General features: G+C 39.2%; 3 protein-coding genes and 1 long non-coding RNA gene across 5 annotated transcripts; 2 read left to right on the forward strand and 2 right to left on the reverse strand.

Annotated features, from left to right (window-relative positions):
* Nucleotides 1–804: 804 nt before the first annotated feature.
* Nucleotides 805–8,647, reverse strand: LOC127178029 (uncharacterized). Its single transcript, XR_007829284.1, has 3 exons — nt 8,244–8,647; nt 2,883–2,932; nt 805–1,159 (listed from the first exon to the last, which is right to left on the reverse strand). It is a non-coding gene; the product is annotated as an uncharacterized LOC127178029 (long non-coding RNA).
* Nucleotides 8,648–11,254: 2,607 nt separating this feature from the next.
* zgc:91890 (solute carrier family 52, riboflavin transporter, member 3-B) lies at nt 11,255–17,665 on the forward strand. The gene is made up of 4 exons (XM_051130643.1): nt 11,255–11,499; nt 15,099–16,180; nt 16,276–16,399; nt 16,947–17,665. Exons 2-4 carry the CDS (start codon nt 15,153–15,155, stop codon nt 17,157–17,159), a joined length of 1,365 nt encoding a protein of 454 aa, XP_050986600.1. The 5' UTR covers nt 11,255–11,499; nt 15,099–15,152; the 3' UTR covers nt 17,160–17,665.
* Nucleotides 17,666–18,955: 1,290 nt separating this feature from the next.
* Nucleotides 18,956–33,604, forward strand: cyth2 (cytohesin 2). Its single transcript, XM_051130644.1, has 12 exons — nt 18,956–19,147; nt 21,106–21,256; nt 21,548–21,614; nt 22,231–22,349; nt 22,800–22,880; nt 23,073–23,185; nt 23,929–24,077; nt 24,760–24,871; nt 26,031–26,107; nt 26,968–27,039; nt 27,196–27,350; nt 30,249–33,604. Exons 1-12 carry the CDS (start codon nt 19,081–19,083, stop codon nt 30,334–30,336), a joined length of 1,251 nt encoding a protein of 416 aa, XP_050986601.1. The 5' UTR covers nt 18,956–19,080; the 3' UTR covers nt 30,337–33,604.
* A 1,817-nt stretch (nt 33,605–35,421) lies between these two features.
* Nucleotides 35,422–53,070, reverse strand: si:dkey-283b15.2 (neuronal pentraxin-1). Of its 2 annotated transcripts, none has more exons than XM_051130638.1 (6): nt 53,006–53,070; nt 47,392–48,365; nt 45,021–45,504; nt 38,243–38,493; nt 37,140–37,319; nt 35,422–36,772 (listed from the first exon to the last, which is right to left on the reverse strand). In XM_051130638.1, exons 2-6 carry the CDS (start codon nt 48,058–48,060, stop codon nt 36,563–36,565), a joined length of 1,794 nt encoding a protein of 597 aa, XP_050986595.1. In that variant the 5' UTR covers nt 48,061–48,365; nt 53,006–53,070; the 3' UTR covers nt 35,422–36,562. The 2 variants fall into 2 exon arrangements, with proteins under 2 accessions (XP_050986595.1, XP_050986594.1); XM_051130637.1 differs by having other exon boundaries at nt 52,955–53,055.
* Nucleotides 53,071–54,157: the final 1,087 nt, after the last annotated feature.

Raw genomic sequence — 54,157 nt, forward strand, 5'->3', positions numbered from 1 at the left:
CTGCTGAAGATGCAGTGGATTACGTTTGTTTGTCAAGGGAATGCGCTTCCCGATCTACATATAACCGTCTATATTCGTGCGAATCATTCATGATCCAGCTTCACTTACAGCAGAAGTGTGTATAAGGGTTTTTTTTATGAATCTTTGCGATCGCCTTTCCTTATAACGTGGTAGTTAGAAGTTTAGCGGCTAAACGCGGCTAAATTAAACAGGCTGGTCACTCCACGGAGAGAAGAGAGGGGCGGAGCGAGCAGAGCTTATTTGCATTTAAAGGAACAACCCCTCAGAATGGGATGATTTTTGCAGAGCTCATTTTGACAAGGTAAAAAGGGTGTTTTACACAACCATTGAGAATTTTTAACCAAAGTATATTATAGACTTTTTATTAAGACCCGAAAGAATCATATTATCTTGTGGAAAATGGGCATCCGATGACCCCTTTAAATATATTTCAAACATACTAAATTGCACCTTTATCATTACAAATATATTTCTGTACATGACATAGAAGTGTCAATAAAACAACATTAAAGTATATTTTTATATACTATAAATGCTTGTCAGTACATTCAGCAGTAACACTTTAACCATATTTTAATGACAATGGAAGTAATTATGAAATTACACATAAAGATGTACAGAAATGAATTGCATTTAATATAAAATTCAACTATAATACTTTATATATAATTTTTATTTAATTGTAAATAACATGCAATGCCTGAAAACATTACATTCAGTTCACACTTAAAAGTATATTATTTCCATATTAAGTGCTCAACAAGCATGTAAGGGATGTTTTTGTTCCTCTTTGAGCTTTATGGTTACTATGAACTGTTATATCAAAAAGGTTTTCCTCAAGAGTTGGCAGAAACTCATATGTGTTTGGGACGACATGAGGGGGAGAAAATTATGAGTTTCATATACTGAACTATTCCTTTAAGCTAAACTATTCTTTGGTCATTGTGAACTCAGTAGTTGAACAAAAAGCACTTAACCCTGCCTCTTGAAATCACGTGTCTCTCTGCAGTCTCCTCATGGAGAAGATCGACGCTTCCTCCTGTATGACCTGCTGTACTCCTCCTCCTCCTCCTCTCTCTCTCTCTTAAGGTCTGTCTGACAGCAGCAGTTCAGCAAATCCAGAGCACTGACTTATACACTGAAGAACAGAGCAATTAAAATACCAGGTGAGTAAACACACACATTGAAAACAATGATGGGCGTGTTTCAGCTTCCTTACGCAAGTCTGACAAGTTTTGAATTAGTGTTGTTAGAAAATTCTGAGATTTCCGTAGCACATTTGTACAGAGAAGCAGTTTGTCAAGTTAAGTCATTAATATTATTCAGTTTCTTGGAAATTCTAGCGAATTCTTAGAAATGAAAAACTTAGATGTTAAGGTCAGAAAGCATGTGAAAATGCACTGGATAAAAGCAATTTTTTTCTGGAATATTACATCAGAATGTGTGAATCCACAGTCTCCAGATATGAAAGCACTGCTTTGATGTGTTAACGATGTTCTCAGTGATTTTTAAATCTGTTAGCATTACTATTCATTTCAATGGCAGCTGCTCAGTTGGCGCATTCAATATTAGTTGCTTTGGATAGAATCATGTGCCAAGTGCATAAAAGTAAATGTAGTTACAGCATCTAACAACAGGAGACAATTACTAATGACAAACTGCCAGACTTCGACCCCATTAACACATTAACTATTTTTTTCATTTATACTTTGCAGGTTAAAGTAACAGTCATATTAGACTTTATACTGACACCTATTGGTGTGGATGCAGCATCATACAAAGTCACTCAGTTTAGAGGCGTATTTACCACCTTTGTTTAATTTATTTCACAACATAAAGTGTCTGAAAATGTAGGTGTTAATGACATGAACTAGAATAAAGGGGAAAAAAAAGGAATAAAGCAAAAACTGAAAAAATGTCAATAGAGGCAACTAATCTAAGTGAGAAAATACTAAAAAATAATACAGGAATGAAATGTTATCCTCAATTAAATGATGTTGTCCAAATGAATGACTGCATTTATTAGTAATCCTACTAATGGAGGCCAAATCAGTGATCTGAGAAGTTCCAGTGTAACAATGGTTCTCAAACTAAAAGTCAGAATGGACAGATGAACCTTTTCTTTTCCTCTGTATTTTTTCCCCAAATGCCAGTTGTTTCTCAGGGTTTCTAAATAATAAATTATTGTGCTTCATATGTGTGTAGGTTCCCACTGTGTGACAGTAAAGGCTTTCAGGATCTTATTAAGCCTGCACATTTTATAATCTAGTGATTTTTGTCTTTTGTCATAATAGAGTGACAGTCAGCTTCATACAATAAGAGGGCTGTGTTCAGAGGACACAAAATCCATTTAGAAAGAAAGACCTTTAAAAAGCCTGACACATGACTTGAGTAACAGGTGGTGAATGACAGAGCCAGGTTACACCCACTGTAATCAACATACTATTTATTGTGACTACAATAAATAATTAAATATTTGTTTAAACGTAATTTAAAGAGCACTTGTGTAAACAGTTAGTTGTTTATTTTTGTAATGAAGACAACAAAAGATTTTGGATGAGATCTATGACAGTATGAACTAAATATGCAGGTTTAGTGAGAAGATTTCAAGATTTAAGACTGATTCTGAAAATGTAATGCATTTAATTTTCTTTCATTTAGCACCTACAGACCCAATAATTGATAATGATTAAGCCTGGTAAACGATTAATCGTGATTAATCGCATACAAAATAAAAGTTTGAGTTTGCCTAATATATGTGTGTGCACTGTGTGTGGAGAATTTGCTAAGGACTGTATTTGAGCTGGAACAGGTGGATTTGTATCCGCACTGGTGTGCTGGTAAGAACACATAGAACTCACCAAAATTAGGAGTTTACTGTTGATTAGGTTGACTGGTAACAATGAGTGGTCTGAAAATACCAAAGAATAATAACAATTATTAGACATACAGTTGATTAAATAACATTCGCACAAGCAGTAATACAGGTTACATTATTAGAGTGGTTGCAGTACACAGACGTCCACAAGGTGGCATTGTGGTCTCAGTTATGGCATTAAATATGAAAGACGCCATTACCATGTGTTAGGAAACTGTGCATAATATAATATACACACAAATATAAACACAAAACAATATAAATCGCCATCCAAAGGGGTTTCTCATATTATGAAGGCACTCAGGCTTAGTTATGCATATTGTAACAGGCAAACTTTGGCGATTAGGCGCTAACGCGGGTTACCGCGATGACCGGTTGACTAACTCGTAACTCAAAGACCACAAAGCGGCGTTCAAACACAAGTGAGATGATAACAACATAACATGAACAAACAACTTACTTTCTAGGCATTTACTCGCTCATGTAAGTCCACTAATGAATTGAAATTAAAGATTAGTTCTGGAGCATTCACAGTTCGTCTCCTCACAGTTCGACTACGAGGCTCTGACTGACGTCATTCAATAAACTGCGCTCTAATTGGGTTGATCCTTTGTGACATTGCCGCCCCCAAATATGCTTTGCATATTTGCACTTTATAAACTAGCCAGTGTGAGGAGACTAATTCTCATCTTGATCTGTGAATGCAGGAAGCCGGATCAGTCTTGTCCTTAACCTGAATCCCTGTGGCTCTGATATGGCCATCAGAACCTGGGAACGTCTTTGCAACTTTGCCTATTAACCATAGCGCTCGTAGTAGTTGTGGATCGATGAGCATTACAATGGTTCCAGTAGAAAGGTCACTGGTATCTTTGTGCCACTTGTTGCGGGTTTGTAGTGTAGGCAGGTAGTGACAGATGAAACTTAGCCAGAACTGATCGGCTAGAACTTGACTCTGCCTTCATCTCCGTCTGCCCATAAGCTCTGTAGCAGGATAAACTACAAAGGGTAGTGAGCTATCTGGCTGCCCCATGAGCAGATAATTTGGGGTAACAGGGTCGAGGTCAGCTACGTTACTGGAAATGTAACCAAGGGGCTTGCTGTTAAGCATTCCCTCCACTTCGATGAGCACTGTTTGGAGTACTTCCTCCGTTACGACTTGGGAGCTGACTGCGACGCGAAGGGCAGTCTTGACTGACTTGATTTCTCTTTCCCACACACCTCCAAAGTGTGGGGCTCCAGGTGGGTTGAAGTGGAATGAAATTTTCTGTTTAGCTAAATGTAGCTGAATCTGGGGAGTAAGTGACGAGAAGGTTTCTTGCAACTCTCTCTGACCTCCATAGAAGTTAGTGCCATGGTCTGAATACAGCTCAGCAGGTGTGCCGCGACGAGCTACAAATCTCCTCAAGGCCATCAGAAAGGAGTCTGTATCAATTGATGTAAGGAGGTCTAGGTGAACGCTTCGTGTTGTGAGGCATTTAAAAATGATTCCCCACCTCTTTTCACATCGTCTGCCTATCTTAATTTGGAATGGTCCAAAACAGTCCATGCCTGTGCTGTAAAATGGAGGTTTAAGTAGTCTGAGTCGAGCTGGTGGAAGGTCTGCCATTTTTGGGATAACTGGTTGGTTTTTCCATTTTTGACAGTCCTTGCACAGATGTTGCTGTTTGCGGACAGCTTCCCGTCCTCTCAGTATCCAAAAGTTTCTCCTTATCTCTCCGAAGACTCTTTCAGGTCCAGGATGGCTGAGTTTATTATCATAGTCTCGGATCAGTAACTTGGTAACCCAGTGATGTGGGTCGAGGACTATAGGGTGTATAACGGACGACTCTAGTCCTTCAGCTCTACGCAAACGGCCTCCTACTCTGATGAGCTGGCATGTGTCATCAAATTCTGGGGCAAGAGGAAGGAGTCGTGGAAGGTACAGGATTACCAGCTCTTAGCAGTTTGTACTCGTCAGAGAAACTATCAACTTGAGATTTCTGCAGAATATGCCATTCTGCAGTTTGGTAGTACTCTGCGGATCGTGCTCCTGCACCTTTAAGTCCCTGAACTGTGGCCTATACTAGCTCATTCCAAGTGCTGTGTGTGGTGGAGTCAGGAATATCAGGCACAACCATTTCTGCCATAAGGCCACAGAAGACTCCCTTGCGTTCTTCTGTCTTGAGTTCCGCCTGGGGGTTGTATGATGGGAGTGACAGGCCATCCTGATTCAGACTGAAGTAGGAATGATGGACCTTGGCTCCATCTGTTAGGCATTGATAGTTCAGAAAGAGTTTTACCTCGGGTGAGGTCATCTGCTGGGTTACGATTTGAATCTACATATCACCAGGTGCATTTAGCTGTCAATTCTTGAATTTTGGCTATTCTGGTGCCAACAAACACCTTGAAGCAGCATGATTCAGATTTGAGCCAGGCTAGAATGGTGGTGGAGTCTGTCCATAGTGTCACAGTATTGATCTGGAGAGTGAGCTCAGTATGCAAGAGTTTGGCTAGTTGGGCACCATTCAGGGCAGCACACAGCTCTAATCGGGGAATAGTCAGATGTCGTTTGGGGGCAACCTTGGACCTTGCTAGTAGAAAGACTAACTGAATATGACCGTTGTCATCCTCTGTACGCAAATAGGCAACAGATCCATATGCCTGCTCAGATGCGTCGCAAAAGATGTGAATCTGTTTGGTGTTGTGAGAATGATCAACACCTGAAGATGTGACATAGCGAGGTAGTGAGATACTTGCCAATATTGGCAACTCCGCCTCCCATTCGCTCCCAATTCTTAAAAGCTCAGCAGGCAAATCTGGGTCATCCCAGTCTCGTTGCTTGTCCCATAATCTCTGAACTAAAATCTTGCCTCATGTAGTGAATGGGAGTATGAAACCCAGGGGGTCGTACTGGGTTGCAAGTACTCTGTAAATGTGTCGAAGTGTACATGGTCCAGGCTTGATAGGACGGGTACTATACCCAAGGAGGTCTGATTCGCAGTGCCACTTTAAACCTAGTGCAGATTCTGGCAAATCGGTACGCTCTTGAGAAAGCCACAGTTCCGTACTAGTGGATCTCGCTTCTGTCGGTAGGTGATCTACCACATTTGGGTCGTTACTTGCCCAATGGCGAAGTTCAAACCCACCACTGGCAAAGAGCGTGCAGAGTTCGTCTACAAGCTGCCTTGCCTCTTCAGGAGATGCAAGGCTTTTCAAGCAGTTGTCCACGTAAAAATTCCTTTCTACAGTGGTTCTGATGTTGTCAGCAGGTGTGCTGTGGTCCATAACGTGTCTTTGGACAGCATAAATGGCACAACAAGGACTACATGTAGTGCCGAAAGGTAGCACTTGCCATTCATATTTGTCAGGTTGTCAAGATCTGTCCAAGTCTCGCCATATAAAGTGGAGGAGATGGCGATCATCTGGCAGGAGACGAACCTGATGAAACATCCCTTTAATGTCGCCGCTTATTGCAACTGGGTGTTCACGAAAGCGTAGGAGTACACCTAGCAGGGATGGTCCCAAAGCTGGTCCTGGCAGCAAATAGTCGTTCAGGTTATGGCCTTCAAATTCAAACGAACAGTTAAAAACCACTCGGTTCTTGCCATTATGCTGCACGATGTGGTGAGGGATGAACCACGACTCACTCTGTGAATTAACTGCTTCAGGTAGGAGTTTGACAACATAGCCCGAGGTCTCTAGTTTCTTCATTTCCTGTTGGTAGGCAGCTGCTTTTATGGAATCTTTCTCCAGGCATTTCTCTGTGTTCCTAAGGTTTGAAAGCACTGCCTCCATGGGAGCTTGAAGAAGCGGCATATCTTTCTTACGCAAGAGAGGAGTGGCATATCAGTTTACACCATTGATCGTTACTCTGACAGTCTTTACTTGGAGTAGGTCAAGGGCTTCTCGGTCTTGCTTAGACCAAGTGACAGATTTCTCTGATCTGTTTGGAATCACATCTGCTTGCCAGAGTCTCTCAACATTCCGGAACAACTCCGTCATTGAGGGATTGACTACAATGTGCAGGCATTGGTGGGAGTTGACATGATCTCCGAAGACTGTTGCTGGGCCTTGTAAAGACCAACCCAGTCTTGTCCTAACTGCAGTCGTTGGCTGCCTTGTGTCCTGAGTAACTCAACGAGTGTCAACAATACTTGAGGAAATCTGACCAGCCACATTATCTGAAGCAAAGGCATTTGCATAAGGATGCACTGAAAGCGGCCCATGTTGTGCATAGCTCACTGTAGCTGCATAGGGATCGAGATCTCTAGGTGTAGAAAGGCGATGTGGTGCTGGCACTGGAAAGGCCCTAGGGGCTGGTGTAGGCACAGGAGACTCTGACTGTCTACTTGTGACTCTGGGCAACGGAATTGGAGGGGTAATACTTGTGGCTGTGGCTCAGGTATTGGAACTGACTTTTGACTTTGCGACTGGTTAATCAGCATCTCCTGCATGCTTTTCTGGATCTCCATAAGTGGGGTGATCTCTTCCCTCATGGATAACTGAGCAGCACGGAGGCGTCTATTCTCTTGTTCCAGATCATGCACTGCACTTTGGACGTCAGGAGGTGAAGAGCGTGCAGCCCTGCGAAGGTTGGGTTCCTCTCTCTCACTCCAGTGATCTGTGGTAAGGTACCAGGGCTCCAATGCCAAATGTGATGATTCTAAAGTAGGGCTGGGGGTAAGCGATTATTTTTAAAACGATTATTCGGGCGATTATTTTATTGAATAGTCGACTATTCTAATGACTAATTAGATGATTTATCTAACTATTATTTTTCTGTTGCATGATAAAAAAAAACATAAAATCACTAATTGCCCCTAAAGATTAAATAAATTACTTTATTATACAAAAGTATCCAAAGCCAAACATCTTATGCTTAAAACAAAATAACAGCAGTGTTATACAAAATGGTTTTGTTAAACAAAACTCTTTTACAGTACCAATAACTCAAGTTTAAAGGTTTTGAAAAAAAAAGTTGTAGTGCAAAACAAAACACTGTGGAGTTCACAGTATGGATATCCCAGCTTGTTCAAGACAAAATAAAATTACCGTTTTACAGTTTTTAAGGAATAGCACTCGGTTTTACAGCCCGAGAATAAATCTCTTGTGGCTAGATAGCGGTGTTCTCTGTTAGCTATAAGTTAGCCATCCTTACCAATAATGCCAGCAGTATATGCTATTTCTAACTAACGTTAGCTCAACACTGTTTAGCCACTAGGTATTAGCAGAAATCAAACACAAACACCGTTAGCTCACATCAACGAAGTGTGGAGAGCTCAAGTACACGTTGCACAATACACTACTATCATTACACAAACATGCAACTAATTTAGTAAACATTGGCGAGAGTAACGTTACTTACTTCTGTTCTCTGGCGTCACGAGTAACAATGGGGTGCCTTCGCTTCAGATGCTCCCACATGGAAGTCGTGCTGGTGTGGTATGCTAGCTCCATCTTGCAAAGACTGCATTTAACTATACTGTTACGTTTCTGGCTGTGTTTAAAATATTCCCACACCTTTGAGATAGGACGGCGAGTTGTTTTTTTGATGACATGTATTGCTTGGGAGTGCAGGCTGCTGAACCTGAGAAGTGGACGGAGTTTCGTTATCCATGCTGCTTTTTTTTGGTCGCCCGCATGCGTCTGGTGAGTGGGCGTGATGTGTCGACTACTGGATTTGACGTCAACGTTTTTTTAGAACCGAGTCATCGACGCGTCGCTGCAGGCCTATTCTAAAGAGTCAGGTGATCCAACTGCCAGCTTCTCTTTGATCATGATGAATACTGGATGTTTGTGGATGGGCCATAAGGGAGTCTCTGTAATCATCATACTGTTAAACGTCATTTGGCCCATGTGGTTGAGGTGTTGACTGTGGCAGGAGGACGTTAACTCTAGGCAGCCCAGCATACTGCACCTCGAAATCTTGTAAGTAGGTTGGTTGACGAACTGTACGTCTGGGGCGTGCTCCTTGAACTTGATACTCTGCATTCTGGTCCTCAGACATCATTAGTCCAGTGTAGACACAGCATCCGGCTCGAAGGTCCAAATTCTTGTGGAGAATTTGCTAAGGACTGTATTTGAGCTGGAACAGGTGGATTTGTATCCGCACTGGTGTGTTGGTAAGAACACACAGAACTCAGTTGTACCAAAATTAGGAGTTTACTGTTGATTAGGTTGACTGGTAACAATGAGTGGTCTGAAAATACCAAAGAATAATAACAATTATTAGATATACAGTTGATTAAATAACATTCGCACAAGCAGTAATACAGGTTACATTATTAGAGTGGTTGCAGTACACAGACGTCCACAAGGTGGCATTGTGGTCTCAGTTATGGCATTAAATATGAAAGACGCCATTACCATGTGTTAGGAAACTGCGCATAATATAATATACACACAAATATAAACAGATAACAATATAAATCGCCATCCAAAGGGGTTTCTCATATTATGAAGGCACTCAGGCTTAGTTATGCATATTGTAACAGGCAAACTTTGGCGATTAGGCGCTAACGCGGGTTACCGCGATGACCGGTTGACTAACTCGTAACTCAAAAACCACACAAGTGAGATGATAACAACATAACATGAACAAACAACTTACTTTCTAGGCATTTACTCGCTCATGTAAGTCCACTAATGAATGGAAATTAAAGATTAGTTCTGGAACATTCACAGTTCGTCTCTTCATAGTCCGACTACGAGGCCCTGACTGACGTCATTCAATAAACTGCGCTCTGATTGGGTTGATCCTTTGTGACACTGTGTGTAATTATTATGTATATATAAATACACACAAATTAATGTATATATTTAAGACAAATGTTATTTATGTGCAAAATATTTTTATTTATATTTAATATAGTAAGGGTATGTCGAAAAACTCACGTTCTCCCTTAACTTCAAAATCGTCCTATATCGCTGTTTTACTTTTTTTGTTAAGGGTGTTTGATCTTCTTTTCATATTTACTTTGCAAAGACTGGGTCGGTACTTCTGCAGTGATGTAGGATCATTTTGAAATTATTTTTGAAGTTGAGGGAGAAAATATGATCAGAGTTTTTTGACATACCCTAACTATCTTGAGTCAGAATACACAGAGTTCAGGGAGAGCAAGACAAGATGAGTGTTTGAGAATAAAAAGTAAATAAATTGTATTGTTTTTATTAAAAATAATTGTTTCGCTAAATAAGACCCTTCTTCTTCGGTTGGGATCGTTTACAACCACATTTGGGATCGTTTAAAGCTGCATTTAAATTGCATTTTGGAAGTTCAAACTCGGGGCACCATATCAGTCCATTATATGGAGAAAATGCTGAAATGTTTTCCTCAAAAAACAATTTCTTGACAACTGAAGAAAGAAAGACATGAACATCTTGGATGACAAGGGGGTGACTACATTATATGTGAATCTTTAGAAGTGGACTTCTCCTTTAATGTACTGCCGAAAATAATGAGAAGCATTTATGGCAAACTAAAATATATGTAATTTGCAATATATGTAATTTCTTTTTAAACTTGTATATCATGTATTTATATGTATTTGTAATTACACATTTGTAAAGTTGTAATTTAGTACATTTAAAATATATACATTTTAAATGTAATATCAAATAACAAAATTATATTAAAAGTATTATAATCAAGTACTTTACATGTGCTTTAGTATGTTAGTCAACACATAAAAAGAAGTGTACTTCTCTAAAGCATTACAAAAGATGAATATTAATAAGATTAATAAAAAAAAATTCAAATGTACATAAAAATAAACTTTTAATATTATGAAGTGCACTTTTTAAAAGTGTACTTAAGTGTGTTAAGAGACATTCATGGAAGTGTCTGTCTTTAAGTTCACTTAAGTAGCCTTTTATTTCATTAACATTATTTTATCTGCAAATACAGTTTATTTAAATACACTTTTAAGATTTGAAGGACACTACAAGTGCACATTCAGTACAATTAAGCACACTTCTTATTCACAAAGGTTGTGTGACTTTGTCATGCTGAGAGACTCTTGATTATAGGTTTTAATTCAGGATAATTGGACCATTTTCGCACTCATCACAATGATAAAAAAAGTCCCAACTTGCATATTAAATATGTTCCTTCTAAAACTGTTACAATAGTACTGTGAGCTGCTCTTGTATGGTGTTTGACCCTTACTTAGTAAATAAAAATAAATAAATGAATGATATTTGTAAGAATTCTTGCCAGAGTTTACAGTGAGGGTTAAAGGATCATTTGAATGTCAGCTGCCTCAGCCTCTGTCATGTAATAAGCTACACTTCCTGTTTTGGTTCAACGTCAAGGTTGTTAGCAGAGAGAGAGAGAGAGAGAGAGAGAGGGGGGAGGGGTTGCTGCGTCACGCTTACACTTGCCTTCCCTGTTCACTCGCCGACGGGCAGACGAGCACATGGTTTTGAATGTTAGCCCACTGGGATAAAGGACCCCTGCTTCATACAGCTCGCGCCTGCGTGCTCTTATTACCACCAGGGGAATTTCAGAGTGAGAGAGAGGAGGAACAGGAATAAAAGAGCGAGGAAAACAGAGCTCAAACTCACATGCTGAAGGTTGATGAAACTGCTGTCAGAATGTATTGAAACCTCAGGACAATCAGGTGGGATGTGTGTTTTTGTTTTTGTTATTAGCCAGTTTAGCACACTAAAAGTGGTGTTTTGTAAACCAGAGATACAAAAGGAGATTCTAGGGCACTGAAGAGTCCTCAGCCACTGGTATGAGCACAAACTGGTTATTTTGAATGGAGAGAATTGACTGTATAATCCGGTAAAAGGAAACGGTTATGTCACAAAACAAGGAAAATGATCAGGGAGTAAATATACTGGTAATTACTGGAATTGTTGGTGTAGTATTAAGTCTGGTGAGTTAATGTTTAATCTGTGGTGCTTTTCAGCTTTAGTACTGTAAGTTTGAATGAGAAAGGTCATGTGACACTGCTGACACAAAAGATGATTTCAAACATCACCAGAACTATAATAGGGAAATGCAAAAATTCAAAAGGAGTAAAAAGGGAACTTGCTACTTAAAGTAAATACACTACGAAAAGTATTACATTTTCAGTATAATTGTTGGTGCATACTCAGTCATACTCAGTCATCACTACTTGCTCCCAAAGGGCCACTTTTCAGCAGAGTTTAACTCTAATTATAATTAAACATGTCTAAACCAGCTAATCAAGGTCTACAGGATCACTAGAAACTGTTAGAGGCAGGAGTGTTGGAGCTGAACTCTGCATGAAGATGGAGTTGGATTGGTCATCCTTGGATTGGTTTCCCAAAGCACTGTTAGCCAACTATGGTCTTGACTTCTGTCAATATCATCACTGTTCAACAATTTTCAAAGCCATAGTTCCAATTAACTTTCGCAAACCACATGGCAAGCTTGTATGGTTGGAGCTACAGCCCTCAACCTGTGGTTAGAAGCAGTTTCTTTGTAAGTATGACATGTGCACCTAAACAGATCACACTCTTTGGCACAATAATCAAAAAAACATGCAGTTAATTTAAAATCCTTCAGTTTAATGGGGACTTTTGCACTGGATGCAAAATTCACTTTTATGGTGTTTGCTTATAAAATGTGTCTTAGGACACAACCACCCTGCAATGATACAAATACAGCCACTCTTTAAAAAGTCTCAATTATGAAGCCCTTTTAATTTTCTGAGCAGAATGATGTTATACTGCTTGGGTCCCGCCCATGACCGCTGATGGACGGTCCTGTATTAGCATATTTCCACCCTCAGCGAGTTGTATGCTCTCTGCCATTTTCTTTATGCTCAAGCAGCTGTAGCAACAAAGTCTCATAAGTAATGTAGGTGTTTTGTTAAATATGATCACGACGAAAACTTGCAAAATACATAAAGCCATGTACGTTTCGTGACATATTCGATGTGAAATGTCCACTGAGTGGGGCTAAAAGAGTATTTTCCCCAGGAAAAAAAGATGAACGGATATATGGTACGCTTTATGTAACGTTGGTTTTTTTACGTATCACCACAATTCTGACTTGAAATGTCCATTGAGTGGCGCTATAACTCTAATGCTTTGTGACGTTTTAAAATAACATACCATCTGCACTACACCCGAACCTACCAAATAGCATGAACAAAAGACAATGTGACGTAAAAACACAATCACAAGCATGCCATTTTAGCTTGTTTTTCGATCTCTCTTCTTTCAGCTCTTTCATCTTGAGTCATGTTTTTCACAGGATTCGTACCCAAGGATTCCGCATTCTAAGTCCAATTGCCAGCTGAGCTACCGAGCAAGCTTGTTAAAGAAGTCCACTTCCAGAACAACAATTTACAAATAATGTACTCTCCCCCTTGTCATCCAAGATGTTCATGTCTTTCTGTCTTCAGTCGTAAAGAAATTATGTTTTTTGAGGAAAACATTTCAGGATTTTTCTCCATATAATGGACTTCATTGGTGCCCCAATGTGAACTTCCAAAATGCAGTTTAAATGCAGCTTCAAAGGCCTCTAAACTATCTCAGCCAAGGAAGAAGGGTCTTATCTAGCGGTCATTTTTTTATTTTATTTTTTTCAAGAAATAAAAAATTGTATACTTTTTAAGCACAAAAGCTCATGTAGCACAGGCTCTGGGATGTGTGTCCACGACGGTACGAATCACGTCAATTATATGGAGAAAAATCCTGAAATGCTTTCCTCAAAAACCATAATTTCTTCACGGCTGAAGACAGAAAGACATGAACATCTTGGATGACAAGGGGGTGAGTAAATTATTTGTAAATTGTTGTTCTGGAAGTGGACTTCTCCTTTAAGTCCAGTGTTCTGTTCATAACCCTAAACCTACCAATACTAGAATGGTAGTAAACTGGCAGGGGTCAGAATTCGGCACAACACCAGAAATTACAAGTTACAAGTGCTCGCTGTTTTAATGCCTCTAGTGTTAATTTCTGTTGGAAACTGCAGTCATATGTACACTACTTCTCACAGGTACGTTTTCGTCATTTTGTAGCTGGATGTAAAAGTGAATTTCTTTATTTATTCCCGACAACAGTTTTGTTTTTGATGGTAATGCGCCATGAATACACAAAAAAGCAGCAGTAGCTCATTATCATTTAAAGAGAATGCACCGAAACGGTCTGCTGTGAACAGAGCTGTTTTTGACAAGATAAAAGGGGTGTTGTTTTACATGACCATTGAGGAATTTTAATTAAAGTATATTGCAGACATTTCATGAAGACCCTAAAGAATCATGCCAACTTGTGGAAAATGGGCATCCAACATCCCCTTCAAAAACATTTTAAATCATACATTTTGGTATACAAGTACTGTTTATATAGAGTGTGCATGTGAATAAATGCATAAGGCAGGGGTTTTAACATGCTAGAAACTTCAAGGCAGGTGTGTTGAGGCAAGTTGGAGCTTAACTCTGTAGGACAGAGTTAAAACCCCTGCCTTATGCATTTATTCACATGCGCAGACTCCTGGCATAAGGGAACTCTGGAGTATGATGTAAGAGGGATCCTGTAATGAATCAAATATCAATAAAGCAAAACTATGGGGAACAAAATTAGCAAAGTAGTCCTCAGATGCCATGTTTGTTACAGCAATATCTCTGAGAAATTATGTTGTAGATAAAGCTGTTCACTGAATGAACATTCATATCCAAGGAAGTAAAGAAGGCTATACTGCATTTTAGCATTATTGAAAAATGAATAACTTTCTGTTGTTTGTGTTAATGAACTATAATAATCTGACATTACAAATTCTTGAATTAATTAATTAGCAGAATTCATTACTCCACCACCTACCCGTAACGTCATTAATGACAATCCTGCTGCTGAACCAACGTAGTTCCAATAAAAATAGGGTGACATTGCTACTACGGTTGGGCAAGTTACTAGTTGTTTTCTCCAACTATGCATTGTACTACGGTGGTTAAGCAGTGAGTTATGTAATTGTACAGGAAACACACCCTGTAAGGTAAAACAACTGAAAAAGATCCAGAGGATTTACCAGAGAATCACAGAGACTTTTGACTTGGCCCAATAAGCAACCACCTACAACCACCCAAAAAATCATTTGCATAGCAACACAGTACCAACCACTCAAAACACTCTAGAAACCACTCAGAAACACCTTGGAAATCAGCCTAACATTGTGGCACCACTTTTACAAAAATAGAGGGGCTATTGTAAAACTAATCAGCTTGCATGTGCTTCCATCTTTCAGATTACTTTTAAAAACCAGTTGCCTTTTTGTTGTGTGGACCTCAGTGCCTTCATCATGTCGCTGTTCACACACGTGTTGGCCTGCCTCTTCGGCATTGGATCATGGGTGGCCATTAACGGGATGTGGGTGGAGCTACCTCTGATCGTCCCTTCCATTCCTGAGGGTTGGTACCTGCCCTCCTACCTCACAATCATAATCCAGATGGCCAACATTGGCCCTCTGTTCATCACGCTCATGCACCGCTTCAAACCGGGCGTGCTGGACGAGCGGCCCGTTATCTACACGATTGTTACTGTCGGTGTGTTGGCCACCTTCCTCCTGGCTTTTCTCTGGAATCACAAGTCCACTTTTGGAGGAGGCAAACACAGTGCTGCCTTACTGTCCCTCAGCTTCCTGCTGTCTGTCGTGGACTGCACCTCGTCTGTCACCTTTCTACCCTTCATGATGCGTCTACAGCCTCGGTACCTCACCACCTACTTCATTGGAGAGGGTCTAAGCGGTCTGGTCCCAGCTCTGGTGGCTCTTATTCAAGGTGTAGGGGTCGCCCACTGTAAAAATGCCAGTGCTATTGCGAACTTCAGCATGGGGAACTCATCAACTCATGATGGAGAACTGCAGACACACTATCAGCCGGCCAACTTCTCCGCTCAGGGTTTCTTCCTGTTCCTGAGTGCGATGATGTTGGTGTGCCTGGGTGCGTTCTTGTTACTCAACCTCCACCCAGCTGTGGCACGGGAACATAAGAGCAAAGGTTATACTGATGATTCTCAGCGGGTGGAGAAGATTGACATAAGCCAATCCCCAAATAGTGAAACTCCAGAACAAAGGCCCATGTTGGATTTCCCAGTAGACCAGGTGATAAAGCGACAGAGTTCATTTGGAAAAGGAACCTACAGCAGAATAGAGCTGCTCTTCATTTTTGTAGTTCTGGCGTGGGTAAACGCACTGACCAATGCAGTCCTGCCCTCGGTCCAGTCTTACTCCTGCTTGCCATATGGAAATCAGGCCTATCATCTGGCAGCCACTTTGTCTTCAGTAGCCAATCCAGTGGCTTGCTTCATTGCCATGTTTGTACCAATCAGGTGAGAACAATGATGCACTAAAATTCATGTAACTATTCCATTTCTGAATTACATTCCACTGGCTGACATGCTAACTATCTTTAATAATGTACAAGGTCTCTGGTGCTGATGGGGGTTCTGACAGTGACCGGCACAGGGTTTGGAGCATATATAATGGCCATGGCAGCGCTAAGCCCTTGTCCTCTGCTGATCAATCATGACCTAGGAGCAGCACTCATTGTAAGACTCACACACTTGCTTTCCATTGGTCATAGCTGATCCATATTTTAAAAGCATAATTTAAACCTCCAAATGTGACTGTAAAGTAAATTTCCTGGCACTGTTACCTTGTTTTAAAGAAGTTCAAAGGTGCTAATATAAATATAACTAAAGGTTCTTTATTGGCGCCAGTGGTTCCATGAAGAACCTTCATGGAACTAAACGTTCCATTGCACAAACGTTCCATTGCATTGCACAAAATGTTCTTTATAGTGGAAAAAGTTTCTTTAGTTCATCAAAATGTTCTACACACTATGATGTAAAAAATCTTAAAATTCTTTTAAGATTTTTTTACCGAAAAGTTCCTCTTAAAATGGTTCTTCTATGGCATCACTGAAAAGCTCCTGTTTGGAACCTTTATTTTTAACAGTTTAGGCTGCTACTCTTACTACATTTCTGAAAAAATCAGTATATATACTACATACAATGCATGGTACTATATACTTCAGCACAAATGTAATGTGAGGGCAACAAAATCTCTGTTTTTTCTTTCTCCCTTCATCTTTAGGTCATAACCTGGGTCATATTTGTCCTCACTTTGTCCTATGTGAAGGTGATTATTGGAGTGATCCTGCGAGATGAAGGCCACAGCGCCCTCGTGTGGTGTGGAGCTGTGGTGCAGTTGGGCTCTATGTTAGGTGCCCTGTCTATGTTCCCTTTGGTTAGTGTCTATGGACTCTTCCAGTCGGGAGATCCATGTAATACTAAGTGCCCTAGTTAAAAGCAATCATTATTCTGATAGATTCAGTATAGAACACTAATATGTTAGTGAACAAGGCTGAATGACACACAGATGTGTGACTACAAGCATTTTTCCATTATACCTTCTGTTTTTTACATTTACATATAACCCAAATCCCAGCTACTGTATTGTCAAACACTTTTTTTTTCTCCTTTTGGTTGTCATATACTTCACATTACTGTTACATCATGACAAAACAAGCTTCACAATCTTCTGTAATATCTGGCACTGCCTTATAGTTACAGTGTAACTTGTCAGTTATGACATTTTTGTTATATTTTATTATTGATATGTAATGTTATTATTATTATATTGAACTGTTGCTAGGATCTGAGGTCATAGTTTTTCAAAGAGTTGGAAAATATTTATATAATTATTTTAAGACATTATGCTGAATATAAAGCCTTGTCAATCCTATTTCTGTTCTTTTTTATAAGACTTTATTCAGTTTGGTAAAAAAAAAAAAATAAATAAAATAAAATACATTTTTGTTCTCTAAGAATAAAGTTGTGTTGTGGTGATTTCTTTGAACATCTATTTAATAGAAGCCTATCACATGAACTCATAGAAGACCATCATACAGAGTCAGAATGGGGCATTTTGATGGCCGGTTGGCCATGTAGAATTGTTTACAAGGCAAAGTTAATACTTGTATGGCCGCTGTGATTTTGCCAAGTAAGACATGTTTTCTTGATCCTGGATCAACATTACTGTCCAAAACTATAGACTTAACCCAATCCCTACCCCTACCCCTAAACCTAACCATAACCATAATTTATTCCTAAAATCAGAGGGAAATGACAGCTGATTAACAAGAGTGTAGAAGCATCAAACTGTTATCGTAAGCCTAAAACAGATATTTCCTGAAGAGTTATCCCTCAGTTCTGATTGGCTGATTGAAATGTTGTTCCAGGATCAACAAGGACGTTGATCCAGGAACATGGTGTACTTGGCAAAATCACGTTCACCTACTTGTATAGCACATCATTTTAAACAGCATATCAGGAAATGTGACAGGAATTTCCTTTTTCATAAATCATCAGACTCTCAGTATAGTTCTTTGTATTTTACATGTTCTCTGAAATTAGCTTAGAAAGGCTAAAAACCCAACTGAGCAAGCCAATGGTGATAATTGCCCATAAAAGCTCCCTAAGATGTAAAGATGAGAACGCAAACCTGAATCCTGTTCTTCCTCCTCTGGATCACGTGCATTATAGTTTTGGAACAAAACTGCACACAAACACAAATCAGCTGCCTAAATACAATCCTCCCACAGAAAATTATAATTATAGGTCACTACCTAGTTACACACCTTATAATTTATTTGTAATTTTCTATTTCCACATTTTCTAAACAATAAATGCCAAACTCCAGTCTGATCATTTTTGTAATACAACTAGTCATCTATTTAAAACTTGCTGGTTGCAGATGGGAATGTTGACTATTTTGTATCTTTTTCAATACTTGGAACAGGGTGGACCTGGGCTTTTTATGGGGAGCAGTATTTTTTGATTTACAAATTAAATTCTTGTTCAAATGTAAACAAATGTTCATGTTTACCATGTTTCCATCCAACTTACTGTTGCCTCAGTTGGTTGTAACAGCATCGTCAATGAGCCACAGACGTTAAAGGTTACAAAATTAGTTAAAATATATAATAAATAAGTATTCTGTTATTACAAATAATTTAAAAACACATTTTTTGTTCCGAACTAAGCAGAACTTGCCCTTACCAAGATGGCCGCCGTTCCGGGTCGTGAATTTTATTGGCTGACAGGCGCAACTTCCGCTCTCAACTCCTCCTTTGTCTGAGTCCTTTCGGTCCTCCGCCTAGTTATTTATTTATTTCCTTTTCGTTTGTGGGGTATATTTTTATATATCCTTATCTCTCGGTTATTGAATGACATTCGATTCCGACACATATATGCCTAAAAGCAAAGCCCCCAAAATGGATGATCTGGACTACAGTAAGTAAAGCTGGTTTAGCGCTGTGTTTAGTGCCGCATCACGACTGCCTGTTTCCTTATTCACACGAGCCTTGGAATGGCTTAATGTAGAAGGATGCTTTGGTTCTGATCAAGGTTTAATCTCTAATGTTGTCACATCTGTGGTTTGTGCAGCTGTAGTACATCATTCATTCGCTCATCAGCTGTAATTGTTCTGGATTCATTCATGTTTGGCCTCCTTCAGTTGTTTACATCTGTGATGTGTATTTGGTTTTATCAGAAACCCAATAGGCTAATGCCAGCAGTATGTGTTTCATAGTGTTGTACAGACATTATGTAACATTTTTCAGCAGTTTCTCTCACATCTGTTGGGTGACATTCTGAGATGTTTCAGTCTCTTTTGGTCTGATGGAATATTAAGCAGATACAGCCTTGTTATGACTTCATTTTTAGTAAATGAACAACTTAATTTCGCTTGTCATCTGTCGTCATCGTCAGTCTGCATACTTTACACCTCACTAGAAGATCTTGAGATAAGCTGGAGGCCTAGGTATAGTGATGAAGTCTAAGGCCACATTAAAAACCTGGGATTTAAACAGCAAAGATGCATTATGATCAACCCATAATCTCTATTTCTATGTGACTAATCAAATGTCAGTAAATAGGTGTCAATAATCTGTTGCTTTTTTGTACAGATGGTCACATTTTTTTCTCTTTGATGCTCAAGGAGCATCTCAAATGATGCTTGTGAGCATGAACAACATCAGGTTTTGTTCACATAGCTCCAACACATTCTTAGATTCAAATTATTTTTTGATGTGTTTATTTTATTCAAGTTTATTAAGAAAAGAAAAATCAAGTATCTATGTACAAACTTAGAAATTATAAATAAAACAAAATATGACAGATCAAATGACAAACCTTCTAGAATTGTTAGCTTATGTTTTAAAAATGTTTGTAATTTTTTTAAAAGTGGAATAAATGATTTTTGGATTTACAAAATAAATTGAATGTCCAAATTTAACATCAGGACAACCCCCAATCATTGAGACTTTTACAGATTAATGTTATTATTTTTAAATATTATTGCAAGCTAAAAGAATGGGGAAAACATATTTTAAATATTTGTACAAAATTAGGATTTGCAGACTGAAAAAAAGAAATTCTATGACAAAACTGACATTTGAATTGCCACTTTTTTTTTTTTTTTTTTTTTAAATCATTGCTCATGTTTTTAATTTTTTGCAACTGCTAAATAAAATGTGGCTTATTTTGTACCATTTTTAATGAAAACAGGGTGGAGTTTGGGGAAAAGAGATTGTGGGTTGCTGTTTTTGGTTCCGATGTCCAAATTTAACATGTTCTCATGCTGATATTTTGAAGTGCAATGGAAACAACTTGTATTAAGTAGAAATATGCAAGCTAGAAGTATTTCACCAGGGATCTCACAGTTTCACCCCATTGTGCTGTATATCACTGAGTCTGTTCAGAAAGCAGAAGCTGATTGTGTCGTTTTTTATTAGCTGGAGGATTTGATTTGGTGATTGTGAAAATTTGTTTTCGAAGGAACGTCAGAGTATGTGTCTCTGCCTGCAGGCGCTGTTTTCTGAGCTGCTGTGGGTTTGGCTCTGTTCTGTCCTGGCTTGCTCCATTTAAACCCTCCAAACACCAGCTGGTGTCGTAAGAGTCGTCCGTTAGTCCACAGATGATCTGAATGTAAACGTTTGCAGTATGTAAACCGCTCCTGCGCATGTGCAGTGCCCCAAACCCTGTTTGCATTTCCATCTCACATCATAAAGTGAATGATATTAGACACAGGCCAGCAATTACGGAATGTCAAGTGCAGCAGGAAAACGAGAAACTGATAACGTGGGATTCGTGTGAGAGAGGCCTGGATGCATAGAGAATAGGAAGGGAAGTGAAATGCCTCTCCGGGACCCTGTGTCCTCATTTCGCCCCCCTTTTCTGTCTCTCCACAGTCCCAGCGGACCTGAGCCCAGAGGAGCGCTCCGAGCTGGAGGAGATCCGCCGCAGAAAAGGAGCGCTGCTTCTGGAGATCCAGAGGCTGAAAGAGGAGCTGAGAGAAGCTATTATCGAGGTGGAGGGGCTGGAGAGCAGCACAGAGGGCAGGTTAGTCTCTCATGTATTGATGGGAACTGGTTTGTGCTGCTGGTTTATGCCAGAATTGCTCCAGTGTTTGCTTTGTTTCGTTCTCCAGTTTGCCTTCTCTGATAGGTAACACTCAAATGAAAGCGCGCACACACACACACACGTTATCTCTCAGTAGCTGTGCATACAGTACAGTCATTGACATGAACTTGAACTCTCCGTGCTGTAGGTTTGTAGGACACTCAAAGTGAGTCCTTGTATTTCACACCTGAAACATGAAAACAGTATTGATCGCTTTTCTATTTTTTGTAGTAAAACATTACAGAAGAGTCGACATGTGGCCATGGGCAGGAAAAAATTCAACATGGACCCGAAAAAGGTAAGCCAAACTGTTAAAAAATAATAAATAAAATATATAATATATCGCAGGGTTACATTTTAATATGTATATATACACGTATACACTACTGTTAAGAAGTTTGGTTAATGTTTTAATGTTTTGAAAGTCTTTTCTGCTCACCAAGGCTGAAATATATATAAAATATATTTTAAAATGTAATTTATTTCTGTGATCATAGATGAATTTTCAGCATCATTACTTCAGTCTTTTCCAGAAGTAAATCGGCATATTAGAATGATTTCCTTCTCAAGAAACATTTATGATTATTATCCCCAATTGTTTTGTGGAAAATGATACACTTTTTTCATCCTCTGATGACTTAGAAGGTTAACATAGAAATCTATTAAATAAAAACTGAAATAGAGAGCTATGTAACATTGTACTTGTTTTTATTGTCAATTTAATGTGTCCTTGCTAAATAAACAATTCATTCATTCATTTCCTTTTGTTTACATTTAATTAAAAACACGTATAGTTTTCTCTGACACTCGTAAAAATATTATGTTGCAGGAACAAACATTATTTTGTTAATGTTAAGTTCTGTAATTGTTTAATTTTTGCTTGATTTGTCTACATATTTTCCTCTGTTTCACAGGGCATTGTATTTCTAGTGGAGAATGAGCTTCTCAGACACACTCCAGAGGACATTGCCCAGTTTCTGTACAAAGGAGAAGGACTCAATAAAACGGCAATAGGAGACTATCTGGGTGAAAGGTATTATAAATTATTACCTGTGTTGCATTTACATGCTACGGTTTTTTTATGACAGTGTAATTGGTTGAAAAAAGCAGTAGAAGCTGTTTTATATTTCTGTTGTGTGATAACATACATGCTGCACCTGTTTTAAAAAAGCAGTTTTATAAAAACTATGCATTTTAGATTTAAAAAAAATCAATGCTTTCAAATGTGACAATAAGGCATGAAGATATTATAAATATTAACACCATGATGTACTTTAAAGCTGCATTGAAACAATTTGTTTAGTGAAAAGCACTATACAAATAAATCTGAGTTGACTCGCTCTTGCCAGTCGGGTAGTTGATTGTAGGCTAGTCAATTATTGTGATCCATCCCTACTGGCTATGTTTAGTCTGACTCAAACATATTTAAACAGTTAATTTTGACTGTTAATGTTGTTAAAATATTACCCTCCCTCTCTTTCAGAGATGACTTCAATATTAAAGTGTTGCAAGCTTTTGTTGATCTTCATGAATTCACGGATCTGAATTTGGTACAAGCGCTTCGGTAAGTCAAGAAAATGTTTATCTTTGTATGTTTTTTGGGACGTGATTTTTATTTACCAAAATAAAAACAGAACATGTAATAATTGTAAATAAAAACAATTATGTTTTTATTAACAATTGCTGTGTAATATTCAAACAGTGTTTGTGTAGTGCCTGTGTTCCTGATGCATTCAAATGTTTATGTCTACTACAGGCAGTTTCTGTGGAGTTTCCGCTTGCCCGGCGAGGCTCAGAAGATCGACAGGATGATGGAGGCCTTTGCCCAAAGATACTGTCACTGCAATCCTGGAGTCTTCCAGAGCACAGGTCTTACATGCATGATTGACACTGATGTTACTTCACTGTTGTTCAAAAGCACACACAGTATACAACAGAATTGAGAAGGCGTGTCTGGTTTTCACTGCTTGTGTAATTCAGAGAACATTTCTGAACTTGTCAACCTCAAACGTGTTGCTACTGCAATTCAGGAGTATTTCATTGTTAGAGAGTTTGTTTGATGTAGATGTAGGGCTGGGCGATATGGGCCAAAAAATTATCACGATAATTTTTTTATATCAGTCGATATCGATAATTATCACGATAAATGTCAAATCTTTATTTCTTTCCAGTTTAAAGTCAGATTTTTGCTCCAAAGTGGAAGTTGTAGAAGCCAGACCATTAATTTTCCTTAACAAAAGAAATATCTAAATAGAAAAGTTAATTTCTGCATGTTCTAATGAGTTATATTGTTTCAAATCAAGAATCAGGTTTGGGTTGTCTGATAATGATAATGATAATAATAATAATAATAATAATAGTAATATCACTTATCGTGTCTTTTGCGCGTTCAAGTTCGTTATTTCAAATGTCGGCACGCGGCAGCTGCGCTCATAACGGAAGGGACGCGCATGAGGTGCAACGCGCTCGGTTTTTCCAGACGCGTCCGTGCCGCATAGAGATAATAAATGCAAGGAAAATGATATTGCGAAAATTATCGTTATCGAATTATCGCCCAGCCCTATGTAGATGGGTTACGTCTCGAGTCCTTAAACCCTGTGTTCTCCTCGCAGACACCTGTTACGTGCTGTCGTTTGCCATCATCATGTTGAACACCAGTCTGCACAACCCCAATGTGCGGGACAAGCCCACGGTGGAGCGCTTCATCAGCATGAACAGAGGCATCAACGATGGAGGAGATTTACCAGAGGAGCTGCTCAGAGTGAGTGTGAACATGTAATCATGCATCAGGTAGTTGTGTATTGTAATAAAAATGCTACGTTGTAAATATATCAGAATTGATGCCATTTTACAGGTGAAGTGTGAATTATTTCTATGTTGAAATAATGAAAATGAATGACTTCAGTAGGGCCCAATGATGAGTTTACAGAAATGTCACAGAAATTGGCAAATTTTGGATAAATACATCTATGGGAGGGAAATACACCTAATTAAATTGCTGTTTGCTTGGACTAGAGTCTGTGAACATTAAAAGAAGATGAGTAAATTGTAAAAGTTTTATGCATTGAATTGATTAGACATGATTAGAGATTTTAAATCATTATTTAAAACTTAACCAAAAAAACTAAAGTGGAAAACAGATTTTGAAAAATATCAAATGGAATTTAAATGAGGGAAAAAATAGATTTTATAGGGCCGAAAAAAAAAGTGGTCAGCCTTTTCATTCAGTGTTGTTCAGTTGCATGTTTTTCATGATTTTAATCAGTTAGACATTTTCAGCTTTTTGATTAGTGATTAAATAGAGTCCTACCTCAGGTCTGTATGTTGTTCCAAATCACTGTCAGTGTGAATGATTCTTGAGGTTTTTTGTTTGTTTGTTTGTTTTTTAATAATAATGCTTCACATTTAAATTTAAGAATAAATAATGTGATTGTTTTCTTCAGAATCTGTATGACAGCATCAAGAATGAGCCCTTTAAGATCCCAGAGGATGATGGGAATGACCTGACGCACACTTTCTTCAACCCTGACAGAGAAGGCTGGCTCCTCAAACTGGGTGAGTCCCTCCTGACGTTCGCCCGGAGCATTTCTGTTTAACCGAAGTTGTTGGCAGGGTCTCTATCATTGCCGTTGCATGATTTTCTGTTATTTCATTGCTGTGCTTTGCTCTGTTTTCCTAAATTAAAAAAAAAAAAAAAATCCCTAGTGAAACATCACATCTAATGTGTTTGGCACTTTCGAAAATTTACTTTCTTTCTGCATGGCGAGCTCTGTGGTCTCTCAAGCACTAAAAGCTTTTAAATCTTCTTCCCTCTCCCCGTATCTGTGTCTTTCTGTTTCTCGTGATCCGTCCCCCGTTCCCTTTTTCCGATCTCTTCTGGCTCCTGCTCTGCTTGACCTGTGATTTCTCTGCTGATGCTGGTGCTGTCCACCCTTCAGGAGGTACGTACAGCCTCTTTTCCCTTACTTTAACATCTGATAGAGAGGGACGTCTCAGATTGGTGCTGAAAGATGTAATCCGTAGTCATGGGTGTTTTCAAAAAACTGCTTTATGATGCTTCAAAAACTTTGCAGATTATTTGTTTCAAAGCAGGTATCAAATTGCCAAAGTCTTGTGATTCGAGTAATCAGGGCTTTGTTACGTCATAACTGTTTAAAAACTTCACGTTTCACAATCTCTGTGAACACGTGAACTAGTGTCTATGCAGTTTTTACCATAGGCATGGTTTTATAAATTTATGGACATTTTAATGAAGCATTTGTATAATAAAAAGGGTGATTTGCAGTTTTGCAAAGCATTTGATTCAGTTCCGAAAAACGTTGTTTTAACCATCACTAGTGATCAGATGCACCATTTTCTTCAAAGTGATCGACCTCTCACATATATGCTCACAGAGACCTGGAGATGAGCTCTTTTGACTCACCGGTAAAAAAAAACAGAAACTAACCAGCACTCAGACAATCACTCACTAGCATCGTGGTGAAGAGTTTTGGACTGGCAAACATGACAGACATCATCCATCGGGGCTAAAAATCGAGTTAATTTAGTTTAGTAGGAATTGAGTTGAGTTTTTTAAGGCAGTGTACTCTATTGATAATATAACGTGTGTAGACGTGTCTTGCTGAGTCTGTGTATTTTGTTAGCAGGCTGACGCAGAGGAAGTGATTAATTTATTCTGTTTTACACCTCTAATCCATATAATCTTCTTTCTCAGGAGGACGTGTGAAAACATGGAAGAGACGGTGGTTCATTCTGACTGATAACTGCCTCTATTACTTCGAGTACACAACAGTAAGTCAAGAACAATATAGCCATGTTTCATCTTATTACACAGCTCTCTGAAATACGCTTTTATGAAATTGTTTGTATGATGACACATTTGAATTTGTGAAATAATCATTTATTATGCAGGGTAGTAAAGCATGAAAATTGTCAAAATCAAAATTAGGACCCTGAGGGGAAACATCAACTTATTGTATTATAGGAGGTTTAAAACAAGCACAACTGTGTAGAAAATCAGTCTTCATTTACACAGCTTAACATCAATGTGTGAAATAATTTGACCACAAAATGCTGAAATCTAAGTATTCCAGAGAGCCTTTTGATAATTGTTTGTACTGCATATGATCCCTTATGTAGACTACTGTTCATAAGTAAGGGGTCAGTATTTTTTAAAAATAAATTAATACTTTTATTCATCAAGGAAACATTAAATCAATCAAAAGTGACATTAAAGATTTTTAGAATGTTACAAAAAAAATGTGTTTCAAATAAATGCTGTTCTTTTGAATCTGTGAATTCTGAAAAATGTATAAAATGTATCAGTTTCCACAAAAATATTGGGTTGCACAACTGTCTTCAACATTGATAATAATCAGAAATGTTTCTTGAGCAGCAAATCAGCATATTAGAATGATTTCTGAAGGATCACGTGACACTGAAGACTGGAGTAATGATGCTGAAAATTCAGCTTTGATCACAGGGATAAATTACATTTAAACATATATTCACATAGAAAACAGCTATTTTAAACTGTAATAATATTTCACAACAGCAGCAGACTGAACATAAGTCTTTGTGATATATACGTACTAAAAGTACTGAATTGACCCATAAAAGCTAGTACTGACTTGGTATGTGTTTGTGTGTAGGATAAGGAGCCCAGAGGTATCATACCATTGGAGAACCTGAGCATTCGAGAGGTCGAAGATCCCAGAAAGCCAGTAAGTTTGTTGACATTGTGATCACACAGTCAAATACAGCTAATCAGATAAATTTCCATGACACTCACTCAAATCAGCTGCAGGTTTCTTTGTTTACCATTTGGGCTGGGCAGTATATAGAAACAGTTTGAGGACTCTGTTGTTTTCTCTGTGCAGAACTGTTTTGAGCTGTACATCCCTAATAACCGCGGGCAGCTGATTAAAGCGTGTAAGACCGAGGCTGACGGTCGGGTGGTGGAGGGAAACCACATGGTGTACCGGATCTCAGCTCCCACTCCGGAGGAGAAGGATGAATGGATTCACAGCATCAAGTGAGTAAACCATCAGGACTGATGGGATTCGTGATTAGAGGACATACCGTGTGAAAGAGTAAAGGTCTATTGACAGTCAGGGGCGTAAATGGAAATATTCATACTTGACTTCAGTCTGAACTTTTATCAGTCTCTGACAGATGTTTGCATAGCTGAAGTATATTTGCATTTCCTGTTAGGAATAGAAATGTATATGCTCAGGGTACAAAAACGATTTTTGCAGATATACACTTTTGAAATGTAAATTTTGAGCTCACAGGCCTTCTGATATGTCCCTCACCAACATAATATTTAACCTTGCAGAGGCTGACATACAAAAGAGTAGTCTGAAAAATCAAATGTTTTTAAATGGAATAGTTTATTTCAATTTAAAACACAACTGAGGAGGAAAAACAGCTCAGTTTCATTCAGAGGCCTAAACTGAGCAAAAATCTGCAATTTGGTGCCGATGCTTATATTTATATGGGCAAAAAGTAAAATGAAATTCTGATGCTTGTAATGTAAATCAATGAAATTATTATAACACTACAGCACATGCTAACATAAAATGATATAAATATCAGTTGTCACTCTGTAACTCCAATATTAATAATATGTCTTAGTAAGATGATATTTAAATGATCAAAACATATAATGCAATGATGATTGAGAGATAATCAAATAAACGTTCCTCAAAAGCCTGATGATCATTTTTGAGACTCACCGATTTTTCTAAAACATTATGTCTAGATAATCAAGTTAAAAGGCCATTCCACCGAATGGGTGCCATTTCTGTCCCCAGGACATTATATGTACAAATATGCATAAAAGTTAACTATAAAATACATTTTATTATTAAGCGAAGTGTTCTTCACATTAATCTAACTGCTAATTTAAAATATAGAATTTAAAAAATTATTTAAAAAACGACCTAGAACACTGAAAATATGGGGTTTGTGCATGTCCCCAGTGTTTCTCGTTTCCTGTGTCATAGTAATGATCAATCTACATGTTATTTAGTGCTATAATACATCCTGAAGTTTGGATTTTCAGAGTTTTTCAGTATAGAAGTAAATATCAGGACAAAACACTTGTTACTTTTGTCCCCCTACAGAGACAACAAGTGCTTGTTGTTTGTCCCGCAGCATGCTAATTTGGTGACTTTCTGTGTCTTGGATCATTTATTAAAACGTTCATCATAAATGTTTATGTTGTATTATACCAAAAGAATATGCCAAAAGTGAGGGTCAGAAAGACAGACAGAGGTCTGATTCAGACACACATTCATGAGAGGGCGTTTCTGGACATAAGCCTGTCTGTCGGGAATTTTAGTCTCAGGGCTGTTATGATACTTCGCATTTACCTTCATATTTAGGTTTTAGCCATACCTTAGCTTTTCCTCCTCCACTTATGAATTTGCAGTGTTTCCAGATGTTTTTATGCAAATTTTGAATTTATACACACAAAAACTGGATGAAAACATGAATAGGCCTACTGTTAAATTATGTTGAGAATTTACATAATGCTAATTTAATTTTCATATCGTTCATTCTGTTAAAAAATGTTTTATAAAAATGAGTTGAATAAATAAATAAATAATTTAAACAAATTCAAGTTTGTACACTCAGGTTTTGAAACATTTGATGAAACTTAAATTTAAAAGGAAAATGTAATAATTTTTTGCAAAGATTAAGGACAAAATGTTTGCAGGTACATATTAACAAGGTCATAGTCATGTATATTTAATAAAAACCAGAGTAACACAAAAAATCTAGCTTGTATTGTTGTGTTACTTTTGACCCACCTGTGTGTCACTTTCGTCCCAACCAACAGGGTCAATTTATGTTCAAACTGAAATTTTTCTACATTTTTATAAAATACCACCTGTTATTAATAGTTATAGGCCACAGCAAAAACATATCTGTCTACAACTTTATCTTTTTAATTTGTTATTCTGAAAAATGGTACTTTCGTCCCCTCTCTCCCCTACTGTCTTGTTCTATGTTACTTGTTTATTTTAGAAATCACTATAGTTTGCTGAGTATCCTCATAATATTAGCATGTACTCCATGTGGTTACATTATGTGTATTTGCTAAATCTCAGTCCTGTTACTTTCAGTCCTGTTACTCATATACTAATAGATCCTATACTCATATATAATAACTGAGCAATAGTAACAGCAGTGAGTAGTGTCATCTGATTAATTAATGTAAATATTAGGCTACATCCATATTAATCTAGATAAATTTGAAAATGCATCTTTTTCTCAATGTTTTGGCCTTCTGTCCACACTGAGACAATGTTTTTGCCCAGAGAAATCTTATGGTTGTTCCTGCAAGTATGACAGAAAATGTACTTGAAATTTCTGTCCTGTGGCAATCATGTATTAAACCCAATAATGGAATGGCGTTTGAGTGTGACATGCGCTGAAAGAAAACAATAAAACAAGACGGAAAAGTCTTTACTTGTAAAGTTTTATATTGAAAAATCTATTGTAATTTAATATTTAATATTTGTTATTTTTTGTTATTTATATCTTATCTCATAACCCGTCGTCCTACCCTCCTATACATAAATCTAACAAAAACCTCTGCAGACCACTAGTTTTAAAAAGGTCAGCTCACTAGTCAGTGTTCAACACTCTTTACTATATCAGTGCACATGTGTAGTCAAACCTATATACTAATATAATGGATACTCGCTCCTGTTACCCAGTTTCACTCCTGTTACTAAATAGTTTGGTGGAGTGGCCCTAAAGCTGTGTCAGTTGAATAAGTGTTTGTCTTGAAATATTACTAACAATATCAAAGTTATTCTTATGTTTACTTTCTAAAAATCAGCAAAGATTCACAGCAAAAAGATATTTTTTAGAAAACTGTGTATCAAATATGATACAGAAGACTGTGTTTTTGTTTCAGATCCGCTGTGAGCGTGGACCCCTTCTACGAGATGCTTGCAGCCAGGAAGAAACGCATTTCCCTAAAGAAGAAAGAAGAGCAACCCTGAAAGTCCTCCATTTTTCGTCCATCCGTTCATATGCTCCCTCCATTCTCTGAGAAACCAATGATCCTTCATGAAGGTAGCTCTCGTCCTCTCATCAGATGAATCCATTATGCTGGTTTTGTGGAGAGATGGATGTCGTTGGGAAACCTGAACGTCATCATCTTCGGTTTGGATTTCGGTGGTCTGGACTGCATCTCTTATTTCCATACTTCTTGTACACTTGCACACTACACAGTGTTATTCACTATCACACTAGTCTGTACAGATACTCACTATATTACGCTGACATTCCATAGAACTTCACTGACAAACGTAACATTCATAAATCTGCATAAATCTCCATCCTCATCTCACACTCCCGTCTACTTCCTCCGTTCTCACGTTCGGTGGCTGTTAACCGCCGTTCCTGCTATTTACAGCATTTTACTGTGAAGTTCTTACACAAACAGGGTAGACGACCAAACAGCCTGATGTACTCTTCATCACTACCGTCACCAGGGACAGATCTAACGTTTGTTAGTGCAGTCACTGTTGATTTACTGAGTCTGTTCTGCTGCCTGACTTAAAATAATTATATCTGAACTGACACTATTTATCTCTTACTCATTTGAGTTTATTTACATGTTATAAATGAAGATGTAAATGAAGGTCATTGCTATTCAAACCACATATCAAGACTGATGAGCACATCACTTCAGTTTACCTATTAGTTACATATCACTCCATGCATATCAATGAAAGGATATGCGTTTTACACTAATATCGGGATCGACCACATGATAATCCCACCGGTGATGTCATTTCCTGTGTTGATAACAACTGTATTGAACATCACTGACCCATCCAGACATTTGTAGAAACGCACCTCATTATACGTGAATCCTTAAATAAGCTCCTTCACCTTAAGAAAAGAGCCTTAAAAGTCCCACAGCCCTGTTTCTGAATGTTCTTATACTAGTGTTTCAACTAAACTAACTAGGTTTAAACTCAACCACAGGGGCTGCTAAACTGTTCTTGGGGGAATCTCACGAAAACATGTCCAGATTATATCGCACACTAAGAAAACCGATTTGGTGTTAAGAAAATAAAGCTGATTTTAGGGGTTTATTTATTTATTATTATTATTTGCCATTGTTTTCGCAACCAAGCACATTTGCTTCTAAATGCATACAGATTTTTGGTGGAATGAAATCTAATTTCTTATTTTTCTGAAATTTCAGAATGAAATCTGACTCATGATCTTTGACAAATTTGTTGAGATTGACTCTCCTACTCTTTCCTCCTACAAGCAAACTGTCTTGATTAGGAAAAAAAGCATGCAATTAAACAAGTGGGAATGATTATTTGCTGAACATGTGCTCACCCACAAGCCATTCAAGATGTAGATGTTTTCTAATGGGAACAGATTTGAAGAAATGTAGCATTAGATCACTTGCTCACCAATGGATCCTCTGCACTGAATGGGTGCCGTCAGAACAAGAGTCCAAACAGCTGATGGGAACGTCACTATAATTAAAAAATGGCTTAAAGATGGATTTGTTTAACTTGAAACTGTTGAAAATACTCCAGTGAACATTTCATCTGGTCTGAATCAGGAGAGAAATCTGCACAGATGTATCACTGTTTACAATCCAAAACAGCTCTAAACAAATTGGAGTACTGACTTGTGTTTTAGCCAAAAGTGCCACATTAAGAACATCTTAAAGATTAATTCATTTCTTACAAACACACAGTTGTCTTCTCAAGATGTGAACTGATGGACTGGAGTGGTGTGGTTTACTTGTGAATTATTGTGATGTTTTTATCAGCTGTTTGGACTCTCATTCTGACGGCACCCATTCACTGCAGAGGATCCAGTGGTGTGCGAGTGACGGAATGACACATTTCTCCAAATCTGATGAGGAAACAAACTCACCTACACCTTTGATGGCCAGAGGATGAGTAAAGTTAAGCTAATTTACATTTTTTTTAAAAGACGAAAGATGTTTTCTTTATTATTCCCGATCGTAAGACATGTGCCAGACGAGGCAATGACCTGTATTGTTGATTGTGTGAAACACTAGTCACTCCTCTTACTCAGTGCTGTTCAGTTTGAAGGAGTCCATGGCAGCTTTTTTTCCGATGTACATTATATTTTGCCTTTTCTGTTTGTAAATACATGTCGTTATGTTTGTTTACAAGACAAATTGATAGCATTTTTTATTTATTGTTTTTCAGTTCTTTCTTTCTTTGTGAGAAATAAGGACGGGGGTTGCATGTTGTACTGAACTGAAGCGTCTTTTGTAAAGGGTGAATCTGACGCCAGTGTTTTGGGCGACTATTAGCGTTCTGTATTTCTAAACTCTCCTGGTCAACAAATTGGCATTGCTGTTCAAATGGGCTACGGATTGCAAGCAGTAACGAAATCGGAAATGAAACACTCCCAAAGTATCTTTTAAAAAGCCTGATCATACAGAACACTAATAGCGTCTGGAGTCTAACATAATAACCGCTCTATTTAAATATACTAATTATGAAACGGTTAATACTGAGAATTGTTTAGCAGTGCATTTTGCTTGACTTTTGTGATTTTTCCCGATTGATATAAAGCTTGGCTATAGTAATTGATGTCTTTGACTTTAAGACATATTTAATAGTTTGGAGTTAGAATCCATGTTTATGGCACTTTATTAGAGTTCAGCACAGTTTCGACTAAACCACAGCTTGTTTGACTCTCTAGTGCCCTCTACGAGTATGTAACTAGTACTGCAGTTCTTAACTGGTTTAAGCTTTGCTGCACATGTAAAGGATGCCAGTATACAGCGTCCGAATCAAACCATTCGAAGTGAATCTGCTTCACATTGTATCGTATGCGAAACCCACGGGCCGTCCGTAAGTGACTGAGAGACTCCAAGTGTTAAATAGCACCACCTGCTGACTGCAACAGTACATTCCTTGATATAAGCTATGCGTGTAAACTCATATTCCGGGCATGACGTGGTCTGATGAAGACGGTAGAATGACTTGAATATGTTTTGGAGACTCTAAATCCGGGCATTCTTGATGAGAAGTGCAAAGGTGCCAAAGCCTTTCAGCTAGTCTGTGAATACAGTAGGACAAATGAAAGCATTTCCTCTTCCTCCTCTCTGATTTTGATTTTTGATTTTTTTCTTCCTGTTTCTGATTGGTCACAGAATGGTACAGATTGTTGGAAAATTCATGTAGCAAAATGAAAACTCAGTTATGGTACACTGGTGCCAATCAACTCTAATAAACAAAATGGATAAATAGACATTGAGATTGTGTGTGTTTTAATTGAGCACTGATGAATCCTGTTGTTTTGATTAATGTGATGTCCTTCATGCAGTCTTCTGCTCTGATGTCATGTTTTTCAACCTACTTCTCTTTAGCTTGTTAGCTCATTTCCTGACTGATAACTAGAACAATTAGTGCTGCCTAATCTTGTTATTCTGTGCCACGGCAGACCATAGATACCACAAAACACAAATACATGCAGACAACTCAGAACATTACAACATTTTTATGGGTCAGTGACGTGACGCCTAAACTTTCTTTCCGATTGCATATTTTCAGTTAAAAATTGGTTTAAATGCATTAAAAAGAAGTCACATATATGGAGTACCTCTCTCATGTATGGACCCGTTTTAACTTAAGTGTCAAAATATCTTGTGGTGCGAACATCCGGCCATAAACGTTGCTTTTGAAACGTCTTTAAAAATTACCCTTAATTTATACTGATCACATTTCTGAACTATTTGGCATGTTTTCTAAAGTGTTTTGTAGTCCTCTATAAAATTGCAAAGCATTTGTATTTATATTTCCATCCTAATATACAAAAACTTTGTCTGATGATTTCCATTTTATGAAATATCATGTGGTGCGACAATCAATGTTCCAGATTGGCAGTTTTTGTGCTTTTATATTCAATCGATGTTTTTTTTTTATATACATAAAATACTTTATTTTAGTATTATTTGGAATAGATTTTTATGCAATTTCAGACGGGTTATCTTTAATCTTTGTACAATATGAGAAAAAATGACAAAAAATTTAGAGTATATCTTTCTAGTTTGGTAATTATGAATTCATTATTTATTTATTACGTGTTACGTCCGACAAACCATGGCACTTTTATGCCACATATCATGCAGTGAAATATACATCATGGACCAAAGAGGACACTGACAATGTGCTAACATACAAGACAGAGCTGGTTACTTTTGGTATGAAACAAAGTCTGCGTTTTCAAATACAAACAACAAATACTGTTTTGTGGCTTTTTAATGTGTCCTAACAGATCGCTGTAGTGCCTCACTTCAAGCGGCACATGAACCGATCATCCCTCTACCTTTACTAGTTATAGCACAAAATAAACATGAATGAACATCAGAAGGTATCTTGTTTCACCCGTGAAAAGATAACAATACACACCATTTTTCAAGTTAATCTTCTCTTATGTCTGATTTGTTTGTTGGACAAAACAGCGTATTTGGCGTTATGACTGGTCAGATTGCCTGTTAATCAAACTTCCAGCGAAAGGTCAATTTTAGGCAAAGTTCAGAAATGACGGGCTAAAGAAATCCCTGCAGCTAATGCCATGTAGTGCACTTTTCACATGTGTCTCTTTAAATAGATTTTTAATGATATAAGGCCTTTGCATCATTTGGAGCTACCGCTCATCATGGGATGTGACCAATAATAGGAATAACTGTATTAAAATAAAAATAAAATATCTAATTTGGTATTTTTAGAACATTTTTAATCAGTTTTATGCAATTCACAGGAAAAATAAGTTTGCTAACTACGTTTAAGAAGGCAACAAAAATATGAGATCATTATTTACAAAAACTCAAAATAAATGCAAATACTTTGTTTCTAAACACTTTAATTACTGAGAACATCTAAAAAAAATGTTAAGCATGTTAAGGAAATAAATTAATTTGAATATAAATCAAGGTCGCACCACATGACATTTTTTATGGCCAATTCATTGAGATGAAAAAACACTAAAATCACTTAATTAAAATTTTTAGTATAATTAGATTTATGTGTACACAACATTCTTAATGTTTGAAGAAGTTTTTACTTCATGCCTGAAAACCTATTGTCATATTTGTATAGCGCTTTTAAGCAGCTTTACAGAAAATGGTGCCTAATGTATATATATATATATGCATGTATGTATCCCCATATATGTATTTTGTGCAGGTCCCTATCAAATGCTTCACGTGCTTAATTAGCTTAGTTTCTAATAATAGCAGTGAAGACCAGCGTAAGACCAGCCTGCCCTTTCACTGAGAGGCTTGTGCTAATCAATACTGCAGGACTGCAGATGAGCCTGACGAATTCACAATGGAAATGCAATGAAAAACATTCACATTATTATGCAAAAAGTCCATGAAATTGCTATGAAGGCCTAGTTCAAAATTCAGTCCCTTTATTGCATTTCTGCTTTCAAAACTGTAAACAAATGAAGACAAGTTAATAAAAACAGTAAATGCACAATTCAGATGCACAAACATGACAATGAAAAATATTCTTTTGAAACACATTTACAGTAAATTAAACACAATAGATTAAACTAAATCGAATTACAACAATCTGAAACTCAACATGTATCAAAAGTATCACAGAATAGCTGCTGATCTAGTCAAATCTAAGATATACTCATTTCAGTTAGAAAGTTTATTTGAAAAAACAAAAACAATGTACAAACACAACAGCAGCACATGGCCTGATCAGCGGTGTGTCACTCTTCTCTTTGGTTTCGCTGTATCTTTAGATTCCTCTTACAGTACAAGAAAATGAATCTTTTAACTTTAACTCAGCCTCGAGTTTTTCAGTTTTCTATTTTTAACATCTACATTTTAGCACTTCTGTCTTCACATCCTATTTATGATCTATGGTTTCTATCCAAGTTATGACAATATGTCATATACTTGCGTCAAACATCGAATGGCACTGAAGAGCCATTTATAGAACAAAAATAAAGTTCATTAAGAAAACATTTGCTACATAAAACACTGAAACAATACAAAACGGGTCCCTGTTGAAATCCTGGAGGTCATGGGGTCGTTCAAGTTTCTCATGTAAACGGAAGGCATTATTTTTGAAGTGATAATGAATTTTGCATTAAGATCAGTTTACGCGTCATCAGAATGCTTCAAAACTAGCTGATTTGAAATCACTCCTCACTCTGATGCTTGTAAACGGACTGTCCTCCTCCTCTTTAATGGCAGGGGTCAAAGGGGTATTTGGTGACCCCGCCGTGCAGCTCCACCACGGACTCCGTCCAGGCGATGATGTCACCGGTCATGTGACCACCACATGACGCCAGGCTATAGACGTCGTGAGGTGTGAGAACATGAGACCACATCTGGACATCCGAGATTTCACCAACAAACGCCTGCGTTGCGTCAAAACGACCACCCAGTGTGTCCTGGGAGAGATGAGGAGATTTAGGAATATTATATTAGCAACACCAAACAGATTTAGCTTTACCAGCTGAGAATGTTTAGCATTACTTTGACTTCTTACAATTTTATACTTTGACTTAATGAATGCAACTTTGCTTACTTATTAATTTAAGCAGTATATGACTTTCCTTGTGAAAAAGAAGTACGCTTTAGCAAAGAGTTCTTATTATGGAAGTATGAACTGAATGTAATGTTCTCAGTCACATTAAAATGTATATGCTATAATATAAATTTGCTAGGATGCTGCTATCCAGTTGCTAATGTGTTCTTGTTTTTTCCTTAACACGAGAAATAAAAGCAGTTTCAGGTTTGAGTTTGTCTGTATGTTACCTGTTCTTGTCCCAGTATGAAGACTCCTCCAGGTTTGATGGGATGCCAGGGCGAGAGGTTTTCTCCTGAGCCTCTCTTCACTCCGTCCTGATAGGCCTCCCACAGGCCGTCCCGCGTCGACCACGTCACACACACATGGTGCCATTTACCATCACTCACCGAGAGCGGTAAAGTGACAGCCTGTCACACACACACAGATCAGATCAGATCAGGACTTTTTCTGTTGTCTTCATTTGTCTGGTCAAAAAATCCTTAAGGAATGTGAACTGGGCTTGTTTTTGGAATTTATTTCATAATTTAATCCTCAAAGGTCCAAATGGGATCAAATAAGAATCCTTTTAGATTCAAATAAGATCCTGCTGGATGAACTGAAATTCCTGTTGGAGACTTATTGAATATTGAATCATACAGGAGAGCTGAAGCCATTTAAAAACACCAAAATATTTGAAATTAAGTCTTAAAGGGGCCTAATATTATTGGTCATCATTCTAATCTTGTCAGGAACTATTGTACTACATCCCAAAGTTCGGGGTCAGTTTTTTTCAAAGAAATTAATGCATTTTTAATTAGCAGGGATGCAATAAATCATTCAAAAGAGACAGTAAAGACATTTAGAATGTTGCAAAATATTTCAATTTAAATAAATGCTGTTCATTTGAATTTTCTAATCATCTGTGAATCCTGAAAAAAAATCTATGACGGTTTCCAAAACAATATTGTGCAGCACTGTTGTCAACATTGATAATAATCATAAATGTTTATTATCAGCATATTAGAATGATTTCTGAAGGATCATGTGACACTGAAGACTGGAGTAATGATGCTGAAAATTCAGCTTTGATCACAGCAATCAATTACATGTGAACACATATTCACATAGAAAACAGCTATTTTACACTCTAAAAATATTTCACAATTTTACTGTGTTTTTGACCAAATAAATGCAGCCTTCCTAATAGAAGATACTTCTCTTAAAAACATTAAAAATCTTACCGACCCCAAACTTTTAAACTGTAGTTGTAATGCAAAAAGAAAATTCTAAGTAAAGTTTCTGGTTCTAAATGATGGAATTATGTGCACATTCTTTCATCTCATTTACTCACTCTGTCATCGACCAGCAGCTCCATCGGATTGTTTCCCCACTCAATGAGCACCAGCTCGTTGGCCTGTCCAGGCACGGAGTAAGAGAAGGGCGTCCCGAGTCCAGGCCCGATGCCAGCCTTCATCCACAGACACAGCGTGAAGGAGAAGATCTCGTGCAGCAGCGTGCGCTTCACCCGACCGTACATGTAGTTGGTTCTCATTGGGAAGCCGATCTGAAAAGCTTCACTGGGTTTGCTCTTCTTTCTAGAACCTGTGGAGATGATCACCAGCGTCAGCGTTCGCATTATGCAATTTATCATGTATTTTATATCCCTGCATTCTTTTTGCATAAACATAGTATGTTAAGAACTAGTTTGACTAGCTTGCAGTTAGTTAAGGACTAATCAGTGTTACTTTTTAGATAAGACCACTCTAACAATTTGTTACTGATTTGAAAGAGTTATCACCAGTCTTGAGGGGAAAAAAAATATGATTCACTTAAAGTCTAACTAGTCTAAACCAGACGCAAAGGAGGAGGACAATACAAATTTGTTGGGATATACGGATACAATTTTTGTATCCGTATGTCTGTAAAAGGTATACATTTTTAGTCAATAAGTTAATTGTTAAAATGTTTTTAATTTAGTTATTTTAGCTTAAACAATTATTTTATATATATATATATTTTTTTTTGTTTGTTTGTTTGTTTGTTTTTTATTAATAACACTATATTTCCTCATTGTCTAAATTTTGTAACTTATTTCATGTCTGTATTATTATCTGGATTATGTAATCAGGTTCTAGAAGGTGCTCATAATCAAATACTTTTTATTGATTACATGATTACAAAATCACAGCAAATTATTCAGAATTTAGTTATTTTTCTTTCTGATCCATGTCTATGTAGCTGATAACAAAGGATGGAATTTTTTTCTTTCTCTTTGTGTAATTTTGTATCAGAATGGTACAAAACAATGATATATAAAACAATGTGATAAATGAGTTGGGTTGAAAATAATTTACAAGTAATCAAAAACTACTTTGAAAAGTAATCTAAAAGTAATCAAAGTAATTTTCTTTCTCTTTGTATAATTTTGTATCAAAATGGCACAAAATAATATTTAAAACTGTGATAAAAAGTTAGAAAGTAATCTAAAAGTAATCAAAACTACTTTTCAATAAGTTCAATAACTTCATGTCATTGTAATCAGTAACAGAACTGTCTAAAAGAAATTCTATAATAGAATTTCAATGATGGCATTTTCACTCAAATTGCACCCTGATTAAAGGTAAAAACAGGTCATACTAACTTAGAACATGGAAACTGACTTTTTACTGGTCAAAGATGGTTTACCAGCTCTAATCATCTTGACCAAGATAGGTCTATGATCCAGCTATTGAACAATCTCTAGAGCATCACCAGCCTGATTGGTCCAGCTGAAGTGGTCTTAAGCTGGGTTCCCCTTCAGGAACTCGAGCTGCGTCAAACGCTTGGGGAACGCCTCCAGCGTGAGCACGCTCTGAATCACATGTGTAATCAGTCCAATAGAGAAGCGAGACGTCATAGGCGGGTGACGTCACGGACCAGGAAGCTTAAAAGCACGTGCGCCGGAGCCGGCATGCAGCTTCATTTATTCAGCGAAGCGCTCTGTGTATGGTGTGTGTTTTCACGTGTCTGTTTTTGGTGCCAGTGTACCACTTTTATTTGAGACACGATGTCCAAAGTGTGTAGGAAATTAAAACATAAGAGCAATCCACGTTACAAGCCGTGTGTTCCTCCCTGCTCGCGTTTTATTCCGAGCGGGGATACACACAGCTTGTGCGTGGTTTGCTTGGGAGCGGATCACGCAGAGTCGGCTCTCGAGGGGGCCGACTGCCCGCATTGCGAGCGGCTTCCCCTGCGTGCTCTCCGCTCCCGGAAGGCTCTCTTTGCGGAGGGAGCCTTCACCAGCGTTCCTCGCGGGTCTGGCCCCGCTTCCGCCGAGGCGGAGCGGCAGCTGCACTCGTGGGGTTCGCAGCTGGATCTACTAGAGGGAATGGAGACGGGTGAACCCCTATCTCCCTCCTCACCTAGTAGATCCGGGGCCCGTTCTCAGGGATCGGAAGCCCGTTCTGCGGTTCCTTCCACCCAGGGAACAGCCTCAACGCTTCTCATTTCTTCCTCTGAGGAGGTTGAACATGAAAGCGTTGCGGTGGCCCCACACTCGCCCCAATACGAGGAGCTTTTGGAGGTGGTTACTCGTGCGGTAGCTAAATTAAATATCGATTGGCCCGCCGAGAAACAAGCCGAACCGCAGCGAAGTAAGTTAGATGAACGCTTCCTGCGTAATCGGCCGCCTCCTTCACACCGGAGCCTGCCGTTTTTCCCCGATCTCCACACCGAGGTGTCGAGATCGTGGGTTAAACCATTCTCGGCCCGTCTCTTTGTCCCCGCCTCTGATTACTATGGGAGTGTGGCGGGGACAACAGAGCGCGGTTATAGAGCGATCCCTCGGGTAGAACAGACGCTTGCAAGCTATCTGTCTCCCGAGGCGTCTTCGTCTCTAAAGGCTCCGGTCTTACCCACTAAGCCGCTGCGTACAACATCAGTGCTAGTGGGTAAGGGGTACTCGGCAGCAGGTCAGGCTGGTTCTTGTCTGCACACCATGGCGGTGTTGCAGGCATACCAGGCTGATCTGCTAAAAGAGCTAGATGAGCGCGACGAAATTAGCAAGGATAACATCTCTGAGCTAAGGAGAGCCGCTGACTTGTCTCTCCGCGCCACCAAAGAGACCGCCCGTGCCATCGGCAGGTCCATGGCAGCTATGGTGGCGGCGGAGAGACATCTATGGTTGACCCTGTCTGACATGAAGGAGAAGGACAGGGTCTTCCTTCTAGACGCCCCGCTTGCGCCTTCTGGCCTGTTCGGCGACGCCGTCAATTCCGTCGTCGACAGATACCAGGAGACCCGTAAACAAGCGGAGGCGTTTCAGCGGTTCCTCCCTCGTCGCGTAGCTCTTGGGGTTGCTGGGCGGGAGCAGCCCCAGCCGAGTGCCAGCTCCTCGCACAGGGCGAGTCAGAAGCAGAGCGTCGCCTCTCGTGCTCCTCCGCAGCGGGACCGAGATCAGCGACGCTCTAAGCCGGGGCTTCTAAGCCGAAGCCCGACCTGAGGGTTGTGCTTCAGGCGAAGAGGTCCTCGGCGAAGCGGTCCTGACATTCGTGCAGGACCGCTGAGGGCAGCCCCTGCTGGGGAGAGGCGGGTAGCACCGCATTCCACGGTGTCCGTCTCTCCTCAGTGCCCTCAGGAGACCAATGTCTCCGACGAGCTCCCCCAGTCTCTTCCGCCCGGCAACGTAGCGGAGCTGGGGGGCTCGCCACCCCTGCGGGGGTCTCTAGAACAGTTAGTTCGGTTAGTTCCTGCCGGTGCGCCGCTACAGGGCACCGATCTAGCAGTTCAGAAACATCCAGAGACCAGTCTCGAGAGGCTGGTTCCCTTAGTAGATTATCTGGCAGCGTGGAAACTACTGCCAAATGTATCTGCATGGGTCCTGCATACTGTAGAGCGGGGTTATCGCATTCAGTTCGGTGCTCCGCCTCCTCCTTTCAACGGGGTCTTCCCTACTGTGGTGGGCCCCGAGCAGGGTCTGGTAATGGAACAAGAAGTAGTATCTCTCCTCAGGAAGGAGGCCATCGAGGTGGTTCCTCCTCAGGACAGAGAATCCGGGTTCTACAGCCGATACTTCATCGTTCCGAAGAAGGATGGGGGTCTGCGTCCTATTTTAGATCTAAGACATTTGAACCGCTCAGTCATGCGGCTGAAGTTCAAAATGTTGACAGTCAGTCAAGTTGTGTCACAAATCAGGTCCGAGGACTGGTTTGTGACAATAGATCTGAAAGACGCTTATTTTCATGTCTCCATCCTTCCTCAACACAGGAAGTTCCTAAGGTTTGCTTTCAGGGGCGAAGCATACCAATATCGGGTTCTTCCGTTCGGCCTAGCACTCTCCCCCCGCACTTTTACGAAGTGTGTGGATGCTGCTCTGGCTCCGCTGCGACTCCGGGGCATCCGCATACTCAATTACATCGACGATTGGTTGATTATGGCTCAATCAGAGCACATGGCGGTTCAACATCGAGATGTTGTTCTCGCCCATATGAAAGAGCTGGGGTTGAGACTGAACGCCAAGAAAAGTGTGCTGTCTCCATTACAGAGGACCACTTATCTGGGCGTGGTGTGGGATTCGACCACGATGCAGGCACGTTTGTCACCTGCTCGGATCGAGTCGATCCTCACGACAGTCAAGAGAGTGAAAGAAGGCCGGTCACTCACTGTAAAGCAGTTCCAGCGACTGCTGGGTCTGATGGCAGCTGCGTCCAACGTGATACCTTTTGGCCTGCTGTACATGAGACCCCTACAGTGGTGGCTCAGGACCAAGGGGTTCTCCCGAGGGGAAACCCGTTCCGCATGATCAAAGTCACGCGGCGAGCCCTACGTGCTTTAGATATGTGGAAGAAACCTTGGTTCCTGTCTCAGGGCCCGGTGTTAGGAGCTCCTGGTCGCCGCGTAACGCTAGCGACGGATGCATCTCTCACCGGTTGGGGTGCGGTCATGAGTGGCCACCCAGCCCGCGGTCTGTGGAGCGGTCGGCATCTCTCCTGGCACATCAACTGCCTGGAGATGCTGGCCGTGTTTCGAGCTCTGAAACACTTTCTCCCAGACCTAATAGGCCGCCATGTGTTGGTGCGCACCGACAACATAGCGGTGGTCTATTATATCAACCACCAGGGAGGTCTGCGTTCGCGCCCCTTGTACAAGCTGGCGCACCAGATCCTTGTGTGGTCCCAGGACAAACTCCTCTCACTGAAAGCAGTTTACATTCCTGGGCATCTCAATACGGGAGCAGACATCCTGTCGAGGCAGGGGCCGAGGCCCGGGGAATGGATGCTTCACCCCGAGGTGGTGAAGCAGATTTGGAGAGTTTTTGGCCAGGCTCAGGTGGACCTCTTCGCGACTCAGCAGAATGCGCAATGTCCCCACTGGTTCTCTCTGTCTCATCCAGCTCCACTGGGGCTGGATGCCATGGTACAGACGTGGCCGAGGCTTCGTCTGTACGCTTTTCCCCGATCGCTCTGCTCCCAGGAGTTCTGGAGAGGGTGCGCCGGGACGGGGTCCGTCTTCTATTAGTAGCCCCGTACTGGCCGGCCCGAGCATGGTTCTCGGACCTAATTTCCCTCCTCGACGGCTCTCCATGGGAGATTCCCGTCAGGAGGGATCTCCTCTCGCAAGCGGGAGGCACCATCTTCCACCCTCGCCCGGAGTTGTGGAAGTTATGGGTGTGGCCCCTGAGGGGGCACGCCTCATAGCTTCCGGTCTCTCAACTGAGGTTGTTGAGACCATCCTCCAATCCAGAGCTCCCTCCACGAGGAAATTGTACGCCCTGAAGTGGAAACTTTTCACTTCATGGTGTGGAGACCACCAGCAAGACCCAGTTAACTGCCCAGTCGGTACAGTGCTGGAATTTTTGCAGGATCGGTTCTCCACAGGATTAGCCCACTCCACCCTAAAGGTTTACGTGGCGGCTATTGCGGCCTACCACGCCCCTCTCGGTGGCACTTCAGTGGGCAAGGATCCCCTTGTCGTACGTTTCCTCCGCGGTGCGCTGAGGCTGAGGCCTCCTGTACAACCTCGGGTCCCTACTTGGGACCTCGCCGTGGTGCTAGAGGCTCTTTGTGGGCCCCCCTTTGAGCCTATCGAAGAGTCCTCTGACCATTTATTGTCAATTAAGACAGTTCTTCTTTTAGCTTTATCTTCGCTAAAGAGAGTAGGAGATCTTCAGGCCCTTTCTGTGGCCCCTTCACATTTGGACTTTGCCCCTGGCATGGCCAAAGTTTTTCTGTACCCTAGACCAGGGTACGTACCGAAGGTTCCCTCTGTACCACCACGGCCCGTTGTGCTTCAGGCCTTTTGTCCTCCCCCTTTTCGGGATTCGGACCAGCAAAAGCTTAACTGTATGTGTCCAGTTCGAGCACTGGACACATACGTTCACAGATCTGCCCTGTGGAGAAATTCAGAACAATTGTTCGTCTGTTTCGGCCCCCCTAAAAGGGGCCTCCCTGCTTCTAAGCAAACCCTTAGCCGCTGGATCGTGGATGCCATCACTCTTTCTTATGAGTCTTCGGGCCTTCCCTCTCCACTGGGGGTTAAGGCCCACTCTACTCGAGGCATTTCTGCCTCTAAAGCCTTTATTTCTGGTGTCCCTATGCAGGACATCTGCAACGCTGCGGGATGGTCCTCGCCCCTTACCTTTGTCAGATTTTATGATCTAGACCTGCGAGTCACTCCTGGCTCCTCTGTTCTCCTGTCCTAGCACACACACTAGGCAGGGACTTGTAACTAGGGCGGCGTGGGTATAGCGTTCCCCAAGCGTTTGACGCAGCTCGAGTTCCTGAAGGGGAACGTCCCAGGTTACGTATGTAACCATGGTTCCCCGAGGGAACGAGACGCTGCGTCTCAGGCCCTACTTCCTGCATCCCTGCTAGCACTTCGCTTCTTATTTAAGCTGAATGCCGGCTCCGGCGCACGTGCTTTTAAGCTTCCTGGTCCGTGACGTCACCCGCCTATGACGTCTCGCTTCTCTATTGGACTGATTACACATGTGATTCAGAGCGTGCTCACGCTGGAGGCGTTCCCCAAGCGTTTGACGCAGCGTCTCGTTCCCTCGGGGAACCATGGTTACATACGTAACCTGGGACGTTCTCCAGCAGGGTTCATCTAAACTCTAAAATCTAGAATCAGCTGTCTTTTTTCCGCACTCTTACCCGTGTCAGTGAGCCTGTGCTGCAGCTGACTGAGAACCGAGTCCAGTTTGCTGTGAACTCCACTCTGTGCTTCTCTGTGCCCTTGCAGGTTATACGTCAACCCCTCAAAGCCATGTTCGGAAACTTCGTTGTCATGGTGACCGTTGTCTTGGTGTCCGTCGTCGTGGCTGTCGTCGTCATGGTGGCTGTCGTCATGGTGACCGCCGCTGTGGTGATCGTCATCATGGTGATCGCTGTGGTGGCTCTCGTCGTGAGGATCACCGTGGTCCTCATGGCCGTCGTGGTCTGTGACATCATGATGGCCGTGGTCGTCGTGATCATCGTCATGGTGCCCGTCCTCATCCTCATCCTCATCCTCATGGTCAGTGTGAGCGGCGCTGGTTATTGATGCAGAGTGGTGCTGCATCTGTTGTTCCAGAGCGCTGATCTTCCTCTGCAGGAGATCCTTCAGTGAGCTGGAGTAGCTGGTGGAGGTGTTTCTCGTCTGCAAACACAATCACAGCGGTCTGAGAAAAGGCCTAATCACTGCTGTACTGCACTCTGCTGATCCTGGTAACCACTAACTACTCGCCGTGAAAAAAAAACACATCATATCTTATAATATTTGATACACTGACAGGATGATTTATTTTCATTACTCTAATGAAATATATACCTACACCAGTCTATAATGGCCCATCAGTTTCATCTTACTTTGACTGACAGTTTCCATGGTTGTTGGTGTCATTTTAAAGTGTATTTTTTGGTTATGTTGCTGAAACTAACACTTTAGTGCCACGTTAAAAATAATAATAATACAAGATTGAAGTCGTAATATTTTGAAAAAAAGGTAAAAAAGTCGTAACAACACAAGAATAAAGTCAAAATATTTCAAGAATAAAGTTGAAATATTTTGAGAATAAAGTCAAAATATTTCGAAAATAAAGTCAAAATTATTTGAATAAAATCAAAATATTTTGAGAACAGAATCGAAATGATAAAGTAAAGTTAAAATATTTCGAGAATAAAGTCAAAATGTTTTTAAGAATAAAGTCAAAATTACAAAAATAAAGTTGAAATATTTAAAGAATAAAATCGAAATGTTTTTGAGAATAAGATCACAATTATGAGAATAAAGTAAAATATTTTGAGAATTAAGTCAAAATTCCAATAATAAAGTCAAAATTATGAAAATAAGGTAAAAATATTTTGAGAATAAAGCCAAAATTATGAGAATTAAGTTGTAGCAATTATTAGACTAAAGTTATAATATTTCAAGAGTATATTCTAGCCTATTTTGTGCATACAAATTTGCTTTCAAATTCTGTTTTATAGCGAAATACAAACAATATGTCTTACAATGATGTGTTTTTCATGCTCTGTAATTATTATATATAGTTATCATGTGCATTAATATGTTCAAAGTGGATGTCATAACAAATGTCAGTAGACTGGGAAGATTTTAAAATGGTTTGGTTCATTTGGTTCATTGGTTCAAATTTAATGTGTGAGGTTTCGGTTTCATCTGCTTCCAGCTATTTTTAGCTGTACAAAACAGCTCATTTTGCTGCTTGATATTGGAAACTGGTGTCTTATTATTTTAAAGTCCCCCTGTAGTGAAAATCAAGATTTTAATGTTGTTTATTTGTCTATGTGGTGTTTTTAATATGCTTTTAGACAAACCATGTGCCAGTCCATTAATCAACACCACTGCTGAGTATTTTCTCCTTAAAACTGTAGTTTCCAAAAGGCTTTTTTTGCTACGTCACAAACTTCAGTAACCAATCACGTCAAAGAATAGATTCCTATGATTAGCATGCAAAATATAACAGTATGATTATTAGCACAAAACCAAATATTAAATAGAGCATATAGAGCATTAAATAGAGCACAACCACTAGGCTTTAACCGCTAACTTGAAAAATAACCCGCGACAACAGTGTAAAATTAGGCCGGAGTCAGACGCACCTCTCCCACATTGCCGTCTGCACTTCACTTGCATATGCTCGCGGGCACAAACTGGAATCACAAACTAGGCTGCATTTAAGTCTTCAAGGCATTTTGAGGGTGCAACATCATCAAGTAAGCAACTTTAACAAATGTTACAGTATCCACTGTAGTTGTCTGGTAGTAAAACATAGTTTTATCAGCCATTATCCGTGTTTTGCCATTATATCACGTTTACTACAGTTCAGTTTGTGCATCAGGTGGCTCTGGCCGGGGCGGGGCTAATTTGCATATTCATAGATCCACGTATAGTAAATGAGGCAAGGGGGGCAGAGTTACATTCAAGCTGTTTTAAGGCACGAAAAAGTAATTTTTTCAACACCCAACTGATCTGAGCTGAATAATGACACTTTTACCTTCTGTAAAAGTACTTCTAAATGTCTACCTGCAGGTTGTCCAGCCGTTCCTTGAGGCTCTGCAGCATCCTGCTCATCTGCTCCGGTGTGGACGAGGGTGAAGGAATCTCCCCCGTCACGTGCTTCTCACTCAGTGCTGCTTTCCCAGCGTGATGCCCTCCGACCCCGTCACCATAGTGACTCAGCTCCAGCCCATGATGACTGTCGGGTGGAGCCCACCCGAAGTGACCTGTGTCAGGTGCTGTGGGGTAGGCGTGGTGGGCGTGATGGGCCAGCTGCGCGGGCGTGCGGTGCGGGTGCTCTTCGTGGCTGCCGGTGCCGCGGCTGAAGCCCTCGCAGAGGTTCAGTTTGGCGGTGAGCTCTCGGATGGTCTCCCTCTGGTCCAGGATAGTTTCCTTCTGCTGCACCAAACTCTCCCGTAGGTGCAGGATTGTTGCTTTGGCCTCCTCGGACATTCCCCACCAGCCATTGCTGTTTCCGCTCGGCCCGCCGTGGTGTCCGGGACTGGGGCCGGCCGGGCCACCCGCTGAAGGGAAACACGCGGGATCGGCATCAGCAGGAATGGGGGTGCAGATAAAACGAGGATGAGGGTTGTAGTCTGACCCCGGCATTCCTGTCCCAGCACATACGGAAAGACAGATGACATAGAAGAAGAAGGAGAAAAGCTGTTTGCTCTTTCTTGAGCTTCCTAGATGCATTTTCGTTGGATGAGTACAGTCGAACTGATCAAATAGTTTGTCCTTCAGATTTATCTGTCAGTTATTTGATGTTCAAAGCTTGTATCTTCAGCAGAGCAAGCGCAGGCCTGCTTCTTTAGTCCGTCTGCAGGATTGCACTCGTATCTGTCCTCTTCTAAATCCTGTAAAACTGTCTCTTGCTGCTTACTGTGTCTTTCTCAGCCTCCTCCTCTCCAAGGTCATCAGCTGTTCACAGACCATGTGTATTTACAAGTAATCCGTCCGATGATCCTGCTCTTGTCTCTTCAGAACGGCTCGTCTAAAGCCTGGAGAAAGAAATAAAGAAAACTCTTGTCATTAGAAGTTTTCAGAAAACAGAAACAGATTTTACTTTAAACAATGAAATCCCAAGTTCCTAAATTGCTTTTTTTACCCACTTAAGTAGGACTTAAGTACATTTTTATATGTAATTTCATAATTTCTTGTATTGTCCTTGAAATATGGTTCAAGTGTTGTACTGACAAGCATGTATGATAAACTAAAATATAATGTAATGTCATGTGCTTTAGTATATTACTAAACACATCAACAAAATAAGTCTACTTTTTTAAAGCACAACACAAGATTGGTAAAACATAATGATTTGAAAAATGTACTTGATTCTGATTGGTTGAGCCGTGTTAAAAGCTTTTTGTAGATTTGTCTACAAACATACACCTTTGTTTACATTTGTTGCAACCACAACTGTTTCTGAGGAACTACACTGGTGGAAGAATAATGTTTTTATTAATGTCATTACACTTTATTTGCTCTGTTTTATTTTGTGAAACCTTACTACGTATATGGAATAACCGTGTTATAAAAGCAAAAAGCCCAGTGAAGCTGTGGTTTACAGTGAATTTATAACAGCTAAGGGGGTTTTAGGCACACAACGCCCCTTAGCTGTTATAAATTCACTGTAAACCACGACTTCTTGGGCCTTATGGCCTTAATCTGACATAATTGCAAAGTGCACTTTTTAAAGGTTTTATGTGCATTAAAAAAGTCATGAAAGTGTCTCTCTTTGATAACGTAAGTGGCCTTTTATTTCCCTATATCTGCAAGCACATTTTTTAAAAAAAAATACTTCTAAGATTTTTTAAATACAGTACAAAGTGCACATTCAATACAATTAAGTGCACTTCATGACCCATATGACCCTTTTGACCTTTTGACATTACAACTTCAGTTGCAATTTACACAATTTACTCTGTTTTTAAGCAAATGCAATTTAACCACAAGGAACAACGTATTATTATGGTACATCAACACATTTCCACCATTGCAGAGTACAGTATGTACCATCATACCACTCAGTCCTATTATTATTTTTCACTTAAAAATAAAGGCTCATGTTATAATCAAACAGCCTGATGCCACAGGAGATCCTTTTAGTTCAGGGACCAGTTCTCACTATTAACTAGTTGCTTATTAGCATGCATATTACTAGGATATTGGCTGTTTATTAGTACTTATAAAGCACATATTGAAGTCTTATGCTGAATGAGCATATTTTAGATCTCTTAATCTACTGATACTTAAAAGAACCACAGACTAATCTGAAGAACCTGTAATTTAACGCCAAGAACACCTTCAAAGAAGGTTTCAGGAAGGTCGCTTTATTTAAGAGTTTGGGATTATCAGTTCCTTGAAACTACTGCATTACTACAAGACAAACATTTACGCCCGCACAAGTGGATGTGTGTACGTCAGAGTCTCTCCTAATGAGGATAAATCAAGAAAAGAGTCGTCATCAAGGGTCTGTGAAGGATTAGTGTGTGTTTAAGAGAGAGAGAGAGTGTGTTATGTATTCAGGACTGTACTGTATCTACTCTACCTGCTCAACTTTGCCCATTAATTGGATTCATTAAGTGTTTGGACTGACGGCTGGCAGGAAGACAGCAGAGTTTTATACTGTCCACAACTTAAAAGAGAGAGGGAGCGTTGAGTGTGACTGTATCGTATTAGTAGTAAACAGGATGCAGAATTTAAGAAAGTAGGATTAAAATGGATGGAATAATCGCAATTCATCGCATACAAAATAACAGTTTGCCTAATATATGTGTGTGTACTGTGTGTAATTATTATGTATACATAAATACACACAAATTAATGTATATATGTAAGAGAAATATGTTATGTACAAAATATTTTTATTTATATATAAATTATAGAAAAATTATAATAAATACATATACTTGTAAATATTTCTTAAATATATACGAGAATGTGTTTACGTTTATATATACATAATAATTACACACAGCACACACACATATATTAGGACAACTCAAACTTTTATTTTGTATGCAATTAATCACGATTAATCGTTTGACAGCCCTAGTATAAACATGTACAACAAGCATATGAGGTACCAGACAAACTGAATTATATTTATAATCAATGTAATAGACATTTGTATTTTTTGGATTGCAATATGTTACTAATGTTTGATTTTATGGATCATGCTGGAAAAATGCATCATTTACTAGAATATTTACTCCAAGTCTTTAAAATTGAGCCAAACAACAATATATAATCAATAGATTCAAATTTTGAAGTCAGTTTTTCTGTTTAGTTGTCTAAAAATGTGGCGGATGTTTGTGATGCTGTTTATCAAAATTTTGATTTGTTGCAGTGGCTGGTAATTGTTGTGTCATCATTGAACTTGAGTGAAAATTGTACAGGATTTCACCAAATAAAAAAAAAAAAAGTCAATTCCTCTTCCTGTCATTCCAAGTAAAATTCCAATTCAGCATCCTATTTTGGGTTCATTGCATTGAGATGCAAACAACATTGTGATGCTTTCTGGCAAAATTCAAATTTGTGTTAATGGCTGTTAATTGTTTGTTTTTAATTCATTAAAAAAAAGTCTAATAACTTATATTTGATGAAAGTTTTTAAAACTGCACTTGAAGAAATTACTCTTTCTGCCATTCCAACTTTAATCAAACATAGTCCAACTCCCTTTCAAATTTCTTCTTGTGAGTTAAAAGATAGCCAGTTCTATATATCTGAATGCTGCTCTTCCCTGACTGACATTTATAAAATTCTCATTCAAATAATTCCAGGTCTCACAGTCTCTCCAACAGTAACGGACAGCGTTTTTGTGTGGGTTTTGCCTGTGGTTTGACTAGTAGCGGTTGTGTCTGACGAGTCAGTGCGCCTGCCAATGTTTTGTGTTTGCTTGTGGAAGGATTCTGCTGTCAGACAGATAACCTTGACTAAATCGGAAAAAGGACACTTGACCTCAGTGCTAAACAAAATGAATAATAAAAGCACATACAACTTCAGCCACCCATATGCAGTTGGAACTTGTGAAGCGCATGATCAGAACTAAACTCCACAGATCATGCGTGTCATGAGCTTAGAAAGCGAGACAGATGGCAGCGGTTGAGAACAGCGTGAAGCCGTTTCCCCAGTCTCTCTCAATCCACACTTCATCTCGGTTTATCTTCCTGTCTAAATCCACATGATTAGCCTGATTGTCGGGTTCGAATGAAGGCAGAACTTTAAGTCAGACACACACACACAATGCAGTTTAATGCGCCTTCTGCTGAATCCATAAAAACAGTATTAACAACCATATCTAGTCTGGGAAAGAACCATCTGGATCTTCAAATGCCTGTTAATTCTACTTTAGTCATTACACAACATTTTAAAAATGTCATCTTTAATGCAAAATATGTCATCTTTTATTTTAAATATTACTAATGTTTTTCTCATATTTTTGAGAGCATTTACGATACAACAGCAATTATGGCCAAAAGAAAATCTATCTGAGAAATGAATGCAATTACCCTTGTGAAAGATAAATAACTTAAAAATACTCTTAAAATGACACGTAACTGCTTGTTATTGACAATTACATGAAAATGTACTGCCGTTTTAATTTATATTAAATGCAATTAGCTAAACTTTAGAGTGTTTTTGAAACACTTAAGTAGGATTACTTCTATTGTTGCAAATTTAAATGTATTACTGAATTACATGCTACATTTCAAATTATAATCAGCATATGCTTTAGTGTGTTAGTCAACATACTTTACTTTACTGACTTAAGTGTACTTTAAAGCACAACTCAAGATTTTTAAAACAATTAAAATGTACTTTAAAGTCAAACATTTAATATGACTATTGCAAAAACACACTTTTTAAAAGTGTACTTGAGTGTGTTAGAAAACAGTCATAAAAGTATTTATCTTAAAGTACAATTACGTTTAATTTCATATTAATTAATTTTATACTATCCGCAAGTGCACTTTTTTTCACAATGAACAATGTTAATCACAACATTTATCAACAAAGCTGTGGTAACTCAACCACTGTCTCTGAGATCAGAGATATAAACTACCAAAAGACTGAAATATCCTGGAAGCTTCTTAGACCATTTGAATGACATGTTATCTATACCAACAAAACAGTATAACAGTTATGATTATAAACACTTATATGGGCAGAAATGTATTTTTGTGTCAATGCAAATGTTTGAATCCTTAACGCATTTATAATTGCAATCAAAGCACAGTTCATTAGGAAAAATCTGTTGATCAAATTAATAAAACAGACTCTGAAAATAAGCAGCAAAACAATCAAATACAAGAAAAAAGCTGATTTAGGTTCTAATGAATAACCACAGCCATAGTAATCCTGCATAGACACTGCTCATAATCATATAGAGTATAATATAAGGAGACGCAGAGAGAACTGGAGCACGTCCATTAGTGTCATTTACACTGGAGTAAGACTCTTAATAACACAGATGATCTCCATCTCCTTACCTGTGCTACAGATCTCAACAAAAGACAACAATCCACAAGTCAAACACAAGCAGCGAGAGATCTATGATAGCCATAAACAATCTAGGATGACTTACAGTAACAGTGTCCTGTGTGTCACTGATGTTCTGTGCTGAGGTTGTTCATACCTGTGGACTCCTGCAGGTCTCTGTGTGTTTGTCCTGTACTGCTAGTCCAACTCAGTCACCAAACAGCTTGTGAGATACTTAATCCAGAAGAGTCTTTTTAACACGCGCCTCCCCTCTGCTCCTCTCCTCCTCTTTTTTCCACCTCCACCTCTTCACTTCTGTAGCCCCCGCTACTCAACAGCAATTAAAGTCTATTTTATCCTGTACTAATTAACAGCCTAAAGGCCTCAAGAGCTTGCAATTAGTAATTTCATTACAGTTTAACTGTTGTGTTTGAATGACTTGATTTAATGTTTGGAATGTACTGGAAAGACTGTTAGGTTTGACAAGTGTTGTTGTCAATGTAGACAGTATAGAGAGCGGGATCAAAAACCTGGTGAAAATGCTACTATTTTGCATTTTTATAATTTATTTTTATTATTATTATTATTTTTAATCCAGTGCATTACCTGCTGTTTTATTGTAATTATTTGTAAATCCTACATATTTTTTTACCGCATTATTATAGTTTTTATTCATATTTTAACTTAGGGTTTTTATTCTTCTTTCATTTTTATTTTTTTTTATTTAAAGTTCTAGTTAACTTGTTTTTTTGCCATTTTTATTTATTGATTTTTTTATTTTTTTTTTTATATTTTAAGTGTATATGTGTAGTTTTATTTTATTTCACTTAAAAAAAAGTTTGTTTTGTTTCAAGCAACTTTTTTATGGTTTTAGGTTTATTTAACTATAATAACCCCGCTCTGTGACAAAATGCTCGTTCCTTTTGGCATATTGCTTTGGATCAACATGTCTGCTAAATGCATGGCTGTAAATGTAAATTAAAAACACATTTTAAAAATTGCTGCTTGACTTTTGATTTAATGACTGCAGCACTAGAGCTACATGAACAAAACCTGATGATCATGTGCTCCAGCATGATTTGAGATTATAATCCAAAGAGCTTTTTAAATAGTTTTTATTTGATTAGTGACTTCTCTTAAATATTTCTTATTCATCTACATCACAACTATAACTTTACAATCTACGGCTCAGGAAGCTCATCAGACTGTGGACAGTTTTTCTTCTTCTCTGGTGGCCATGTTGTGCCACATGCTCTTAACAAGATAAGGTCTTAACAAGATAACGAGACAGATGGCCTAATTAAAGTCT

Source organism: Labeo rohita, chromosome 16 (genome assembly GCF_022985175.1).
Source record: "Labeo rohita strain BAU-BD-2019 chromosome 16, IGBB_LRoh.1.0, whole genome shotgun sequence".
Taxonomy (NCBI): Eukaryota; Metazoa; Chordata; class Actinopteri; order Cypriniformes; family Cyprinidae; genus Labeo; species Labeo rohita.

What these genes read in the sequence shown, in the direction of transcription:
- zgc:91890 (XM_051130643.1), top strand. Translation starts at nt 15,153, where the DNA reads ATGTCGCTGTTCACACACGTGTTGGCCTGCCTCTTCGGCATTGGATCA. An exon ending in GCCATGTTTGTACCAATCAG is followed by an intron (nt 16,181 to 16,275) that starts GTGAGAACAATG and finishes ATAATGTACAAG; the next exon opens with GTCTCTGGTGCTGATGGGGG. An exon ending in ACCTAGGAGCAGCACTCATT is followed by an intron (nt 16,400 to 16,946) that starts GTAAGACTCACA and finishes CTTCATCTTTAG; the next exon opens with GTCATAACCTGGGTCATATT.
- cyth2 (XM_051130644.1), top strand. Translation starts at nt 19,081, where the DNA reads ATGACATTCGATTCCGACACATATATGCCTAAAAGCAAAGCCCCCAAA. An exon ending in TCAACATGGACCCGAAAAAG is followed by an intron (nt 21,615 to 22,230) that starts GTAAGCCAAACT and finishes TCTGTTTCACAG; the next exon opens with GGCATTGTATTTCTAGTGGA. An exon ending in TCGAAGATCCCAGAAAGCCA is followed by an intron (nt 27,040 to 27,195) that starts GTAAGTTTGTTG and finishes TTCTCTGTGCAG; the next exon opens with AACTGTTTTGAGCTGTACAT.
- si:dkey-283b15.2 (XM_051130638.1), bottom strand. Translation starts at nt 48,060, where the DNA reads ATGCATCTAGGAAGCTCAAGAAAGAGCAAACAGCTTTTCTCCTTCTTC. An exon ending in AACGGCTGGACAACCTGCAG is followed by an intron (nt 45,505 to 47,391) that starts GTAGACATTTAG and finishes TTGTGTTTGCAG; the next exon opens with ACGAGAAACACCTCCACCAG. An exon ending in AGCTGCTGGTCGATGACAGA is followed by an intron (nt 37,320 to 38,242) that starts GTGAGTAAATGA and finishes TGTGTGTGACAG; the next exon opens with GCTGTCACTTTACCGCTCTC.